This window comes from Haliotis rufescens, unplaced genomic scaffold, assembly GCF_023055435.1.
Source record: "Haliotis rufescens isolate VD_foot unplaced genomic scaffold, xgHalRufe1.0.p SCAF_3, whole genome shotgun sequence".
NCBI lineage: Eukaryota > Metazoa > Mollusca > Gastropoda > Lepetellida > Haliotidae > Haliotis > Haliotis rufescens.
The window spans coordinates 42,736,743-42,808,831 of record NW_025964001.1 but is presented as its reverse complement, the minus strand read 5'-3'; the positions used below and the strand labels follow the sequence as shown (position 1 = coordinate 42,808,831).

Below are 72,089 nucleotides of genomic sequence, written 5' to 3'. Positions count from 1 at the left end.
TATATAACCACACCGTGACCAATAGTTACAAATTTACCTGTTGGAATCGCGTTGTCATCCACAGGTAAGAAAGACTCTGCATTGAGTTGTACAACATGATCGTCAACCTTCCCTGAGCCCTGACAAATGAAAACATACAACATGACTGACACGTGTCCTCGGGAATTTCACGAACGTAAAGAACGTGAGAGTGAGCTTGATTTTACGCCGCTTTTAGCAATATTCCAGCAATGTCGTGGCGGGGGACATCAGAAATGGGCTTAACACATTGTACCCATGTCGGGAATCGAACCCGGGTCTTCGGCGTGACGAGCGAACGCTTTAACCACTAGGCTACCCGACCGCCCTAAGAACGTAAGAACACTCAGTGTAGCAAACATAAATACTTCAAATCTTCAACTGTTGATGTCTCCTAAAGCCTTATCCGTCAACTTGCTTTTGTCACGAAGAGCCATGAATAAGCAAAGTACCGTTGGAGGAACGACTTGCAGGTCCACATCTGTGTGACATACCATCTCCAAACTCATTAGCAATACGACAACGTTGACGTAAAAGGCACAACAGTGGAGAATAATATACGCAGGGATCAGCCAGGTGTTAGCGAATTAAGCCACACAATATAACTATAAGACCACAGTAACCCTAGGAATAATGTCATGCGTCACTGAGGACACGTCACAATGTGGTGGCACTGTTCGGTGCTCCAAGGACAAGGTTCACATTCGTGGTTACTCTTCGAATCCAGAAGCTACGAGACCCCCATAATCCCATCGGTGTCTGAAGTTTTTTCTTAGTACTTCGATATCAATATTCCAATCAACATATATGTACCGACATATTATTATTACAATGCTAACTGACATGTCCTGAATAGTTGAAACAACCATAGCAACTCACATGTCCTCCCAGATTGAAGTAAGCGTGGTTGGTGAAGTTGACAGGTGTTGCGTTGGTCGATGTTGCCGTGTAGTCGATGATCAGCTTATTCTCATCTGTCAGTTCGTATGTGACTGTCAGAGTTACCTCCCCTGGGTAGGTCTCCTCACCGTCAGGGCTGACATATTTAAGGCTCAGTCTGTTGCCATCAACCTTAGCCTCCCAGAATCTCTAGAAGTTTTGCAACATGATGAATTAAACATATTGGCAGAACATATGACTCTGCAAGTAACTACATTCTTCACATTGGGTTACTCAGACTATGATAATGAGGAAAATTTATAGTGACACATGTTACATTCGTTTACAACCTGACATATTCTGCTATCTGTATTTAGGACACACGACTAGTGTTTCCTGTCAGCAAAGAGACATCTTCCCGAGGCAAGAGAGTTAACTGACTTTTAAAGTCCAGTTTCCACCCTTGCCGAACTAGGCTCGAATTCCTGGGCTCGATCGTAGCACCACCAGTGGTCCTATGGACCAATCCGATTCCATCACTTGCATTTGTTTCAAACAAAATGGCAACGCCCGGTCAAGACGATCTAATCGATGATCAAGGTCTATATTGTGATAAAACGGGTCTTACATCGCGAAGTGCATCAAATCAAGCGAGGAAAGATGACCTCGGGAAGATGGCCAAGAGACAAACAGTAGATTGAGACGTATTTCTTTCACCACATTTCCAATTGAGAGATCGCTTAGCGAGGGAATGCTGTTCAGTACATCGTTGTGTAGCCTACACAGTCGTAGGCCTACAACTGACCTTGTCAAATCCTCTCTTTCCCCCATGTAGACTGTTGGGTCCGTTGTTGACAGCCAGAGAATAGGAGGTGCCTTCGAGACTGAACTGTCCACCTGCGATCCTGTTAGCGACTCGCCCAATCAGAGCACCCATATATCTGCCCCCAGCATAACCTTGTGTCATGTAAGAAATGAGGAACATGAGATGATCTAAGAATATGATGGGGATCTATTAATGTGAAAGTTTTTTTAATTATCGATATACTTATATTGTAAAAGAGAATATATACATACAATGTAATTGTTATGTATGTAGTCATCGACAATCAAGTAAAATATCCCCTACCCTCTGCCTACCTTCCATATCATCAAAGCCGAGGTTGACGTCCTCCATCTTGCCCTTTCTGTCCGGGACGATGATGTCAGTGATGATGCCGCCATAATCTAGGACTCTCACGATGACGTTGTTCTTGTTCTGGAACGTGTATCTAAAAAGACGTTTTTCTTTGCTAGTTACAGACGCCCATGAACGTTGAATACTGACATGTTCCTGTATGTCTGATACACTTCACCAGTACATCCAAGACAGGCCGGACAGTTAGGTGGCACCGGGGGAAGTGCCACTGGGCGCCATGCAGACCTAGTAGGTTTCGGATTGTTATACTCTGTGATCAAGGCAACAATTAAATAACCAAACCTAGGCGAGACACACCAGTGGTTGATAGCATGAGGTGAGGTGAGGTGAAATTGTGTTTAACGTCGCGTCCAAGATTATTGCACTTATATAGCGACGTGCATGCACGTGTATGTGTGTGTGTGCCTGCTTGTACTAGTCCGGACTGATGCCGATTTATAGTGCAAGCTCACTGAGATACCATGCCGCAGTTTAACATGAATACCCCACTCAGACACAGTATACTGACTCCGAGCCGACCAGTCCTTGTTTTAGCCCCTTAATGTCGAGCGCCAGACAGGGTAACAACGAGTACCATCTTTTAACGTCTTTTGGTATGACGCGGCCGGGGATCGAACCCCGGACCTTCCGCTCTCCCACTAGACCACGGAGGCGGTATATTACTAAAGAGTCATATACAATGTACCCATATAATCATTTTTTTCAAATAATGTTTTGTAAAATAAAGGGTGATCGGAGTTTGGACCATACACTGTGGTGAGCTTAAACTTTATACCGTCAACCGTAATGTAAAAAATATTGTAATTAGCATTATCGTCAATACAAGTCTTGTGTATCTTATATTCAAGATTGCTACACGTCGGGCATTTGACTTGTACGGTGCAATGACACTATCAAGACCCCATTCATTTTTCATAAGAATTTCATTATCTTTGGAAATATGAACATCTTGCAAACAAATGATAGAGAATTTCTTTTTTCTATATACATTCATGACTTCTTTTCGTTTGGTCTTTGCGGCTAGGCCTTTACAATTAGCGGAAACTATATGTATTTCATCATTTACTCCCATGTATTATCAATCCATCTTTCTCTTGAAATAAAGTTATGTACCAACTGGAATGATTTTTTTGTTTTGCATAACGATAGAAGAGGATGAAAAGAATAAAAACAAAGAAATATCTCTTGTTGCCATGAACTGTGGGTTTTGAGATGGAGAAGGCAACTACCTTCCCATGGATAGGCAGGATAGTCACAATAAATTACAGCCACATGAGTAATTTTATGTTCTGTACTCTCAGAGAATAAGCTCAGATGTTTGCAGTGTGGGGATGACCACTGTCATGCTGTAAAACGACGCCTGGAGCTTGCACAGCCGGGACAAAATGAGGCCGTAAAATCTCATAACGATGACGCACACTTGTTGCGTTGCCCTGAATTTTTAAACAATATCTGCTCTTCGCCCAAAAGAGTGAGTGCTGACAAAGTTAGAAACATGATCAGGGTGAACCGGGATTCGAACCCACAATCATAGATTTCTGACGTGCCCAAAGGACGCAACACTGCACAGCGAATCGCGGCGCCTTAGACGACTGGGCCACCCGTGCCCCCCTCGCCCAAAAGAGATGTCTTTCCACACCATGACACTTCCTCCGCCGAATCTGTCGACTTCTTGTACGCAACATCCGGTATAACGCTCATTCCCTCGCCCATACCCACGGATCTGCCCATGTCTCCTTTGAAGCAGAAAAACGGATTCGTCACTAAACCAAACGCTAGACCGACGTTGGGTAAGTTGAAGTTGATCACGTTGACGTGAAAGAGCACAAACGTCGGAGAGCACAAACGTCGGACCGTCTTTCTCGGATTCCGGCAGCTTGTAATCATTTACGGACTGTCTGTGCAATTACGGGTCGTTTAAGCGAGTGTACTGTGTCGAAGATGTAGGACCCGGAAGTCCCGACCCTGGGCTGCTGGGTTGATGCAGGGTCTTCCTCATCTTATGCGACTTATGTCACCGATATCGTACGCAAAGGCGGGAAATTGGGCAACGTTGAAATGCCTTACTAAATTCTCGTAATATTATTATTATCAGTATTATTAGTGCCATTTGTAGAACTGAGGCATTGTCTCCGTGCAATTAGTGCCATGTGTGGAACTGAGACGTTGTCTCTGCGTAATTAGTGCCATTTGTAGAACTAAGGCATTGTCTCCGTGTATTTAGTGCCATTTGTAGAACCGAGGCATTGTCTCCGTGTAATAAGTGCCATTTGTCGAATCGAGGCATTGTCTCTGTGTAATTAGCGCCATTTGTGGAACTGATGCATTGTCTCTGTGTAATTAGTGCCATTTGTAGAAGTAAGGCATTGTTTCCGTGTATTTAGTGCCATTTGTAGAACCGAGGCATTGTCTCTGTGTAATTAGCGCCATTTGTGGAACTGATGCATTGTCTCTGCGTAATTAGTGCCATTTGTAGAACTAAGGCATTGTCTCCGTGAATTTAGTGCCATTTGTAGAACCGAGGCATTGTCTCTGTGTAATTCGTGCCATTTGTAGAACCGAGGCATTGTCTCCGTGTAAATCGTGCCATTTGTAGAACCGGGGCATTGTCTCCGTGTAATAAGTGCCATTTGTTGAATCGAGGCATTGTCTCTGTGTAATTAGCGCAATTTGTGGAACTGATGCATTGTCTCTGTGTAATTAGTGCCATTTGTAGAAGTAAGGCATTGTTTCCGTGTAATTAGTGCCATTTGAAAAACTGAGGCATTATCTGTATGTAGCTAGTGCCATTTGTAGAACTGAAGCACTGTCTCCGTGTAATTAGTGCCATGTGTGGACCTGAGGCATTATCTCTGTGTAATTAGTCCGATTTTAAGAACCGAGGCATTGTCTCTGTGTAATTAGGAGGATCATACCTGTAGATTGACACACATAATGACATACAAGTTGACAAGAAGTGTTTGAATGACTTATACTTTCTTGAACTTCTCTTGGGTTCATACAGATTCTGTCATTAAAATGACACGAAGACTGACATTCAAGCAGCTGTGCTGTGACAAAAGCAGAGGCAACATGTTCTTTCCTTCCTACAGTTTAATACATTGGTACTGTGAACACTAAACTGCTGTCACATGTCTTGGATCTTTACACATTAGTGCCATCCTAGATAATCTCTCAATAAAACTTAGATTTCTCTTGCAAAATATAACAATTGCACTTGGTGCCAAGAATACTTCAGAAACTTAACAATGAGTGGTATATACCTGTGAATATCTATTTACAGTCATGGAACGCCTCATCTCATAAAACCGATCATCAACGCCAGACAGGGTTACAACTTCCCTGAAGCCTCCTAGCCCGGGTCTAGGACAAATTCCAAAATTTCTCCATTATTATAACATTACATCTTTTTATCTTTACCCAGGCTAGTAAAGACTTTCAGTTCAGTCCTAAACCTGACAAGAACAAGGTAGTCGACACATTCAGCTCAGTGTATTTCAGTTTTTTTCATTACCATTCACGCTGATTAACTTGTATTGATTTATTAATTCATTATGAAGAGGGTAATTGTGCCTGTCAGACTGGGGTTGTAAGCTATGCTGTATAGAGTTGCCTCCCTTAGCTGGTCCTTAGCATGCTTTTCTGGTCATGGGCGAATGACCTGAGCGACTTGCTATCTGTAGAGCCCCCCCACAAGTTACAATATAAGACTGAGTGCGACATTCAGCAACGTGACAGCCATATCACTCACAAAATTACTGAATATGGACCTGTCAAGCAAGTAGCTGGAAACATGAGCAATAATCTTTACAATCAGGAATACAATAAGTCAACACCCAGTGATCGAGTCAAACCACCCAATATGAGAGACATACTGTTCAAAGTGTTGTCAAAATCAATTCTCAATGATGCCATTCAATCAAACTCAGAATATACCAAAATAACCTCAGACATACAAAGACTGTGGAGCAAGATATTGGCTTTAACAAAATGTAATCCTTCAACTGTGCTAAATGCAAGCTTGTTCTAAGTGTTCCTATATAACCATAAAATATTTGACAGCACCTTGGAACAGGAATTGTAGCATCTTCTCAAGGCAAGGGAGTTAACTGACTGTAAAAGTGGAAACGGGACATTTCTAGTCCGTTAACTCCCTTGCCTCAGGAAGATGGACTTGCAGCCACAGCACAGTACAGGAATCCAGGTCATGGCCAAGCTCGGGTTGCAAGGAAGATAGAATTGGTTGGGTGAATAGTATACATAAATAGTTAATGTGAGTTCTATAACAATACATCTCTTGAGGCTAAAAGAAATTATAGTCTTGGTTCTCAGGCACCGCCCGCATCATCATAAAGTCTGCAGCACGTTTAACTTTTATTTCTATATATATATAAAAAAGAAATCCTAATACTTAATAACAATGTGATCCAATACAACATAGTTACTTCCCGTTACATGCGTACTGCTTTACTGCACATCTCATGTTTATGTTGTCATGGCGGCAATAGGAGTTTGTGTGCTTGTTTATGTAGGGAGGCCCTTTCCCAGGTTGATGGTACACATACTGTTTATTTGGTTACATACTAGATTGAAAAAGCAAAAAAACAAAAAAAACACCGCCAGCACTATATTTTCAAAAGTCATCTCCTGAGAACCAACTCTGTTATTTTTTAAGCCTTACTCTTTTTTTATCACTTTTTTGGTGATGGATTCTTGAACTGATGCTTAAAAACAATCTTTTGATAAATTGCATTTGTATGTACCGGTATTTGCTCAGAATACCAAATGATGTCCCCCTTTCACTTGAGGGAAAGCATTGATCACTGTGGTTCATTGTAAACCTTCCCAACATCAATTTTGGACCATCAACCAAAGTCAGATTTGACAATGAGACTGTGATGACTGTGTTGGCCTGATGATCTCTTGAAGAGGCTGTGTACATTATAGTGTCTCTCAAATCATCAACATTCTTCAACTACATGCAAATCAACTCACAACAACCTTCTCAAAATATGGAATCTCATACATGATTAAACTATGTATAACAAATAACCATAGTAACATATAAAAACCTCCCAGGTAGAAGTAGCTGCCAAGAACATTGGGACAATAAATATCTACTGTCTAAACAGTCTTACATCATCCAACCTCATTAAATTCAGATCTTAGTTTCTCGGTACCACTAAACACAGATTTCAGAACATCCCATAATGGGTCATGTCAGAACATCCTTTAGCGAACTTTGACCGACCAATGAAATGACTAACATGACGTCGGCATTAGCCAATCAGAAAGCAGCATTCTCCAGATATACGACACAAGTTTCAAACTGGCGACTTGGCTTTGACAAATATCTTGACAAGTCTTGATTCAAAATTTGAAAACAGAACAAAATAGATGGCGTAGATTGTATGAGAGCACTTTGCACGGGGAATGCTTATCTCATTGAAGCGAGAGATAGAGGATGATTTTGACAGAATCAGTCACAAAGTCCATAACTGGCATTCAGAATACCCTGTGTTAAATTTTTTCGAGATTGTTTGATTAGAAAACACATTCCAACTTTCACTTTCCTGATCTAGTAAGCGATTCTCTGATTGGTCGGATGAAAGGTTGTTCTGACCTGACCCGTAATGGGATGTCCTCTGATCACTGTTAAGTGGCAGCGGGAACTGAGATCTGATTTGAATGAGATTGTACATCATAAAGTCACTACTTCTTCATATGAAATCCCGAGACCTGCTCCTACACTAAGATACTGTCCAGGCTGGAGGAACTCAGTAGCCCTTGAAAGTTCCCAGTGTTGTCAGTGTGCATTTTGAAAAAGATCGAATTCATTGACTGTTCCAGCTGTAAAGCAATTAGCTGCTGATGCCGAACTTGTAAGATGTCGTCTGTCTGTATGTTTCCCCTTGACGTAGAATACAGTTTGGGAAACTTGGCTGAAACAGAAACCTTATGCCTGCAGAAGGTGATGCATTGCCAGCACTGGTCATGTGTATTGCAACATTGATATCACTAGTTGGTTAACCTTATTCAGAACGGTCATCCCACAGAAAGACATCTTCATAACATTGGTTTCATCCGATGAATCTAAGGCCATACATGTATTATTTATCATTTCACGGGCCCGCCACCTCTACTAAAAAGCTTCCGGTCTAAGAAATAAATTAAACAAAACAATATTTAGTTTTATTATGTCTCCAGCTAGTAAAATGGGCCCTCTTATACAATACAAAAAAATTATATAAATTCCATGTCTACATCATTATCAGAAATTCAACAGGCCACTTGAAGTTTTAACTCCAAAGCAGAATGACTTTCATACAGACGCTGATGCTGGGATGCTGTCAGGATAGTGCTGACCCACCTGATTGATGCTGTAAGGGTAGTGCTGACCTACCTGGTTGATGCTGTCAGGGTAGTGCTGACCCACCTGATTGATGCTGTCAGGGTAGTGCTGACCCACATGATTGATGCTGTAAGGGTAGTGCTGACCTACCTGGTTGATGCTGTCAGGGTAGTGCTGACCCACCTGATTGATGCTGTCAGGGTAGTGCTGACCCACATGATTGATGCTGTAAGGGTAGTGCTGACCTACCTGGTTGATGCTGTCAGGGTAGTGCTGACCCACATGATTGATGCTGTCAGGGTAGTGCTGACCCACATGATTGATGCTGTAAGGGTAGTGCTGACCTACCTGGTTGATGCTGTCAGGGTAGTGCTGACCCACCTGATTGATGCTGTCAGGGTAGTGCTGACCCACCTGATTGATGCTGTCAGGTGCTGACCCACCTGATTGATGCTGTCAGGGTTGTGCTGACCCACCTGATTGATGCTGTCAGGGTAGTGCTGACCCACCTGATTGATGCTGTCAGGGTAGTGCTGAGCCTCCAGACAGAATCCTCCGTACTGGGAGTAGTTGGCCCCTCCCTTCCCCGCGAGGTCCTGCAGATAGAAGCTGGTGTAGAACTGCACCCCTGGCTCTGTGGTGTAGCACTCCATCCACCGTCCACTCGGGGGGTGCTCCACTCTGTTGGCACAAAACACTTTATCACACTTCACCTTCATCACATGCAGTTCAGACATCCAAAATGTATGCTTGTGTTGAACTTATCTTGAAATGTGCCATCATGCTTATCATGTTTTTGATTTGAAAATATTCATTACTCCTAATAATTTGCCTTCTCACCTTGCTGCAAGACGCCTTTCTCCAGACAGGGACAGGTTGAAGTTGTGGTCGAATCCTTTTCCACCGGGCACCTGTCCAAGTCGGTCCCCAAGTCGTACAGGGGTCCTCAGGTCCCATTCTGTTCCCTCCACGCCCCGGATCTCACCTAGAATAGATAAATAATGTGTTCAGACAGTGAATTTGATTGTGTATAAGATAAGTTAGATCATGATACATGCACGTTGTAGAAGCATATAAGTTGTGGTGCTGATTTGGATCTGGAACCCTGGAAATCATCATAGAATAGCCCTAAGTTCTTTGTACCCAAAAGTCTATAAAAAATCATTTATAGGGAGCAGCAGCGTAGAGATGGGTTACAGCAGCTGACACAAGTGTAGTATTGAAATGCAGATCACATAAGGGTTTTGTACCTGTAGGAATAGAGTTTTCATCCAGGGGCAGAAAATGTTCCGCATTGATCTGTACAAGATGATCGTCAACCTTCCCTGATGCCTGCCAAGAGATTTTGTAATTTCATTTATAAAACATCATTATATCAAACTATCAGCCATAGGGAGCTGAATGATGTTTTCTATATGTGCAGTCTTCAGTAGAAGCACAACAATGCACCATCATATTCACAATTGTTTGTTTGCTTGTTGTCTATTGCTGCACTCAGCAATATTTCAGCTATATGACAGTGATCTATTATTTTCATGTACTGCAATGCAGTACAACATATATATATGGCAATAAATTTGACACACATGAATTGATATAAAAGATGACACATTGCTGTAATGTTACTGAAGTTAATATTAAGCTCAATATATAAATTGCAATTCCATGGCATTTTATTGGCTAGCCAAGCGATTCTTTTTTTGAATTTTTTAGGCCAAGCCCAAAAGCAGACTACTGTTCGCTGACTGGCTGAGAATAAAATGGGCGGTGCTTATGTTGCGTTAAATATTACTCTGAATGATGTCACTGATTTCATACAGTTGTCTACATTTTTTGTGTGTTATTGATTAAATATATTAAAGTCTTATTCTATTGACATATATATTTATAAGAATATACTTCAACATGTCAGTATATGTAACTCCATAAAGGCAAAAACATATTGAAGTCAATCCTTAATAACACTTTGCAATAACTCTTCCTGGAATACCAAGAATAGTAAGTACAAAGCTTATTTCATTCTATTTTACATGATGGTCTATTGAACCCAGCACAGTATGATTTCAAAACTTGACTTCCTAACTGACCAGTGACACTTGACCCTTTTGACATCTACAACGTTGAGTTTAAATGTTATATTTAAACACATAAATACCAGACCATGCATGATTAATTGTTCCCAAAGCAACTCACATGTCCTCCCAGATTGAAGTAGGCGTGGTTGGTGAAGTTGACAGGTGTTGCCTTGGTCGATGTTGCCGTGTAGTCGATGATCAGCTCATTCTCATCAGTCAGTTCGTATGTGACTGTCAGAGTTACCTCCCCTGGGTAGTTCTCCTCACCGTCAGGGCTGACATATTTGAGGCTCAGTCTGTTGCCATCAACCTTAGCCTCCCATAGTCGCTAGAGAGGTGAAACATAGTGCCCCTGTTAGTATAAACCTCAGTAGGTGTTGGGGATCCATATCAGTAGCGAGATTCTTTACAGGCATTTAGAAGTTGGCATATGACAAGGAAGATAATGGATCATGTGGATGACAACTTCTTCATTGTATATACAAATTACAATGAAGAAGTTGTGTTCCCTGTCAGGTGATATGATAATGACATGGAGTTTAAATATGATTATTGAACTTGTGTGTTATATGTGTGCTTGTACTAATCTGGGCTAATGTGTTTTATTGTGCTAACCCACTGAGATACCATGCCACAGTTTAACATGAATACCCTACTCAGACACAGTATACTGACTCCGAGCCACCCAGTCCTTGTTTTAGCCCCTTAATGTTAAGCTCCAGAATGTATGACACGGCCAGGGATCAAGCCACCGACCTTCCGCTCTCTGGGCAGAAGCTCTATTCACGGAAATTACCAGTCAAAGAACATAAATGTTTCAAAGCAGACTTTTTTTATGAAACTGACACAGATATGATCAATATTTCAACAAAATAGGCCCACCAAACTCAAAAATATGTATTCTGTTCAAGACCATGAAGGACCTGTATAGTTTGGAGACTCTTCCCTTATTCTCACTGGCCCTTCACACCATACGTAATAGGGCCCTAAGTCATACCAAGCAATCAACCTGTACGTCCAGTCTACCAGGGTGGGGCCATAACCAACACAATTCCAGACACTCCAACATCTGACTTACATGAAAAGTTAGTTTACAAATACAAACAATGGAGGGTTGCTAAAACACTTACAAACAATTTTTTAAAGACATATTTGTTTGGGTTCTACAGTGTTATTTCAGAGTTGAGAACCTGTTCTACTGAGGAACACCTGTAAGCTTCATATTATGACTGTTGAAAGTCTTGTTTAAGAGTTTTGACAGCCGTGGCACCAAACATGCAGAATGGGGCCTCATGTCTCAAAGCAACTTTGCACTTCAAATAATCTCTTGTGCCTCAAGTACGATCACAAGAGTTTGTTTGTTTGTTGTTTAACACCGTATTAAGCAATATTCCAGCTATATGACGGCGGACTGTAGATAATCGAATCTGGACCAGACAGTCCAGTGATTGATATCACAAACATCGATCTAGGCAACTGGGATCAGATGACATGCATCAACCACCCGATCGCAAGAGCTTTTTTTTTTTTTTTTTTTCTTTAATGCTGCACTCGGCAATATTCCACCTATATGACCACTTGGTCTGTAAATAATCGAGTCTAGACCAGACAATCCAGTGATTGACATCATAAGCATCAATTCACACCATTGGGATACAATAACATGCATCTACCAAGTCAGCGAGTCTGACCACCCGATTTCCTTACTTGCTTCTTTCAAGCATAGTCGCCTTTTACAGCAAGCCCGGGTTGCTGAAGACCTATACTATCCTGGATCTTCACAGATCCGACGCAAGAGTGTGTGAATATGGTTTAACACTGCCTTGCACAGTATTCCAGTGATATCTCAGTGTCAGCTTAATGTGGGAGGAAAGCCTGAAGTGCTGCAGGTCTCAGACGTTTACCTTTTTAATGGGACCCAAGGACACATGTATGGTGCTGACAAACCAAGAAATAATAATTATCGCAGGAACCAAACCTTCGCAGGAACCAAATCCAATCTATGGAAGGTCAAATAGACATGCGTAAAGAACACAACCACTCAGATCCTTGCATTCAGTTTAAGAAAATGGTAATTCTACTCATCAAAGGAGGACACATGCTTCAGTTATTCATACTGATATCATATTGAGATGTACATATGTTCACTGTCCAAAATAGCTGCCTTTTCTGTCAGGCTGCATCAAATTTTCCTCCACCTACCTGACTGTTGGGCAGATAATTCTCAGACTACTTATTCAGTTTTCTTATTACTCCTGGTAGATTCTCAAGTAATTGTTTGCATGATTTCAACTGAATCAAGACTTGATTTGTCTCTTAGTTTTTGCAATTTTGTAATATTTATAATGTCTGAGTGCGGGCAGGTCATTTTGAAGATGGGCAGGCAACACTTTGGGGCACCTACCCTACTGTCTTGTTGGGTTTAAAAAGTATTTCAACACTGCGTAAGTTCCAGTGGAAAATGCAGATTTAGCTAAAGTTTTGCCCAACAGTGTACTTGCTTATTCTCAGTGTACTCTCACCTTGTCAAATCCTCTCTTTCCTCCATGCAGACTGTTAGGTCCGTTGTTGACAAACAGAGAGTAGGAGGCGCCATCTAGAGTGAACTGTCCACCGGCGATCCTGTTGGCGTATCGACCAATCAGAGCACCCATGTATGGACCCCCAGCATAGCCTAACCGGAAATATGTAGGTCAATATTAGCTTAATCAGTTCTTTCTTCCAAACACACCTGAATTTAAGTCCAAACAACAAAATGTAGAAAATATTTTAGCTTGATTTTTTTAGACAAAATATGTCAGTAGTTTTTAATTGATTCAGTTTATATTTCTGCCATTGATTTATAATGATCATATGTTGGAAGTATACATCAATTAATTCTAAAACATAACACATACTTTGAGTGTCATGATGGAAGTATGCTAAACAGTTTTCAATGAAGTAAAATACTTTACAATTGTGACCCACCAGGACAAAAGGGACCTTATTGATGCTAGGATACAATTGTGCTGTGACGTCATAAAGACGTCTGATGTCAACTTACTTCAGTAAAAATTGCAATGTGTGCAAACTGTACAAACACATCTTTTTTCTCTCATTAGTTCATAATGTAATAGAAAAATCATTTAAAAAAACTTTCGGCATACATGTCTATTTTCCATTGAACAGACATTATATCTAAAAACTGCAATTATTTGTGCACTAACAGTTCTAAGTCAGTAAATGAGTCCAAATGTTTGATGCCATGCATCTCTGTAATAAATATAAATTGAAGCTTGTGAATTCTATTTTTGTGTTCCGAAGATGCTGTAGTTTTGAAATATAATGAGAAGTCAAAATCTGATTTGTCACCCAAAGGTCCCTTATCTCATAGTTGGTCACATTTATTGTTGCAGGCCCTACCTTCCATGTTATCAAAGCCGAGACTGACATCCTCCATCTTGCCCTTCCTGTCCGGGACGATGATGTCAGTGATGATGCCGCCATAATCTAGGACTCTCACGAGGACGTTGTTCTTGTTCTGGAACGTGTATCTGAAATTAGGAAACAGATCACTTTGTGGATTGATGTTTACATTGATATATTATTTTAAACTGTCTAGATAAACAGAAATATAATCTGAGTGTCTTTTGATATTACTTATCAACACAAGTATTTAGAGGCTTGCTGAAGAGGACATTTTCTACTTTTCTCGACCAGTGTTAATATATATGATATCAAACCATAGGAGGGTGAAGTTATTTTTTATCCAATATCATGCTCAGTTATTTCCTACAAACACAATGTATCAATTTGATCACCACAATGAAATCTGAGACCATTTTGAAATTATGAAGGTGCAAAAAACATAAAATTTTATATGAATATACCATCTTCGATATAATAAGAAATAATTAGAAATAGGGGGCTCTTATTAGAATGTTATTTTGGTGAAAAAAACAGAGTTGAAAGATAAATTTCGTGGTTTATGCTGACAGCCTGAAATGTTTATGTACGACAGATATATTTTTCCAGAATTAAATGCCCATAATTAAGGGTGCATATAACACATGAGTGCGTATTATACGCGAATAAATAAGTCTTGTGTACATTGATCAATCGGAAGGGGTGCTAATTGGGATTGTTCACTAGCCAATATCTTAGCAAATGTCGCCGTTGGGGCTTATTAGAGTGGGGCACTTATTACGTCTAATACGGTAATCAGCTGCTTAAAAATGAATCATGTGCAGATCTGCTCCAAATGTAGACCATTATAATTTTTAACTTTTCACTGACTGATATTTAAAAGAAAAGAAAGTATTTCACGAACAGGCTAAGAAAAACCTGTCATATTACCAACGAAGGGCAAAGTTGCGTATTTAATATACACACTGCCATCAATGTTGGTATTTAGGCCTACAGGTAGTATATCTTTGCAAGGCACACTGTAAAATGATGATAACTATACTGGCCTATGTCTTGTATCTATTGTAGCAACTGATAGACTTCAAACGGTTTTGCTTTATGTTTCTCACAGCTAAAAAGTTTTTGTGGAAAAAGAGTCACAAGACTACAGTAAGATTAAATAAACTATAACCTTGAAGCCAAACAATATTTATAAAACATGTAAGTAGTTTTAGGAAATTGAGATAACTTTACAGCTTTGGGGGTTGAACAAGCTGCAAATTGGTTTTATGGTAATATTAACCTGTTTCCTCACACAACCCAAACACAATCTGATTCCGGAATAATCGTATCAGTTGTTGATAGACAAACAAATGAGAAAACAGACAGATATATGATAAAGCTATATTATTGGGGGATCCAATGAAAATCTAGATCTAGTCTTCCTATCGCCGTCTGACAGTGAGTATGTATACCCTCTTATAGACCCCAGTTCTAAGCCACAGGCCACAGCGATAATTCTAGGGTGGGACATTGTGCTTTTAGCCCCTAAATATGAAAAAACGGCCCACATTTTCAAATACAAGGGGGTATTTTAACATTGTGCTGTATGGGCGTACCTCTGGAATATTTGAAATTTTCACATAAATGGCCCATGTCAGAACCTTCCTAGAGTGAACCCTGGGCCACTGAAGCAGGTTCAGTGATATTACTGAAACACTGGACCCATATGAATAAATTGTCAGTCCAGAATTTTCTACACTACACTAGGTAGGCCTACTAGATTCTATTTACCGCTATTTACCCCCATCCCCTTCTCAAATGTTTCAGCCCATGCTCCTGAAATTAAGAGAGGTACACTGTGGGTCCCCACATAGGACATATTTCTTTGAACTGTATAGATAACCATATTTCAGGGACTATGTGTCTCGCTCGTCCAGACAGTGAAATGACACGTCTGGTTCGTGCTGTGGTTCAACTGGTTGTTTCAAATAGATCTAGGTCTGTTTGGTTCCAAACTGTAGATTTACGTATGGATGTCAGATGTCATTAACGACACGTGAAATCAAAGTATGCGTGCAATACTACTGTCACCTTGTAACGGCTTCTCCTACCGCGGATTTACCAAACGAATCTTGACTGATCGACATCGTTGACTTTCACGGACACTGCAAAACACAAAAGCCTTGCGTCGGTCGCGACACGTCAAATTAGAGTTATCTCCCTTGAATCTTACGCCCCGCCCCTCTGCCTACGCTCGGTGAGCCACGCGACACAGCACCCAAATTCCATCCATATTTATTATGCTTCACGTCATAGGGAATGGCCTGTCGGAAGAAAATAAAGCCTAAAAAATGATAAAGATGACTTTGGCTGTGGATACAAATTATTGATAATTGACTTGATTCAAATAAAACTGTTTTCTATAAAAAATCTAGGGGGGCAACTTTATATGTAAAAACATACCAGATATGCTGGAATTGAGATTATGTAATTTCTGCTGTTTCTATTGCAGTACATTTTCATTATCACCCACGGATTGCGTTGGTCCGTAAGGGATCTACTTTCCTTGACTCATTATTATGTTATTAGTATCTAAGGTCATACTATGAATTGTAGCAGTGTCACTCGGGTGACACGGCCATTACGAATTATCTTACCGACATGTTTAAATATGACATTGTAAAAGATTTGTAAAAGAATTAGCGACTTAACACAAATTCAAAACAGCTGTTCAACTGAGCTGTGGTTAACTATGTAAGGGGACTATCATTGACTCGGAAGAAACGTGCGGCTTTTTGCTTCGAAGCCGTGATTTATTCTCCCGCTGTGCAGAGTTGCGTCCCTTGAGCACGCCAGAAACCTATGATTGTGGGTTCGAATCCCGGTTTGCCCCGATTATGTTTCTAGGTTCGTCAGCACCATATCCGTGCTCGTGGGTAAACGTCTGAGACCTGCATCACTTCGGGCTTTCCTCCCACATTAAGCTGACACGCCGTGATATAACTGTAATACTGTTAAAAGCGGCTTTAAAAACTACTCACTCACTATTCTCCCGCTGAGAAATGTGTTTCCCTCCAAGGCGGGATACATAGTATTTTATCAAGATCACCTGTGAAAACCGATGACACAAGGTGTAGACTTGTGTTTATACCAATGTCACAGGGACCTTCGCAGAGATACAACGTATAGGCCCATGTGAGTATGGTTTAACGCCACGTTTAGCAGTATTCCAGCAATATCTACGCGCGGGACACCAAAAATGAGCTTCACATATTGTAACCATGTGGGGAATTGAACCCAGAACTTCGGCGCAGATATACATGTAGACCTTTATACCAACGTGACAGGGTGCCCCGCAATCATACATGTAGGCCTTTATACAACCGTAACAGGGTGCCTCGCAGATATACATGTAGGCCTTTATACAACCGTAACAGGGTGCCCCGCAGATATACATGTAGGCCTTTATAGCAACGTGACAGGGCGCCCGCAGACATACATGGAGGCCTTTATACAACCGTAACAGGGTGCCCCGCAGACATACATGTAGGCCTTTATACAACCGTATCAGGGTGCCTCGCAGACATACATGTAGGCCTTTAAACAACCGTAACAGGGTGCCTCGCAGATATACATGTAGGCCTTTATACAACCGTAACAGGGTGCCCCGCAGATAAACATGTAGGTCTTTATAGCAACGCGACAGGGTGCCCCGCAGACATACATGTCGGCCTTTAAACAACCGTAACAGGGTGCCTCGCAGATATACATGTAGGCCTTTATACAACCGTAACAGGGTGCCCCGCAGACAAACATGTAGGTCTTTATAGCAACGCGACAGGGTGCCCCGCAGACATACATGTCGGCCTTTATACAACCGTAACAGGGTGCCTCGCAGACATACATGTAGGCCTTTAAACAACCGTAACAGGGTGCCCCGCAGATAAACATGTAGGTCTTTATAGCAACGTGACAGGGCGCCCGCAGACATACATGGAGGCCTTTATACAACCGTGGCAAGTGCCCCGCAGGAAAACTTGTACGCTTTTATGCAACCGTTTCTCTCAACAATGCTTAAAAACAATATTCATAGGCAGCAGTAATAAAAATATATTTATTAGCAGGACATATAAACGTGTTTGTCCTACAATCGTGCTGCTCAGTTGGTTGGTATCAATTAGTCATGAGTGTATTCAATCCTGTGCTTGAGAAAGTCGTTAATGTTGAACACAATGTGGGTATGACACGGATATGTGATTGAGGTGACAGTATTCAAGCACCTGAGTAATGTTGATGATGACAGTCAGTCGCAAACTGGGCATATGTTTCATTTATTTACTTTTTCAATCTTGTCATTTGATATATGAATATTTACACAGCGCACATATATTCTTCTCTGGCGATCTTAATATACTCCTTATAACCACCCGGTACGGTAGTGTCATTCTCCCAATACCATACCACCAGGATCTGTGACCATACCACCAGGATCTGTGACCATACCACCAGGATCGTAATAACATCAGGGTCCGTGAATCTGATAATAACACCAGGATCTGCGACTATCATAATAACGTCAGGATCTGCGACTCTCCTAATAACATCAGGGTCCGTGAATCTGATAATAACACCAGGATCTGCGACTATCATAATAACGTCAGGATCTGCGACTCTCCTAATAACACCAGGGTCTGCGACTATCATAATAACATTAGGGTCTGTGACTATCATAATAACAAGTTCTGCGACTCTGATAATAACATCAGGATCTGTGTCTATCATAATAACATCAGGGTCTGTGACTCTCATAATAGCACCAGGATCTGCGACTCTGATAATAACATCATGATCTCTGTCTATCATATTAACATCAGGGTCTGTGACTATCATAATAACAAGTTCTGCGACTCTGATAATAACATGATCTGTGTCTGTCATAATAACATCAGGATCTGCGACTCTCATAATAACTACAGGGTCTGTGACTCTGATAATAACAGCAGGTTCTGCGACTCTGATAATAACATCAACATCTGTGACTATCATAATAACAGCAGGATCTGCGACTCTCATAAAAGCACCAGGATCTGCGACTCTCACAATAATATAAGGATCTGTGATTCCAGTAATTCCCCGTGAGTTGTGATTCTCTTAAAGACCTGGGATCTGGGATTTTACTTATCATCTCAAGGTCTTTCATTGTCCCATACCAGCAAAGTCTGTACTCCCTCTAAGACCCGTGAAAGATCCGGGTAAGAATAGGTCTTCAGCAACCCATGCTTGCCGTAAAAAGGCGACTAAGCTTGTCGTAAGAGGCGACTTAAGGGATCGGGTGGTTAGGCTCGCTGACTTGGTTGAAGCATGTCAGCGATCCCAATTGAGTGGATCGATGCTCATGATATCAATCACTGGATTGTCTGGTCCAGACTCTATTATTTACAGACCGCAGTCGTATAGCTGGGATATTGCTGACTGCGGCGTAAAACAACCAACCAACCAACCATCCAACTCCCTCTAATCCCCCCCAAAATCATGGATTCTCCTCCCCTAAAGTGTCCGTGGACGCCAGACTGGGATAAGGCCACTGCGGATCACTTGTCAGGTACACCTTCTTTGTCAGAGTAAACTGTGGGGCGGGCACCTGTTTATATGTTTCCCATTTGTGACCCATTCGTATCCTTGATATATCCTTGTTGACCATCGCCAGGCAACTCAAGAGGTCCTGCTGATCACCGTGGTTGTCTAACGTTCTGACCAAAGCACTGACGAAATAACTGCCATATTTTGTATTTCTGGCACTGTTGTATCCCTGAACGGTGCTGTGCCCAATGAAAATGTCGGCTTCGTCAGCAGTTGAAATATCCGACTTGTCATCCTGAACCAATTCACTCATGAAATTGCCTCCTCTTGATGCTTGGATGAAGAACATTTTGGGTTTGCCTGCTAACGTTGGACACTTTGATGCGTGGAACATTGACGTAAGATCTTGCACTTTTACTAGTTTACCATCGCTTCCAGCGACACCGTATTCGGTACCATTTGTGAGAATAAAACAAACAAACGCGTCGTACTCGCTGTGATCTTGTTCGGCATAGCTCTTTAGTTTGTTCATCATATCGACTGACGTTAAATCTGTTTGCAAATTTATGGTGAACTGGAGTTTAGTGAACAATTCACTCAAATGTTCTTCGTCAATGTCCACTCCCCCTCTTCTTGTCGGGAAGCCTTTCTTGAAGCGTTTATTGTTGATGATGACACAGATGCCTCTAGGAACAGCTGTCATCTTGTATTCTGAAACAAAAAAACCCAGAAATGTTGCAACAAGGCTTCAAACATTGATCCTTCGGAAACTCTGTGTAAAATAATTGCCTGTTTAATGTAAGAAACCCAGACAGCCTGTTGAATGTTATCGGACGCAAGCATTTGCACAGTTGGACATAAAACAGAGTCACTGATTAATGGTGATTTCAGCATCAGTCCAGAGCTGTCACATGTGTAAACTAAACTGCCGGGTCAAAAAAGTGTACACTTAAAATTTGGATTTGACCAAAAAAATATAACCGTGATCAAAACGTTACTGGGCTGAAAGGCCTAAAACACAACTCTCATACCCGCATCAAATACATCACCGTCGAATAACCATTCCTTGTTTGTTTCATTTTTAGCCACCATCAAATATGGGTGTATACATTCTTTTTCCCGGCAGCTTATAAATAATAAACATTCCAAAACTGTAATGTTCATGTATTGATGTATTATACGCAACTGAACGACAATTTACCTTCCTCAAACTTATCTGTTTGGAACGACAGATCACCCATTATATTTTCAATTTCTTCGATCTCAAAAGAATCTGTCAAGCAGCTCTCATATTCACTGACACTTTCCTGTGCAGTGAAGACTCTCTCTGGTGTTTCTGGAACACCAGTGTCCTGAACGTCGCGAGTGGGACAAGAACAGTTCAGAGTGTCACACTCCAGTTGCTTAAATTCCTTGTGTAGATCAGGATACTTTTTAGCCATGGCAGCAATGATGTCTTTGTCGGACACCTCTTTCCTAAGCTCTGTCCATTTGGTATTGTTGGACATTCCAGAACTCTTGAGATCGCCAAACAGAGGAATTTCTATAATCTTTTGTTGTAGCAAAGGAGTTGCCACCCTTTTGAGCTGTCAATGTGAAAACAAAAATTCTTTAGGGGCTATAGGTGTAGTCATATTTTGATAAATGTAATACTTTTAATAATCACGAAAAACAAATTCCACTATATACTATATTTTATGTATCAGCCGTTCAATAATATTACAGAATCTGTTCAAAATGTTCATCATAATTATTTGAGCTGATGGTCACTTAGTTCACGAGGGTCCAGTAGTATGTGCTAGATGTTGAGAATAGTGCAGCGAATGGGGATTCTAAAAGTAAAAGATAAGGAAGTATGGCGATATCTTCATTGCAGATGGCATAAACGATTTTCTTGTTGGAAACCTGAATATTGAAACAGTCAATTCCTTTTATACGAAACTCCTTCCTCACCTGCACATATCTCCTGGCTCTACAGGCCACGCACTGCTCCTCCTCATGCTCCTCCTCCAGTCTGTCCAGTTCCGAGATCAGCGCCTCCGCCACGTGACGATGATCCTTCCTCAGGGCAGGCAGCAGGAGGCGGTGGAAGTCCTCAAAAGACAGACGCCCCACGATGTAGCTGAAGAATTCCTCGTTCTGACCTCTCCTCGAGTCTTTACCTCTGATACTGTCCTTGTCTGACACGGACATCACATCCGATGCTAGAAGGTCATCAATGATGCTGGATTTGAAGAGTTCAAGGTCACTTGTGAGCAAAGTGTAGCAGTTCCTCAGAGCCTCTCTGTGTATATGACTAACCTTTGACCTCTTTTCTGTTAAATGCAAAAAAAACAACCCAAAACCAAAGTAATAAGTTATTTATTAGTAATGCGGTATTTAAATCATTTGTCACATTGTCTCAGTTTAATGACTACTAGTATTGACACATAAGAAAGGCTGCACACGAAAAAGTAGAAAAAATCAACTTCTGAAATCCTTCATGTTAACCTCTGCACCATGTCTCCACATCTTTTAAAGACTCTTTTTTAGATACCAGGACCTTGACAAAAAACACATGTCTATGAGTTAGTGGAGGTTAAGATATCAGCTGAATTATCATCTATTCATTACCAGTATTTGATGTAAAAAAACAAACCGAAGGAGTCTTTTGTGTGGAATCTCGAGTTGATCTGTTTTTCCATCCGGGTTATCGTACTACGCATCGTCTGGGAATTCTGCTCGCCTGTCACTTGATGTAGCTTCTGCATGTACGTTCTGAACCGCGTCTCCACCTCCGCCAGTGTCTGTGACATCGTCTCCAGCAGGAACTGTTCGACCTCAGCCACTCGCTCCTCGTCATCGGTCGTCTCCACCAGACTCCGGACAAACTCCTTTGCATAAGGCAAGCGTCTCTTCTCCGTGGTCATCTTGATACCTATCTATTAATAGATGTGAGGATAGACATCAATATATCTAGTCACAGGCTAACATAGAACACGTGCAGGGCAGGACGTGCTTACCCTTTTCGCGAACATCTAGTTTCAACATTCATATAATTTTAACCGGTATTTTGCCTATCACGCACGATGGCATTGAGACTGGTTGTTCTTGCGTTGGCGTTTCATATTTCTGTTATACTTGCTGCCAACAGTGCTTTATCTAACCAGTAGATTAGGAGAAGCAACCAAACCTGACACCGCGGATGCTCTATAACCATTAAATTGATTTATAATTGATGAAATCAGGTTTAAGAACTAGTCAGTTATAAACAAGTGGAAAATGCCCAACAATCTCATTACTACAAGAGACAAATGCCCGAGGATGATTTATATATAAGTCGATAACATAACGTGAGTTAACGGTTATATAACAGGTCAAATACCAACATTTGCTTGAATCATATCGATCGTAATGTAAAGATTATAACGCCCGATAGGTTTAAGGCTGGCATATTATGTCGGCGACATGAAGTGTAGAAATACTCAGTGTTATTATGCCAGCTGTCTTGACCTTAGCCCAACTGACAAGCCGAGATTAACACACCCGTGTGTAAACTAGGCGAATTCGATAGGCATAGTATATATATAGATGTGAGGTAAGGGTTTATAGAAATGGACACGGATATAGGGCTGAGAACAATACATAAGGGATGGGATTGTGTTTTACTACATATATGCATACGGACATATTTATTTTCTCATACCAGATCATACCAGATCAACCTTTCAGTTCGAATTTCCCTTTGTCATCACAGCTAAGTAGAACACCAACTACCCTGTCCGGCCCAGTTTCTGCAAGTGGAGAATGAATGCATACATTCGTCTACAGAGTGTATTAATATGAATTAAGTGAGACATGCGTGCATGCGTTATGCTGTTGTTCTGTTTCATGGTACACAACGTCCTCACTGCAAGTGCTGGGCGTGTACTTCCGAGTTAGGAACATGGCGATCAGCGATTAATACTCACACTGTCAGTTTCACGGCTCTGTGTTGAGTACACCAGGACCCAAGGACACGATGACACGAGGACAGCTCAGCTGGAAGAACAGACACACGTGTAACTTTCACCATGGGTCGTGGGCTATTAAGATGCATGCAGACTTTCCATGCAGCGCTAGGCCTACCCCATAACCTGTGCGCTCAGTGAGCGCAGATTATATAGGTCAGAGGGCAAGGGTGTATATCTATTTAAAGAACGGTTTATGTGTGGACCAGTCTCGCTTCGGCTGCTGTGGTATGCGGTTTTCGCTGTGTCAAAGTTCCGCTTCAACGCTTTGCAAAGTCATGTTTATTAATAGTGTACTTGCATTGCGATGCCTGTCGGAATACTGATCCATAGTGCCTCTGGTATTGGTATCCTAGCAACACAGTCTCATTGGGTGAGTTTATCTACCACGGTAACACAGACCATAACCGTGCTCCAAGGCTGTACTGAATACTAAGTCCATGGGTGTATATAACTATACCTGACCACACGGCCCCCGTTTTCCACCCATCAGTTTATTTTTCACACGTGAGACCATTTTTGAGTTGGATTCCATTCTGTGTATAAACTGTTTGTATCAGTGCTCATATGTTTGTAAATGATTTGTCCAATAGCCATATGTCAAAAATTGTTATTGTGGTATGTAATTATAGAACATAATATTGACAAGGCAATGGAATGTGGTATTCAGAAACAAGGACGCCGGTCTCTTATAGGGACGACTTGTTCTTCTTATTTATGTGATCTAGAAATTATGATTTAAACTAACCATTTTTGCATTAGAGACTTGAGCAAGTCTACACAGGTCACATATACACACCGCAGTGTATGTCTTCACGCGCGCATAAACCCTCAAACAAAAAGATCCTGCGGACCATTGTCAATATTCGACTGCAGTCATCAAAGTTATTCATAGTTATGATTCAATTATGAAATTTTCAGTTGATCTTATCAATATTGATTTAATGATTTATGACCAGGGCTAGCCAAGTCATCTAAGGCACTGCACTACGCGGCGCGAGTTGCGTCCCTTGTGCGTACCAGAAACCTATGACCGTGGGTACGAATCTTAGATTCGTTGTGATTATATTTCTAGGTTTGACAGCACCATGCTCGTGGGTTTCACCAGAGGGTAAACGTCTGAGACCTGCTTCAATTCGACTTCACCAGTACCAGGTGTGATGTCCTGCGTTGAAATTCTGGGGATGAGATTTTCGCAGACAATACATCTGAGTTTGGTCTTTTCTCTCTGAAGCTTTGACAGGTCCTTTGTTTGATAGTTTGGATTTGCTAGCTTGTTCTTACCAAGGTGTCATATAAAACACAACACTTGCCCAGGTACCCAGTCTGTTTTAGTGATCCTCTCTGGTATTCTAACCTTTTTCGCAGCTGACTCATCCGTGATAGAACTGGAATACTCTTCAAGGAGGAGTAAAACTCAATTATTCATTTAATTGATTTAATACTAAGATACAGCTATCAAGGAGAATTTAAAAATAACGCAAAACCTCCTTCTAAACCCTTCTACTATGTCTCCTGTATAAACGTATTATTCACATTTTTCAATGAACGTCTGGCAACGTCACCAATTGATGCATTTCTATGGGTTTTTTGGAGGTCAGAATACCAGATGATTTATAATTTCATTTCACCAGGATCGAATACAAACGAACCAAACGCCCGTCGCATACCGTATCTTCTGCATATCTCAGGGTCGAAGAGCGTCTGTGGGTCAGGCATGATGTTACACTACAAGAATCTTGTGTGATGTACCCTGTGTGTGAGCCCATGCACCCCGAGCCTTCAGGCTCACACACACAGTACATCACACCAGAGTCTGTCGTACCGACATTCATTCATACGGTTCCGAAATATATGTATAACTCTAAGTGACGACGCAAACAAACCGAGTTAATTCCCTTTACCCATTGCATTCGGAAAAACATCGGTTCATTTCAGAAACTATACTTATGCGAGATAAGCAAGTTGCCTAAAATTTGTTCTACATGAAATTTGTACCTGTAAGCGGGCTACATGGAAAATAACTGCAGGCTCCTTAACCAATCAGAAACTACTAGTTTAATGTAAGGTAATATAACATAAGTTGTCCACCGATCTCGAGGGGTATGTGGTGTGATGTACCCTGTATGTCGGGCGATGGGAACATAGGCTCACACACAGGGTACATCACACCATGTGGCCCGAGGGATCAGATGACAACGAATTTATCTTACCGACATTCATCAACAGGTACGAAATACGTGTCCTTCGGTAAAAAAAAACAACCCAAAGGGAAGACGAAGCAAAACGAACCGAGTAACTTCTCTTTACCAAATACATTCGGATTCACACAGCTTCATTTCAATTCAAAACTACATATTATTCGAGATATAAAAGTTACCTGAGATGTGTTCCGATTGATCTCACAGTGGGCTACATGAGCGGGCTACAAAGAAAATAATTGTCCGCTTCTTAACCATTTAGAAGACATATTTTAATGTAAGGTGAGATAAATAGCTATGTCTCCTGGGCGAAGATTATATGTTAGTGTATGAGTTGAACAGCTATTCTGCAGAACATCTTTTTGTACAAGTTGTAAGGGGCCTCTCCAGCACTTGCGATTGCACAACTTGGATGTTTGGAATCGCATGTAAATATGAAAACGATGCCTCAGTAACAAATCGCCACTCCGTCCATAACACTCGGTTAACACAAGATAGTATTTATTGTCTCGATCGTAGCGCCACCAGTGTCCAATCAGATTCCACCTCTCATGTCACTTGCATTTTCCTCAAACAAAATGGCGGCGCCCAGTCCAGACGATCCGATCGATAATCAGGATCTTTATTGCAATAAAATGGGTCTTACCCCGCTAAGTACATGAAATCACTTGAGTACCTTGATAACAAGCATACAAATAATGGAAAACATCTGTCGCCGCCCAGTTGACAATACACATGCTCTGCAAATCCTGCAAATTGATCAAAATCTGCAGGGCAGTCGCCATATTGTTTATGAATAGGATGTCTAGTTCGTTCCGCGATTTTGAATGGACTATGCATAGACTCGTTAGTCCAGCCAAAATGTCGCTCCATATTTCCCGCCTTGTTCAGTTAACTCCCTCGTCTCGGGAAAATGGGCAATCACTCACTCTTCACGATCCTCAAAGAACCACAAAAAAGGACATTCATATAAGGAATATTCAATACAATAGAAAACTTCTTAAAGTAAATGCGTAGGAAATATGCTTCACCAAGCAGCACCGGAAGGAATGTTATTTTGGGAGTCTGAGGTCGTGAAGGCAGTCTTTTCTAATTGAAATCAATACAAAATATCACTATTTTGACATATAAGACCCTATTCCTGGAATCGCCAACAGCTGTAATATCCCAATTCATCCAATGTTCACACACACACACACACACACACACTTCACATAGAAACCCTGAGAACATGAGAAACACTCCACATAGCACATGGCGATGTAACCAAACCACGCTTGGTGAAAATATATGATATATTAAACCTTTGAATAACACAATGGCACCATAAATTGATATTTTGAAGGGTTCAAGTGTGAAGAAGATCAAGTACATGTTTTAAATTAGTTTACTGACAGTGATATTGAACATTTGTTTATAACAAATACCTCTCGAAAATAGGTGATTGTACAACTGTAAAAGTAATTTTCACACTGACATTCATATTGAAGCGTATGAACCAGATGGTGTGACACTACACGAGGTTTGTCCTTAAAGGCATCATTCAGAAAACCGTCCAGTAGAAATAACCCTAGCGTCTTTGAGAAAACAGCCAGAAAACAAAACAAAAGTGCAGTAGAACATGGATATAACGAACTACAAGGGACCAGAGAAATCAGTTCGTTATATCCGTTGTTCGTTATATACGTTTTCGCTCGGAAACGTCCGCCATCTTGGATAAAACAAAATACAAGACATGTAATTGCAGCATTGACTTGTTTTAGCAGTGATCACTTCATAGCATTCAATTGATAACATTTTATAACATTCATTTAATAACATTAAATTCACAACATTTTTCGAACATTGTTATCAAATTTCTCTAACTATTGCCCGCCATGATAGCATATGCAAGTGAACTGACACATGGACACAATCTCGTAAAATTTATATTTGTATCCTTTAAACACAACTACTGCAAAGAAGGTATAGGGCTGAGCTGTGCCACGGACCCAAAACGGGCACATTGCAAGGATACAAGTTTATTTGCAACCTATATTTGAATGATATGACGTTGCCTTCTCATTCTACGGCAAATGTAGCCAAGGATAGAGACACTGAGGATCGCTGGTCAAGTGAACCTTCATTGTGAGAGTGAAAATCGGAGCAGGCACCTGGTTATGATGGAGCCCATTTGGAGCCATTTTAAACAGTGACACTTCTCTGTTTATCATTGACAGACAGCTCAAAAGGTCGCGTTGGTTACCATACATGTCCAGGATACGAGTCAGACTCTTGATGAAGTAACTGACGTCTCTGTTGTTCCTGGCACCAGTATAACTCTGCACAGTGCTATATCCCATGAGAAAGTCTGCGTGATCAGCAACAGTCTGGCTTTCTGTTACTTTATTATTCATTACAAGTTCCCCTCTGGATGCTTGAATGAAGACGAGTTTGGGTTTACCCCATAAAGTTGTACACTTTGATGCTTCAACGGGAGATGTAAGATCGTCCATGCTTACAGCGACGCCATGTGTTCCTCGTACACCATTTACTGTGCCATTTGTTAAATAAAAAAATGCATCATACTTGCTGTGGTCTTCTTTGGCACTTCTCGTTAATGTTATCTTCATCTCCTTTGAAGCAAGATTTAATCTTACATCCACAGTAAACTGGAGTTTAGTGAACAGTTCTCTTAATTTCTCAACATCGACTTCTGTGCCTGATCGTGAAGGGTATCCTTTTTTAAACTGTTGTTTATGCCAAGACAAATTCCTCTTGTCACTGCTGTCATCTTGTATTCTGAAACCTTCATTATGCCGTCAAACAAGTTGTTGAGCTGACACTTCCGATTACTATTAATTCTACCATGAATTTGGAAATTACTCAATTCTGACTGGTCGCTAAGAGGTTGTCAAATCACGTTTAACCCCTTCTGATTGAAACAGCCCATTTAGCGAAAGCTAATAATGATTGAATAGTACTTTTTAAAGTCGGTATGCATATTTAAATAATTATATTACAATTATAGGTTAGAAAATGCGGTTACTCCAAAGGAGTTATTCAAAGGATGTGTGGCAATGCATTTCGTGCAGAAAACACGACAGAAACTTTCAAAGAGAATGTATTTTAAGTTTTGGGATAACAGATAGCTTGGATTTTGGGGCGTTTCTGTATACGACTGTGACGTCATATCTTTGCGTCACAATGAACGATATGACGTCATAATGGTGACACATGATGTAGAACGAAAGCTTTGCAAAGCTTGTTTAGTTTTCTTTAAGGGTGCCCACCTTATTTTACCTTTAAGTTACCAAGTTACCGTGCTTATAAGCTTTTAATATCTGTCATATGTTCGAGTGGAGTATTACGGTGTCAGCAAATGCTTGAACATATACAACGCCAATTTTGTTTTAAGGCTGTTGTTGGTGATTCCGTAATTGAGATCGACTACCCACTCAAAGCACTGGACTCAACCCTTGCGACTCCACTCTTTATATTTGCTAACACCAATTCAAAACATGTAGCTCAATGTGTATTTGTGCACTCACAACATAGTGTATTTATGCCTCCCACTATTATCACTAACTATAACGTCATATGCTTTCTGACGTAAAAAAACCCCAAAACTTTGGCTGTCACCTTGGACTACGTTTTACTTCTCCCTCTATTGTCACTGTTGTCACATCATATATATTAGGTTCAGGACAAATGTGATATAGTTCCTGATAAAAATTACGTGAACTGCTGGACCCCCTCATTGCTGACATATACGTAAAATGTGGGGCTAGGACATTTCAGCAAGACATAGGCATCGCCATCGGCAGCAAATATATTCCCCTTCGTGTTTTTTCTTTCTTTATGCATATGAATCGGGAGTTCTCCTCGAGTTGGCAAAATCAAGTGCGTTGAGGAATGGGGGGTGTTGCTGGGATATTTTCGAAAAACATATTGTCCCCTAGAATGCGTGAAAAACATATTTAGGCTCATAGTTTCTATATAAAAGATCTGGTTTATCAGGTGTGGCTGAAAAAATAGTTTGTGTCCATACAAACTCCCCTATAAAACTGTATGACAAGAGGTATGACTGCAACTTTCCAATAGTCAACTTTCCTTTTGTCGAGCAATATCCCAGCTGCTCCAGCCTTTCGTGTCTACATTTCACATCTTTTGAGGTACAATCGAGCATGCTCTTTCTGCGAAGATTTCAAAGAGGGCCATACGACTTACGAATAAATCTGTTTGATTAGGGCTACAGCATTCAATGTCTCAGTAAAGCTATCAAAACCTTTTATAGTGGACATGTAGAGGACAATTCCAAATTTGACGCATCAGTGACCAAAATGATGTCCGATGCAATTTCCTATTTTGACTTGTACCATATGGTTCTGTGTTTTTCGGTGAACAATTGACTTGCCCTTGCACGTATTTGTGACGAGATAACCCATGAGGCAGGATATGCTCCCCTTTTACGCGAACACCTGGTTTCATCCACATTTAACGATGATAAACTCATGCTCTGGTTAAGTAGATATTTTTGTTTGTCGCTTTTATTGTCACGTGAAGGCAGAACCTTTATAATCATCGCCATACAAATTAACCAATACATCTCTAAAAACTTTATTTTAGTTACATGTATACATGCATAATTTAAAGTAGGTCAGAGGTAGGGGTCTGTTCCTTATTTGTGTCATTCGCTTTGTCTCTCTGTCACGTGCTATTGGTGACATCCGGGGTGTTTCCTTGTCACTTTACGCTGCTGTCTACAATATACCACCTGCATCACGGCGACGTATAGATCATTGAATGGGCCTGACAGTTTGGCGGTTGATATTAGGAACGATGACAAGTCACTAAGCCTGACCACCTGATCCAATTCTGTAGTTTTCTCTTAGCAATAGTGTGGTTCGACCTATTCTATCCTTCATGCCAAAGGGATTTTCTTCGGTGTAAAAAAACAACACACACACACGCACGCAGACACGCACACACATTATTTGGCCAAGAAATATTTTTGATCTTTTTACGTGGTATATGGAACATGAAATATTATATTCTAAATACAAACATTCTCAATTGTATATATAGCAGGGCGTGGGGTGATGCTTAACTTATCGGCTTGCTCACTACAGGGTTAAATCTTTTCGTCATTTGAAAAAAGAGTCCGATCTTTGTACAATGACGGCTACATTAATTTTGCAATAAAATAAAACTATTTGTCTAAAGAAGGGATTTATGTTATTCCACGCCTTGTATTTAAAACTGTGAAACAGTGATGTCGTGTTTTGTGTAGTGTTTAGTGGTGTGTTTTTTTAGTGGTGTGGTGTTTAGTGGTGTGGTGACGGTGTGGCGTGTTACATATAACTATGTCTCCTGGACGAAGATTATATGTCGGTGAGGCGTGTTACATAAAACTGTATCTCCTTGGCGAAGATCATATGTCGGTGAGGCGTGTTACATAAAACTGTATCTCCTTGGCGAAGATCATATGTCGGTGAGGCGTGTTACATATAACAATATATATCCTGGGTAAATATCATATGAGGTGAGGCGTGTTACATAAAACTGTATCTCCTTGACGAAGATCATATGTCGGTGAGGCGTGTTACATAAAACTGTATCTCCTTGGCGAAGATCATATGTCGGTGAGGCGTGTTACATATAACAATATATATCCTGGGTAAATATCATATGAGGTGAGGCGTGTTACATAAAACTGTATCTCCTTGACGAAGATCATATGTCGGTGAGGCGTGTTACATAAAACTGTATCTCCTTGGCGAAGATCATATGTCAGTGAGGCGTGTTACATATAACAATATATATCCTGGGTAAATGTCATATGAGGTGAGGCGTGTTACATAAAACTGCATTTCCTTGGCGAAGATCATATGTAGGTGAGAGGTGTTACATTAAACTGTATCTCCTTGGCGAAGATCATATGTCGGTGAGGCGTGTTACATAAAACTGCATTTCCTTGGCGAAGATCATATGTAGGTGAGAGGTGTTACATAAAACTGTATCTCCTTGGCGAAGATCATATGTCGGTGAGGCGTGTTACATAAAACTGTATCTCCTTGGCAAAGATCATATGTCAGTGAGGCGTGTTACATATCAATATATATCCTGGGTAAATATCCTATGAGGTGAGGCGTGTTACATAAAACTGCATTTCCTTGGCGAAGATCATACGTCGGTGAGGCGTGTTACATAAAACTGTATCTCCTTGGCGAAGATCATATGTCGGTGAGGCGTGTTACATAAAACTGTATCTCCTTGGCGAAGATCATATGTCGGTGAGGCGTGTTACATATCAATATATTTCCTGGGTAAATATCATATGAGGTGAGGCGTGTTACATAAAACTGTATCTCCTTGGCGAAGATCATATGTCGGTGAGGCGTGTTACATATCAATATATATCCTGGGTAAATATCATATGAGGTGAGGCGTGTTACATAAAACTGTATCTCCTTGGCGAAGATCATATGTAGGTGAGAGGTGTTACATAAAACTGTATCTCCTTGGCGAAGATCATATGTCGGTGAGGCGTGTTACATAAAACTGTATCTCCTTGGCAAAGATCATATGTCAGTGAGGCGTGTTACATATCAATATATATCCTGGGTAAATATCATATGAGGTGAGGCGTGTTACATAAAACTGTATCTCCTTGGCGAAGATCATATGTAGGTGAGAGGTGTTACATAAAACTGTATCTCCTTGGCGAAGATCATATGTAGGTGAGGCGTGTTACATATCAATATATATCCTGGGTAAATATCATATCAGGTGAGGCGTGTTACATAAAACTGCATTTCCTCGGCGAAGATCATACGTCGGTGAGGCGTGTTACATAAAACTGTATCTCCTTGGCGAAGATCATATGTCGGTGAGGCGTGTTACATAAAACTGTATCTCCTTGGCAAAGATCATATGTCAGTGAGGCGTGTTACATATCAATATATATCCTGGGTAAATATCATATGAGGTGAGGCGTGTTACATAAAACTGCATTTCCTTGGCGAAGATCATATGTAGGTGAGAGGTGTTACATAAAACTGAATCTCCTCGGCGAAGATCATATGTAGGTGAGGCGTGTTACATATCAATATATATCCTGGGTAAATATCATATGAGGTGAGGCGTGTTACATAAAACTGCATTTCCTCGGCGAAGATCATACGTCGGTGAGGCGTGTTACATAAAACTGTATCTCCTTGGCGAAGATCATATGTAGGTGAGGCGTGTTACATAAAACTGTATCTCCTTGGCGAAGATCATATGTCAGTGAGGCGTGTTACATATCAATATATATCCTGGGTAAATATCATATGAGGTGAGGCGTGTTACATAAAACTGTATTTTCTTGGCGAAGATCATATGTAGTTGGGATGTGTTACATAAAACTGTATCCCCTTAGCGAAGATCATATGTAGGTGAGGCGTGTTACATATCAATATATATCCTGGGTAAATATCATATGTCAGTGAGGCGTGTTACATATCAATATATATCCTGGGTAAATGTCATATGAGGTGAGGCGTGTTACATAAAACTGCATTTCCTTGGCGAAGATCTTATGTAGGTGAGAGGTGTTACATAAAACTGTATCCCCTTAGTGAAGATCATATGTAGGTGAGGCGTGTTACATATCAATATATATCCTGGGTAAATATCATATGTCAGTGAGGCGTGTTACATATCAATATATATCCTGGGTAAATGTCATATGAGGTGAGGCGTGTTACATAAAACTGCATTTCCTTGGCGAAGATCTTATGTAGGTGAGAGGTGTTACATAAAACTGTATCTCCTTGGCGAAGATCATATGTAGGTGAGGCGTGTTACATAAAACTGTATCTCCTTGGCAAAGATCATATGTCAGTGAGGCGTGTTACATATCAATATATATCCTGGGTAAATATCATATGAGGTGAGGCGTGTTACATAAAACTGCATTTCCTTGGCGAAGATCATATGTAGGTGAGAGGTGTTACATAAAACTGAATCTCCTTGGCAAAGATCATATGTAGGTGAGGCGTGTTACATATCAATATATATCCTGGGTAAATATCCTATGAGGTGAGGCGTGTTACATAAAACTGCATTTCCTTGGCGAAGATCATACGTCGGTGAGGCGTGTTACATAAAACTGTATCTCCTTGGCGAAGATCATATGTCGGTGAGGCGTGTTACATAAAACTGTATGTCCTTGGCAAAGATCATATGTCAGTGAGGCGTGTTACATATCAATATATATCCTGGGTAAATATCATATGAGGTGAGGCGTGTTACATAAAACTGTATTTCCTTGGCGAAGATCATATGTAGGTGGGATGTGTTACATAAAACTGCATTTCCTTGGCGAAGATCATATGTAGGTGGGATGTGTTACATAAAACTGTATCCCCTTGGCGAAGCTAGCATGTAGATGAGGCTTACGCGTGTTACATAAAACTGTATCCCCTTAGCGAAGACAGCATGTAGATGAGGCTTACGCGTGTTACATAAAACTGTATCCCCTTAGCGAAGATAGCATGTAGATGAGGCTTACGCGTGTTACATAAAACTGTATCCCCTTAGCGAAGATAGCATGTATATGAGGCTTACGCGTGTTACATAAAACTGTATCCCCTTAGCGAAGATAGCATGTAGATGAGGCTTACGCGTGTTACATAAAACTGTATCCCCTTAGCGAAGATAGCATGTGGATGAGGCTTACGCGTGTTACATATCTCCTTGGAGAAGACAGAAGGTGGTGAGGCGGGTTACATATCTCCCGGACGAAGATCATATGGTGGTGAGACGTTCGTTTTTCATTTCGATTTTAAAACCCGGAGGTTCATCAGCCTTGATAAATGTAATTATTTTTTATTATGTTATTATTGATACACGCGATGGCCTTTCAACTGAATGTCTGAAGCTACCTTTCTGAAGTTACAACTAACTGTTCCTAGACCGGGCACTAGAAAAGTAGAACGAATGACTCTGTCAACACAAGTTGTTATTCTAAACTTATGCTGTCATTGAAATTCTTAAACGTTACTTCGGTCTATTAATTTGCGAACGACATGTTTGTTTGTTTTGTTTCTTAACTTGAGAAACATTGAAACCGTAACTAGTTCTGTTAGTTCAAAGAACGTTATTAATAGATGGATATTCCGCTAAATCGATTCGTAAGACCTTGTTGTTTTTTCCTCTTAACATTGCATCTGTGTATTGAATAAAAACGTTACCTTCGTTTCGATGTTGGGTTCTGTAAAATAATTGTTTACTTGGCACTAAAATGAAAATAAAGTTAATTTTAAATAAATAAACTAGAAAATGGAAGCTGTGATATCGATATCTCGGATTCAAACAAGTTTGCTATTACGAGCATGTATTGTATTTACATTGTCAGTACCCATGGCCTAGTAAATATTGAACGTCCAGGCCACAGAATAATTAGCCTCGATCGTCCGCCGAATCTGGGCGCAAAAGGCAAAATAGTGGTGAATATATGAATGGATCACTGGAAATCAGTGATGACACCTGGTGTTTGCGAAAAGGATTAGTGTTGCCTTGTAAAATAGACAGAATTAAATAGCACATGCTAGTGTTCATCAATTCACTACCAATACAACTGATTGCAACAGCCTTTGACAGCATAGATCCAACCAATGTGTTTTATGACATCTTTGTACATAAATTTCTGGAGTACGTCGTTAAAATGGACATTACACTGCGTTGAACAGTTTCTTCAACGACAAAGCTTTATGTTATACTTCCTAACTTTCAGACTTTGATACAGAATACGGTTTCTCGTGACAAAACATTATTGCAAAGTATACGATATGTGAATATACAGGATTAATAAATTCGAAAAATCAACTCAAATCATACATGTATGTTGAAAAACATAAAACTAAGGCTACACTATCAACCTTCAAATTTCTTACAAACAAGTAGAATTTGGTTGGAATGTTACACAAAGCCTAAGACTTAACACATATTTCCAAAGCAAAAACACAACTTATAGCGCCCTATTTAGCCGCAGCAATAACCTATACAAACGAGTTATTACCATTTACATACATTGTAGGTCTGCCATTTATGCTAGACAGCAAGGAATAACAAACATTAGTTTAAAACATGAAAACTGGAAAGACACAGCAAATCTATCTCCCAGTTCTTACATAGGAACTGGAACCTGTTTTTTTTATCGCGACCAAAGAGCTGATAAATCACATAACTACTCCAAGATCAAATATAATTTGTCATGTTCACTACTTCAAAATTCTTTATTCCTATGATTCTCATATCTCTCATTTCACCGTCACATATTTCCTGGCTCTACAGGCCACGCACTGCTCCTCCTCATGCTCCTCCTCCAGTCTGTCCAACTCTGAGATCAGCACCTCCGCCACGCAGCAGGAGGCGGTGGAAGTCCTCAAAAGACAGACGCCCCACGATGTAGCTGAAGAATTCCTGAGCCTGATCACTATATAAGTGCAACAATCTTGGACGCGACGTTAAACCCCATTTCACCTCACCAATGAGTCTGACCGTCCGATCCCGTTAGTCGCATCTGGATTCGAGTACACTGATGACTTAAGATTCCAAATATTATTACTACTACTAAAACTTAATAAAAGCGACAAACCCTTTCCATAATCATAAGAAATGTCTGCTAAAAAAAGAGTCGATTGTGCGATTCCAGTTTTGACATGAACATGTATTTATGAAACACTGCCAGTTAGTGATGATACAATGTGTGTATGCGAAAATTCAGCGTATCTATCTCCAACGGTGGCACTCGCCACAAACATGCAAAGGCAAAGTCAGTCACTTGTTCATCTGAAAAATACACGGGAACAAATAGTGTCTAAATAGGGATATCTCCATTGCCCAGATACATTATTCCAAGAAGCTGTTTAAACAAATACATTTATAGGCTCACGGTTTTAATTAAAAGAATATCTAGTTTTGAATATGTAGGTGAAAAGTTATCAGGTCTCCATAAAAATCGTAGCCTAACCCCTCCATCCAACCCCAACCGAATATCAAATGCTCGGTCAGTTTCTATGAACCAGACAGTTGTTTGTGCTCAAGTTATCAAGAAGGAATCTTTGTCGTATTCGAGCAGCGGGATCAAAATATACATAGGTAGAAAGAGGACACATGAAATATCACTGGTGAATTTTCATCTCTATTTAACACTGTGAGAATATGGAGTTATAGTGTCGCCAAATTTTTTTATCGTGTATGGCAGGTATTCATATATTAGGCGCGCAGGTCCACATTTTTGACAAAGCCCTTCCCATAATCACAAGAAATCTCTGCTAAAAGCGGGTACGTTGTTGTAAATGTCCAGCCACATATGTTATATCGTATATTTATTGAAAACTCCCAACATCGCTGTTTATTAAATGAAATAAGAGATGCCAGATTTTGAGCATGCATTTATGAATTAAAATCAAGAAGTGATGATACCGGGGTTTCGTATAAAAGGTGAACAACTCTAAACTTGCTTAACTGAAAAGATAACAACCACTCGTAGCTCAATTACACACGTATAAAATAAAAAGTCGTAATTTTCCGTGTCAATAAAATATCAACTGCAAATACTTGCTCAGTGTGCTTCAAAATAGAACTAGAGAACTAACGAAACATAGTTAAAACAATCTAAAACTTACCTCTGCAGTTAAAGGTACACTCTTATATAATCGTGAGTCTTGGTCTTGCCAACAGTGTTGAGATGAATAGGCTGTCATCGGGGTGGCACGTATTCATGTCTCTGGCGACAGACGCTTTTGAATGAACAGTTCTTAACTCTTTGTAATGTATCCAATAGCAAATTCAAATCATATGATCTCAAAGAAACATTCACTGACCCGTCTGAGCTATGCTACAATGATGTGGTGTCTGGGCTTTAGATGAAAAAAGTTTGATTTTCTATTGGAACTGTTATCTGTCCATGACAAATGACGTCACTCTTCCAGAGATCGGCATGCTTTAAAACAAAAACGTATTTTGTTAACTGAGTTGCTCTTTCAAAAACAAACATAACCTTTCTCCCCTGTCTATCAATGAATGCAAAATGTATAAAATCATAACAGTAGTGGGGGCACGGGTGGCCCAGTTGTCTAAGGCGCCGCCATTCGCTGTGCAGAGTTGCGTCCCTTGGGCACGCCAGAAACCTATGATTGTGGGTTCGAATCCCGGTTCGCCCCAATTATGTTTCTAGGTTTGTCAGCACCATACCCGTGCTCGTGGGTTTCACCGAAGTGGTAAACGTCTGAGACCTGCATCACTTCGGGCTTTCCTCCCACATTAAGCTGACACGCCGCGATATAACTGGAATACTGTTAAAAGCGGCGTTAAACCCAACTCACTCACTCACTCATAACAGTAGTAGCAATGACGTTGTAGTCACAATATCACCTATCCAGGTCGTGAGAATTGTTTCTCGGGTTGTATTGGTAGTTTTTCTAAAGGGTGCGATTTCGCACTACCACCAGAATAAACAAAGTCGTATCCAAAGGTCGTCATGATAATCTTTTCGTTGCCTCGTGTGGATTATAATCAACATTGTGTATGAAGCTTTAAAGACTATATGACACAAATATGCACAGAATATACTGATACATTTCTTTCACAGAAACAAAGTGGTCAGTCCTACCCAACATGCTGCGTTGTTCATGGTCAAAATACATATTTGGTGCAATATTCCATGTTTGTATTCATGAGCTTTATGCATTATCAAGATGCATATTGAGTGATATATTCAAAGGTTGAACATTATTCATTATTGAAATAGACATAGGGTGTTACATTTCAAGTACCTACAGGTGAATTGTTATTTCGAGTATATTTCGAGCGTTATTCGTATCAAAAATGCATATAGGATATATCATTCCATTTTCGTTTCGATGTATTACCATTAAACATTCCTGTTCCGCTTCACACAAAAACACGGTAAAAGATGGTACTTGTTGTCCCCCTGCCTGGCGCGCGACATTAAGGGACTAAAACAAGGACAAGTCGGTTCGGAGTCAGTATACTGTGTCTGATGGGGGTATTCATCTAAAACTGCGGCTGGCATCTCATTTGGTGTAGTACTATAAAATCGGCATTAATCCGGACTAGTGCAAGCAGCCACACACACACACACACGCACGCACGCACGCACGCACGCACGCGCGTGACCCAGCGTATTTCCTTATTACCCAGAACAAGAGAGCCTTTTTGGACTTGGCTCTAGCATCCTAATGGAAACATTAGTGAAGCCGAAGGTGCAAAGGTTGCTTTGTGGAAGGCAGTAACGTCTGTGGTATCACATTAACCCACTCTTGCTATGTAAACGTTTGATTTTATAATAAAACCTGTAACATCACCATGATAGGGTTTCAGATCTTCTTGAAAACTAACTGATTGTCATCCCAAATATCCTCTTTTTCCAAATTTGGTAACATATATAGAAAATGCCCCATCAAAAGTTATTAAATCATGAACATGTCCTTTCAACGTTTTTAATCTCTTGCAAATATACTGTTGGCAATAGGTTTCGTCACCGTTGTGTCATTAGATGATTATTGCATCAAAATTAAATATGTCATGACATGGATATATTGCTAAAGTAAACGTGTATGAACTGCTCATAATTCTGCCACAGTTGGGAACACTGAACACCAATAATACTTGACCTTTCAGTTTTATTATCTGCGAGCCATAGAAGCAAGATCCTATAAAAATGGTTTATCTAACTGTAAATAACTTTTCACAGGTTACGATAAGCTCCTATCATACTGGAGGTAAAGATCTAATTTAACATTTTTTAAGTTATTCCAAACAAGAAAATGATAATATAAATTTCGACACATACACATTTTACATATTCTCACTCGTGAGGTTTCATCTAAATAATGCTACAATACATCCGGGCAAATGAAATCAACTCGGGTTTTGAAAATACTTCTAGTCCTAATGATGCAGCTTGCTAATTTCCTGGGAAAGTTACATGTGCGTCTATTAAGATTGTATAAAGGATGATGGTTAAGCTTTGAGACAAGGATTTGGTGGTACATTTGCGGTATAGTTTGGACAAATCTTCAGGTCTCAGATTCAAGTCAAAAGTTGATAGCACTGATGCCTGGTTTGGGTGGAACTCTTCCTCAGTTAACATACTGCCCTCAGTGCCATTGTTTTCGATTTTCTTGCCAAGTGTGTTTGAGGAATGATAAACATCAATACGGACAATGGAATGTAGGAAGTTTTCTTCCTTGAGTTCTGATCCCAAGCAGGTGAACATTACACAGAAGAACGTCACTCTATGGTATTTGTCTGTGAAGGCAGGGTGGTATCAGCAGGACATCCATGAAGGATCACTTGTTAAGTATACCTTCTTTGTCAGTGTCGATTTGAAAACTGGTACCTGTTTCTGACGTGCTTCCCCACCTGTTATCCGTGACATGTCATTGGCGGTCATCGATAAGCAGCTTAACAGGTCATGTTCGTCACTTTGAGTACCTAAGAATCTAGTCAGGTGGGAGACGAAAGAGCTGCCAGTCTTAACATTTACGTAGCTGTCATAGCCCTGATAAGTGCTGTGCCCAATGAGAATATCGGCATTATCAGCAATTGATGTAACCGTGTCATCTTCAGATTCACGCACTAATTTAGTTTGATTTTCCATTGTCAGTCCACCCATTACACCAGATCCTCTTGGGGAATCGACTAAGAAGATTTTGGGCTTTCCGGCCATGGATGGGCATCTTGATGCCTTGAAGGGTGCTGCTAGATCGTTTATGTTCACGACTTGGCCATCAGAGGCTGCGATACCCTCTTTACTCCCTTGACTTAAAATAAAACAAACGAATGCGTCATGCCTACTGTGATCTTTCTCAGCGCATATTTGAAGAGTCTTCTTCATGTCAGATTTGTTGAGATTTTCCTTTACTCTTATTGTGAAATGGAGTTTGGCGAAGAGCTCTGTCAACTTAAATACATCACCAACTGATCCATGCCGGTATTCCCCGCCTCTTAATATCATATTGTTAATGATAAGACAAATTCCCCTCGGAATACAGGCCATCTGGTATTCTGAAACTAAAATCGTTAAGGTTCATTAAGGTTGTATACGCAGAAATTGAAACAATTGATACTATAGTCCAGTCCTTAAGTATTTACCCAAATGAGATCAGTTAATAAACGAATATACACTATGACGATAGTGTTAAAACAAATGATAATTAAATCAATAAAGTTAAAATATTATGATGCACATGTTGAGATATATCGTCGTGTCTTATACAAACAGTGGTCCATCAAATCCACAATATAAATATTCTTATGATCACGTTTCTTTCAAACAGTAATTTTGAAATGTTGCCATGAATTTGAAAATTACCCAATTCTGAGTGTCAGTCAGAGGTATGAAATGACCGTAACCACCTCTCATTGAAATACTCCATTTGACGGCCGTATCACCGCGGAAGTTACTAATTAGTATTTATAATCACAGAAAAGTACTTAATTCTCAATTATGTCAGTAGACATTTTAAAAGAATAATAATAACATGTGCTGTTATAAGTTCCAAAATATAAAGTTACAGTAACAACAATATTTAAAGTATGCGTGACAATACATTGTGTGTAGAGAAAACGATAGAAATCAACAAAACTACGACAGTGTATTTCAAGTCTTATGTGCCACATCGAGCTTGTACTTTGGCAGACTGTGACATCATCCTTTCTGCGTCATAATGAGCGGCTTGACGTCATAACAGTGACGTACGATAAGGAACTAAAACTTGCAAGGCTTACCTAATTTACTTTATGGGTTCCCACTTATCGCTGGCTTCCGATGTTATATTACTACATACTTTCACCGCTTGTTATATATGTAAGAACAGTGGAATGGTGTCAATAACAATGCTTGAGCGTATACGGCTTCAACCTTTGTTAAATGGATCGTGCCGGTGGTTCCTTAATTCGGTGAACAGTGAACTCAACACTTGCCACTTCACTTAACAGCTTGGCGAACACGGAAGAGGTCGCGTTTAATTCTGTCATGGTAGAATTGAGATACATTTGTACATCTGCTTTGTGAGTTTGGTTTTAAATTCAATTTAGCGCGGTGAAATATATAGGTACATAGCTCTACATTAAAAATCCCAGGTTGTTGAATGCTCACCAAGGTAGTCATACAGACATGTGTAGTCATTGAAATGTGATCTTCGCCATGTGATGACATGTATGTTATGACGAAATATTTGTTTGTTGGTTATAGTCACAAAGGGAACAGGTTTTGAAATGAAGCAAATGGATACACATACACAGATTGGAACCTAAACTAAAATCAGTTCCGTTAATAACGTACCTTTCACCTTGAAAGACATGTTTCCCGATACATCTTCATCAAGGTCGGACATGTCAAGCAGTGTCACATCGCTTTCACAGTCAGTGAAGCTTTCTTGTGGAGAGATTGGATCCGGAACATCCTGAGAGGGACAAGAACACCTCAGAGAATCGCACTTCTGTCTCTTGAAATCCTTGTAAAAATCTGGATATTTGTTCTTCATAGCAGTAATGATGTCTTCGTCCCTTACTTCTTTCCTAAGCTCTGCCCATTTTGTGTTGTTGGACATGCCGGGACTTTTCAGATCAGTAAACAAAGGTACTTCAATGACTCCATTTTGTAGCAACGGCGTTGCTATTCTTTTGAGCTGTTAATATGAAGTTGAATCTTAAAAGTATTGTCGTTCATATTAATTTTATCAACCTTATTTTGAGATTCGTATTTACCTTATCGACAATTTAATTTAACAGTCGATGTAATTTTCTTACGTATGTGTGTACAAAATAAGTTAAATGTCGTACTCAAATGTGTCCTGCGCTTGAGAGAGCATTAATGTTCTTCATACATCAAAGAGTAGTTATTATTCAAGTATTTTATTGTCGAATAGATCCAAACTCCTTGCGATTAATTCCAGTGTTTTCTGGATTTCAGCTCTCACTAAAATCAACTTTCTCTCATGTTGCTACACTTCGACAGACTAAGCCTGAAGTAGATGTTTGCATGGGGTGTTTGCATGGGATGTATGAATCATATGCATTGTTCTCTCTTACCGTCACATATTTCCTGGCTCTACAGGCCACACATTGTTCGTCCTCATGCCCCTCCCCCGGTCTGTCCAACTCCGAGATCAGCGCCTCCGCCAGGTGAGGATGATCCTTCCTCAGGGCAGGAAGCAGGTGGCGGCGGAAGTCCTCAAAAGACAGACGCCCCTTGATGAAGCTGAGAAACTCCTCGTTCTGACCTCTCCTCGTGACCTTTCCTCTGATACTGTCCATATCTGACTCGGACATCACTTCAGATGCTATAAGGTCATCAATAATGCTGGAGGTGGAGAGTTCAAGGTCACTTGTGAGCAAAGGGTGGCATTTCCTGAGTGCCTTTCGGTGCATGTGATTAATAGTTGGTCTTTTATCTGAATAAGGAATAAAGAAGTAACTTATGTAAGTAGACAACGAAGTTGACACTGTAATCTGAGATGAATTGAAGGAACAAATAATCATATCAAGGTCAGTCTTTAAAAGAGGACTGCATATGTGATGACCTTCAAAGTTTTAAAAGAAAATACTCTTCAGATGAAATATGTACAGAATATATTAAACCTTGAATGGATTACTTTATATATTTTTTTACATTCGACTATAATTGGATGTATATCTTTCATATTGCAAGAAATGTTGTAGAGAGAGATACATGTAGAGAGAGAGAGAGAGAGAGAGAGAGTGAGAGAGAGAGAGAGAGAGAGAGAGAGAGAGAGAGAGAGAGAGAGTATGGTTTTACGGCATGTAGCATGGATTTAAATATATATATATTTTAAGAGTTGACTTTCACTTTGTGTGAGTTCATTGGGGTATGAACCTTCATAGAGTGAGGGCAAAACTGTATGAACGTCGGAGCACACAAAGTGAAAGTCAATTTTGATAATTTTCTGTATCCCTTTTAGGACCTCAAAGGATCTAGATCTAATCGCAAAATTTAGTACTTGTGGCTTCATGTTTACACTGACAGCCAAACAACAATCAGCTGTATCGCGGAATAAAATAGTTCCTCAAAACGAGAGGTGACATAAAGTTATATTTCCTCATGCTCTACAGGAACAACTTTTGAAGGAACAACAAATACATTCAAATATTATCCTCAATAGATGAGAAGGATCCGTTAAGAACTACCCCAGTAACTCAGTCACAATGACAGCGCGTCGTAATAAATTTACATCAAGTACAAGACGTCAATATGACCGACACAATAAACGTGACAGGAGAGATTTCGGAAGCTGTTAAAGATCCTGTGGCGGTTACCTGTTTTAGTTATCATTGATCAACTGGTCGATCATTGAAAGGGGATTAAAGGTGCGTCAATTAGACACTAAGGTAAATTCATATATTGCTGTAGACTGTCACTGTCAGCCTAGACACGGATCGAGTCGAAACTTCGATATTTTTACATTTCTTCGTTTTGTTCACTCTAGGTTCGGTCGTAGCGAGGATGTTCGTAAACGACCAGGCAGTCAAACTCTCTGAAGTTGCACAATGTATACTGAAACGCTGAGTTTAAGATTAAAGGGTAAAAATGATCAGAAGGAACGATTCTGTATGTATTCGTGCAAGGGAATTCCAAGGGGTTTCCCCAGGAATGTGGAAGTAGTCTGTCAGTGTTAACGTCATTTCAAGAACACGGTCTCGTGCAAAAAGTATGAACGTCAAATTGTGTCGTTCATACACTTATGAACGTCAATTTCGCGGTCATGTGACCGACCTCTTGTCCAATGGAAAAGCCGTATATCGTGTAAACTTCAAATTAAAAAAAATATATATATATGCAAAAATCCACATGCATATTATGGAAGTAATCCATTTAGTTAGTACTATTACATCCTACTGATGTGGCCGATGCATATCACGTTCCCAATTATCACATCATAAAAGTGCGCTGTAACTTGCGGTAGGATTTACAATATGTTAATATAAAGAGTTCATTTCTTAGCCTTAATAAAATTACCGACCCGTTGTGCCTTTATTGTTGAGTGTTGTTTTAATCTGATTTTCCATCCGGGCAATCATATCACGCATGGACTGAAAGTTCTTCTCGCCTTTCATCTGTTGTATTTTCCGTCTGTGCGCCCTGAATCTCTTCTCCAACTCCACAAGTGTCTGAAACATCGTATCCCGGAGCACCTGCTCAAGCTCCTTCTCTTCATTGTTCTCCGAGATGTTTCGGACAAACGCCAGGACATACTCAGCCCGTTTCTCCTCTGCAGTTGCCTCATACCTGTCACCACACACACACACACTCATTGGATTTTATTGGAATTAGACTATTTTGTAAATATGATAATTACATTTTATAACTTTATTTTTGTTATCCAAATTTAGTTTAATATACCACAGGAATAGTATCATCACAGCACATTTCTTTTATAGTTTGTCACTTTCAACGAGGCATCAACCAACAACTGTTGTTTCACTTTCAGTTTCACCCAACGATTTGGGTAACGAGGGAAAACATTGACTGTTGAACAATGGTAAGAGCCAAGATACATTAGGGGCATCTTAACTTTTATTATTGATTGTGAGAAGCACACATTGAAGGTTCACGTCTGTATTTAGATATGACAGGTGCGAATAACCAGTGAAAGAGAAACAGGGGCTCACCAAGCTTGTTTTAGGGAGTGATATCGGCAGTGAGATATTCATTCTTGTTGGTCACATCTCGGACATGGACTACACACGAAGACAGCTACTCAAAGACTTTGTATTAGAGAATGGAGAAATGTAACGTATTATCTGACAATAATAACTGCAAACATTTCTCTCTCTTCCTCGACCCCCTTTACGAGTGGAGGGTTGCATCTCAGTATATACAGTAATAATATCAAGGGCGAGAGATGAACAAATAGTCCTTTATACATCATCACAGTATTGAAATATCGTTAATACCTCGGTCGGTGTTCATCCGCCAGTGCAACTGGTCTGTCATCTTTTTCACGTTCGACCTTCGTTGTTTCTTGATGGAGTGAATCCCTTTTGTGGATTTTCGAGACATCTGGTGTCTGTTCCACATGCTTATCGGCCTTTTGTGGAACCTGAATATGTGACTGCCGTGCCTCTATGTTCCTTGACTCACTGAAATGTATTCTGAAATGACTAAGTCATTGTCTTTACAGCTGACAGAGGCAAAAACGTATTGTCCTTAAATATATCACTAGAATACATAAGTTAACATACGAAATAAGTAGCTGATAATTTAAGCAGTTCGGTACAACGTTTACAACTTTTTATATTATTGATATTATCATAGAAGATGCGTTCAGAAACTTACATATGGAAGCGATTAATACTTAAATGCTACCTGTGTGTCATATGCACAACATATACAGACATGTAACAGAATGAGGTAAACTTGAAACAATACAAAATGTATCATCGACAACAACAACTTGCAAGTATCAACACATACATGTAGGTCGCTTTAATATGAATATTCCATGAAAATATTTCAGACAACAACCACTAAACATGAGATTACATGTGTTTCTATACTTTGTCGATGATTCCATTTGGCGTAATGGGAATTATATATATGGATCACTGAAAATCATGTCCTTCCCTACCGGTAGCACCCGCCATCCATACAGTTTGCATAAAAAGGGTTTACTTATATTTATTGCTGGTCACATTTCGGACATGGACTACACACGAAGACAGCTACTCAAAGACTTTGTATAAGAGAATGGAGAAATTTAACGTACTATCTGACAATAATAACTGCAAACATTTCTCTCTCTTCCTCGACCCCCTTTACGAGTGGAGGGTTGCATCTCAATATATACAGTAATAATAGCAAGGGCAAGAGATGAAAAAATAGTCCTTTATACATCATCACAGTATTGAAATATCGTTAATACCTCGGTCGGTGTTCATCCGCCAGTGCAACTGGTCTGTCATCTTTTTTACGTTCGACCTTCGTTGTTTCTTGAAGGAGTGAATCCCTTTTGTGGATTTTCGAGACATCTGGTGTCTGTTCCACATGCTTATCGGCCTTTTGTGGAACCTGAATATGTGACTGCCGTGCCTCTATGTTCCTTGACTCACTGAAATGTATTCTGAAATGACTAAGTCATTGTCTTTACAGCTGACAGAGGTAAAAGCGTATTGTCCTTAAATATATCACTAGAATACATAAGTAAACATACGAAATAAGTAGCTGATCATTTAAGCACTTCGGTACAACGTTTACAACTTTTTATATCATTGATATTATCATAGAAGATGCGTTCAGAAACTTACATATGGAAGCGATTAATACTTAATGTAAATGCTACCTGTGTGTCATATGCACAACATATACAGACATGTAACAGAATGAGGTAAACTTGAAACAATACAAAATGTATCATCGACAACAACAACTTGCAAGTATCAACACATACATGTTGGTCGCTTTGATATGAATATTCCATGAAAATATGTCAGACCACAACCACCAAACATGAGATTACATGTGTTTCTATACTTTGTCGATGGCGGAGGACACTTCTCTTGACTGCTCATTTCCCACAAGGTGAACTTTTCACCACTCAACCATGTATAAGCAGCTTCATTTGTCATAAAGACAGGGTTGGGTGACTCTGACATTTCTTACTGGAACACGCAGGATGCTCTGATGAACCTTCCACACACATGCTTTGTTTTGCAATTGAATCTTTCCTCCGAGGTACGTAAGAATGGTTTCTTCAGTTGACTTGATAAATTGAACAGTATTTTCTAACTATATAATCACTTCATGTCAATGAACATATTATGGGTGTGTTATTAGTGGATGAACCTTTACACAACTTAAGTTAGGTAAGGCAGTTTGACTACTACTATTTTGGAGTCGTTGCAGTGACTTAAAACCATTTGTACCAACCTCTTATGCTCCTTCCTCAGTCCATCCTCTCGCACACGTTCCGCCGTCTCCTGATGCATCCAGGCTGTCTCTATGTCGTGGGTCATCTGTCTCTCCGATGGTTTGTACATCTTCTCTCTGCTTGCTGTTATTTGGGCCTGGCTGTTGGAATGCTCACTTGCAATGTCTCCTCTCTCTCCATATCTGAAATATATACACTAATTTGGAAGCAAAGGAGAGGTGTAAAAACAACTGGCATTTTTACACTTTTTATCAATAGTGACATCAATCCATTTACTGTCGATCGAGCACCTTGTATGAGATCTAGAACAAATAGGTATTTTGTAACATACAAATATTTGTAAACTAATATTATCTTTAGTACGATAAATATTGCTGTTGTTCGTGAAGCATTGTCATCATCTACTGTCATGTAAATTACTATTAAATATAAAATGCTAATTCAATAAAACTAACCAGTCTTGATTATCGGTCGAGACTGATTCCTTTTGGCGTAATGGGAATTATATAAATGGATCACTTAAAATCATGTCCTTTCCTACCGGTAGCACCAGCCATTCATACAATTTGTATAAAAAGGGTTTACTTATATTTATTGCCTGACGCCGCACAACAGTACTCCAGCCATGCGACGGCAGTCAGTACACAAAACAGACAAATAAGTGATCGATGATCGAGTTTATGCCTCGGCCAAAACATTTCTTTTTTAGTTGACTTCGCATAGATTAATGAACTGAAAAAAATAACTGAACTCATGATGAAACTCGGGAACTCCTCCAGCAGAAATATCAACCCAGTTCAAGTAAATATAGAATGTCAATGCAAAGGAATAACCAATCGACGAAACTGATTCCATTTGGTGTAAAAGTCAAAATAGTTTTTATGAATGGACCACTGAAAATCAGTGATGACACCAGGTGTTCGCGAAAAGCATGTCCTTCCCTACTGACAGCATCCGCCATTCAATGTATTAGTCGTTTTTTGCCATGTTTTAAGTAGTTGGTGGTTAAATGTTGGTTGTAATGGGGAATACTGGTATCTGACATTCTTACTTGACAAGATTCTCTTCAGAAATGTATTTTTTTAATTTCGTGTCTTCTTCCTCGATGCCATCCAGTGACCTGGGCAGGATGCGGCTTTTGAGCTCCTCGGTCTAAATATGGTAACAGAATCACACTAAAATCACATCTAGTCTCTGAAATGAACATATCTTACAGAAAAAAACACACTTGTTAAATTATCTAAATAGAAATATAATAAAAAGGAACCCAGAGACTCTCTTCATTTATCTATGCTTGCCAAACATAATAAAACTTGCAGGGGCTGTATTGGACATATTTGTATCAGGGTGGACACATAATCCCATTTCACTGACTGCTAGTACGAAAACACTTTAATACCACTTAATAGTCTTCTGTTTTGGGACAGGACATTACACGAGAAAAGATAGCAGTAGTAGAGAGCCGGTCATCTTCCCGAGGCAGGAGACTTTAAAAATCCAGTTTCCACCCTTGCCGAACTAGGCTGGAATTCCTGGGCTCGATCGTAGCGCCACCAGTGGCTATTACGAGTTATGTCCTTTCTATGCCTCTCCTTTTGACCAATCGGATATAACCTCTCGTATCACTTGCATTTGCTTCAAACAAAACGGTGGCGCCCAGTCAAGACAATCTGATCGATAATCAAGATCTATATTGTGATAAAACTAGTCTTACATCGCGAAGTGCATCAAATCACGTGAGCACCTTGATTAAAAACATGAAAAGATTTAGAAAACATCTGTTGACAACGATTTAGCGGTGAACATGCTTTGCAAATCCTGCAGTCGACCGAAATCTGCATGACACTTTACGAACCGGATTTCGATTTCGGTGCGCGATTTTGATTGGACTCGTTAGTCCAGCCAAAATGTAACTCCATAATACCAGCCTAGTTCGGCAAGGGTGGAAACTGAACTTTTTTAGTCAGTTAACTCACTTGCCACGGGAAGATGAGAGCCGGTCGATGGAGCGAACCAACAGCAGATGACCTGTGGGGCAACAGAAGAAAAATTCTCCGTGGTCGTGGACGAATAATTATGGCGACGTTTCAGTTGAACCATGATTCAGGTACACGAGATGTTAGTGGAGGAAGAACGACAGTAGATGACTTATCAGGGTACGTTGGACGACATATCAATGGACGCGAGAACACCGGATGACTTCGCAGTGGAAATGCCACGGCAGTATATGACGTGTCCTTGGACGCGCTCAATCGACAATAGCAAACATGTCAGTGGACGCAAAACGAAACTAGAAGACTTTTGAATACAGACAGTCAGTTGATAGTGAAACAGAATCTTGACAATAGTCAATTCGTAATTGCCTGATTGGTGAATCTTAAATTCGCAATGGGCATAGTCATGATATGCATTATATTAATTAAGTAATAAGTCTTAGTGACGCGAAACCGTCACACTTCGTGACAGCCATAGATATGTCATAGACAACCTTCGAAATTATATCCATCACTGGCCAAAGGAGTGAGCAATCCTTCAAAAGGTACATAACCATACACATCTTCTGTTGCTCAACTGCGGAGTTTTGCAACAAACTACAGTTACATACAACTGTTGCTCTTTCTCCGACATGTTCGTCCCACAGCGACAACAGTTTACGCCAGTTCTCCTCGCCCCACGCCGTGGATTCACATATTGTTTCCAAGAGTTATTCCAGGTCATAGCTTACAGTTGTTTCAGTTTGCTAACGCTAATGGTGGAAACATAAGTTTCAACTTTGACGACAAAACACACCTCAAATCACAATAACCAGCGACACAATTTTGGCTGTGTTATATGTGATAGATCGGCCCAATAATGCGGCTGTGGAATACTTAGTGTTACGTGATTTAACTGAGCCAAATATGTATAACAGAAATGTTGATCCTTATTGCTGTATGGGATTTCTGACAACCACACACTGTAGGAGTATGAAGTATGGGTTATGTGACGCCAAGCTACCCTTTTTAGAGGTGTCCTGTCACGTTTAATACGACTTTTGTCTCTCTAAGGTACAGGCGATCAGATGGAACAACATGTCAGTTACCCCTTTCGAGGATTTCCAGCTGGCGGTGCCGCGTATAACATATGTCATTTTAAAGCTATCTCAATTGTTAGTCTTAATTCGGCATGTTAGAAAAGTAAAAGTTTGCTCTACCCCGATGTGTAGTGTAATTAAATATAATTTTACACATGGATTATTATAACGTGAAGCTGTCGTCTTCGCTTATGGTTCAGGGCAAAACTGTAATTTATTACACAACTGACTGGGTAGAGAAAACCTGGGTAGAAATGACTGGCAACCATGTTGTACCCTTTTGGACATCAGGGTCTGAAGCTGAATAAAACGGTTTGTACCTTTGCGATTGTCTTGCTTCCTGTTTGTTCACCCTGGCTCTTGGCGAAGTACTGATAGTACGATGACACATAGGTGATGATGGCTTTCTCATCTGGATTTTGCACATGGACATCTCATAGAAAATAAAGAAACATTTTATAAATCTTCCAACTCCGAAAACCCTTAACAATAACACCAAGACAGAATAGAGGTCCAGCAATAACCCCGTTGCCCTTCGCGTACAGGGAGTCAGCGAGGGAGTTTGTGAGTGAGAGAGATGTAGATGGTTTACACTGCACCATGAAGTTTGTACAGTTGTGCAGCAAGAACACTGACACTTAAGTTCTGTTATGAAACAATCTTTTTTGCTACATGATATTCCACATTCATCCAAGTTATACGAGGGCTGGTCAAACACTTCAAAGCCTAACTAACAAAACCAACAATTGTGAAAGTGTTTTTAATTTTATTTTTCAATATAATCTCCCTGCTTTTCAATACATCTCTCAATAGTGAAGCATATATTTCAAGTCAGGGAGAAGCTTTCTGAAGCCACCACGAAAAACCCATTCACACCATTTTTGAGGTCATCGTCATTATTTCAGTTTTGTAAACAGGTGGAAATCACTTTGTGCCAAGTTTGGCGAATATGGAGGGCGAGGAAGCTCTTCGAAACCACATTGACGCACAGACGCTTTTGCAAGTTGAGAGGTGTGAGAAGAGACATTGTCGTGAAGGAGTAGAACTCCAACAGTCAGCATCACTCTTCGCTTTTCTTTGATAGAATCTCTCAGAACCCCTAAGGCGATGTCAGTTCTTTTGTCCCTTAAGATCAGAATTTAGAAACGTTGGCACCTAACGAGCAGATATCCTATTCATCTGTAAATGTTCACGAATATTATAGTTTCAGTGGATCCATGGCTTAGACCTGTGTCTTCCTCAAGTTCAATACGCCTATCTGACAGTAGAAGTTTTGCTATCTTATTGATTGATTCTTTATGGATGAGATTTCAGGGACGTCCACACATAGGGTCATCATCAAGGCTTGTTCTCCCAGCCTTAAACATACCTGCCCTATCGTTTTTCAAATTGAATGGAATAGTGAGTGAGTGAGTAAGTATGGGTTTACGCCATTTTTAGCAATATTTAAAGTTGAATAGCTAGGGCTCTTATCCCCATACACTTGTGACATGCGGTCATGAATTTCATGAACTATGAACTATGCACTCAATGTACTACATTGACAAGGTCACTTTGTTATGTGGTCCACAGTTGAAAAATAGTCATGCTCAGACCTTTGACCAGCCCTCGTACATATCCGTGTTGCTCCCTGTACAGACAGTGATACCATCTCTGTAATGTACATACATCAGCAGTGTCCTCACTGTACCATACTCACATTACCGCTGTCACTGCCCCTATACACAGCGAGGTGAAACCAGCCAGTATCAGCATCACCTACCCTCAGCGTCCAACATCCTTTGGATCCCTAGCTCGGTGTCGGCGATGTTGAAGGCGTGGTTCAAGTTACCAACGTTGTCCCAAACTGTCAGCTTATTGAAGTGAAACAGGTCAGGCCTGAGATAAATAACATCAAAATCCATGAAAATCAGAGAGCGGAAGGTTGGAGATTCGATACTGAAAGACGTTCATAGAACCCTCCAGTTACCCTATCCGGCATTCAGCATTAAGGTGATAAAGCCGGAACTGGACAGCTCAGAGACCGCATACTGTGTTGAACTGTGGCATATCTCAGTCCGGGCTAGTCCGGACTTGCACAACCAATATTGGCACTTCTCTATATCCGAGTGCAATATCTTGAACTCGACCTTAAACCACATACTTCTGACTCACCCAGGTCTAAGTTATAACATATCCAAATCCATCCAAAATATTAAACCTTTCTAATCCAAGAAAATTGTCCCGCACTATTTTCAATAATTACACAAGAGTATGAACATTACATCATACTTGGAACAAAAGATTAAAAGACGACTGAATAAATTAGAATTTACCCAAGCCATTTCGCCAGCTGTTGGTGAAGTTTGTGATTTTGACTCCAGGGTAGCTGAAAAAACTCTTTACATTATACATATTTTAAAAGCACCATATGTATGTATAGGTTGAATTTAGAGTCTTCCCTTTTGGGAAAATGCTATACATAACTTAATGAATGAAACATTTGTTCAGTGTTAAGCAACATTTTAATTCCCGGAGAGACACCACAGGAAAAGCAAATGCCAGTATCAAGGACTATCTTTTGCAATGTGTCACGATGTTAAACGTGCCACTAAAGTCGTAACGGTCCTTCACTTCATTTTCACATGAACTAGTTACTAATAAATGTCTTGTACTGCCACCTCCCTACTTCCCCAGACCCGGGACTCCCCTGATAAACTCACCCCTCAGTCTTCCTCTGACACCACAGCAACAGGGCATCCTTTGCTGATCTCCTCTCACTATTCTCCTCCCCCTCATCCTGAAGCAGATGTGATCATAACCTTAAACATGCTGTCAGGCGTAAAATTTCGTAAAAAAATGAAATAAAACTTCAATCAAACATTTATTCAATAAATTATAATAAAAAGCAAGAAAAATATGTTGATATGTCATTAAAGCATATCACATAACATATGTGTTTCCTGTTCAGATAACATCTTGTTCTTTATTGTAATTAATGTTAGTAATTAATTAGGAATGATAAGCTGGACACAATCTCCTGAAGTTTAAGTTGACGTAAAGGAGACAGAAATGATCACTCCATTGCAGGTTACAAAGTTTGTGAACACCAATTTTCCGCAACCACCATTAGATGGGTGTGATGTGACAATGTTCATAGTGGGCACTCACCACTTGCATTGTGATCTCCTGGACATTGAAGACAAGGATGATGGTCCAGATTAGACCCAGAATCAGATGAGGGTTCCCATTAATGATATCTTCAGCACTAATATTCGTAAGGCGAGCCTGTAACATAATGAGAATGATATGAGAACTTACAATAGTGGCAACATACCTTGGATGTCAGAGAGTCTGCGCAAGTGAAATATGTCTTACACTGAGATGGGCAATGGATAACCTATGTCACCGTGACCTGAGAAGAGAGAAAGGCAAAGTGGCAAAACCAATGGTTGACAGTGTGAGCATTGATTTCATGTTAGGATGGTTTTGTTACATGCTCTTTCAGGGTTGAAATATAGTCATTGGCCATAAGGTCACGTAGGCAAGCAGTGCACTAGGTGGGAGTAGGGATGTATCGGACGTAAGTCAATAAGCCATTCTTTTAAATGGTACAGTCAGCCATATTCAACCAATTTAATGGTAGCCTTTAAGAAATGAGCATAGTCGTAAAGTAGTAACTATAAACGACAAATACACTTTCACAACCATAAAAAACACACTCATAGAAGCAGAGACCAAATCAGTCAGATCACACATTACCATTCAAACCTTATTTAAGCTTGCTCATGAGACGATTATGTCAGTAATCACAGAAATACAAATGACAGGTGATTCAGAAACACATGCTCAAGATATCGGAATCGTAAAGTCAACTGTATCTGGCACATATATCTTATGGATATGGAAAGGGTTTAATTTCACAGTTATATGTATGTAAGTCTGCACAACATTAAAAACTATTCACCTTTCTCTCATATTGAAGGAACGTAAGGCATTTGTTCAGGTTCTCTACTTTCTTCACCCTTATTTGTCCGGTGTTGGGTGTACCGAGACTCTGGCCTGAGAGGATCTCCAGCAGTTTCATCAATATCTTGCCATTAGCCAGGTCTTTGAACAAGTCCTTTATCTTTAGTCTCGCCTGCAACAACAAATCACTAACTATTGTTCTGACGGAACATCCCTGTTGGGTAGACACCACTCAACTTGCTCAACCACATACATTACATCACATGTTTTATGGTGAGTCCAAAGAGAAAGTATATGATGGAAGACATAACAGCAAAAGATGATCATATCATTTACAAAGATCTGGAATACTATATTTTACAGATTGTCAAAAATGTCTCAGAAGAAACACATATCCAGGCCTGTTGAAATAACACATGATCATCTACGTGGGCCAGTGTCTGATCACACACCATCATGCTTTGTTAAACAAAATGCGTAATTTTCTATATGCACCTTACAATTTCAAATTTAGTGAGGTTATTCCAATTTATACAGATGAAAAAGATAAATCAGACACAAAAAGGTACAGAAGAATCACACTGACCTTGAAAAATCTTTTGAAACACATCAATTAATGCGAATAGAAAACATATAGATCAAAACTATTCTGATTTCCATGACATGCTCCTATTTGGATTTAAGGAACATGGGGAAACATTGAGCGTTTTCTCATTACTTGAAAGTATTAATAGTCAGTTGACACGTCAAAAGTCAATGCAAGAGAGTAGTCAGTTTTAATTAAATGCCGAAACAGATTCCATTTGGCGTAAATTTTCACTCACTGCAGGCCTGTCTTCTTTCATGCGAAAATATAACACTGACAAATAATTGTCTTTGGAATTCTTATTTTTAAATACCCTGAACATAGAGCAGCCCTCAAACTATGCTTAAATTATCGCCATGAAACAAATTCTCGAAGGCTGTTCATTTGTTACATCAATGCATTTGACTGTTATATTTAAGTATTGACTGCTTTCTGGTTTTGCGTTTATGGAGTTGTAGAAGATGGCAGTTCTGTATATAGTGATCATGCTTTATTAATTTAGCTTTTAATTTACTAATGTATGTTGTCAATAATGTTATTTTGTATATTTCAGATATTGCAGTAATTAACAATTACTTATTGTATTTCTCAGTTCAGGCTGCAAACTTAGTTAGTAAGCCAAGTATCAGCATAAAGCCCTACTTAGTGGGTCAGTCAACTTCTTGGTGGTCAATCAGAGTGTAAGCCCAGGCGTCCTTTGGATTGGCTAGTTTTAAATCTCTGTGTCCCACTTTCAAAACCCTTTGTTTTCACCCTGCACTTTGCATTTACACTTCACTGTGTACTGGACTGAGGGAAAGGATAATACTTATATAAAGGTTAGTAGCTAAAGTTATAATTGTATTTTATGCCAGTATTATTATGCAAATCATTTTAGCTTAATACATGACTATATATATCCTTAATTATATTTAAACATGTCACATTTACTACTACAGTAAACTGCGGTTATAACGAACTCAAAGGGACCACTAATTTTAGTTCGTTATAACCTTGGGTCGTTATAAGCATATATACAGCATAACTACAGCAAATAGTCGGGCCAAAAAAGTAAGTTCGTTATATCCGTCAGTTCGTTATAAGCGTGTTCGTTATAAACGTAGTTTACTGTATTAGTGTGTGCATGTTGAGTGTATGTAAACTAGATATATTTCATTTCACTATATGTGTGTCTGTGTTAATCTAGGACATTTGTGTATTCAGTAACTTGTATTGTGCATTAATAATTTGATAATAGTTTACATGTAATCTTTATATCTGTAAATAAACATGTCTTCGTGATGTATTATATATCATGAACAGGTTATCAAGAGGGATTTATCTTATTTACGAGGGATTGTGACCACCCAAATACATCCCATATATTGCTTCTTTTGTTATAAAATAATATAATATTATATTTATTGTACCATATTTATATTAAATTTGTAAATCCATTATACTTACAAATCTAAGCTTAAATTGTGGAATGTTATACCTGTTATAACATGTATAGCTTATAAGTGTAGTAGATTAGTTTTTAATCTGCTTCGGTTTTGATGTACAGGATATAATTGTATATTTATAGTTGTATTCATTATTCCAGAGTGTCGGTTTATCATCACAGAAAATAAATAATCAGACCTCACACCCTAGCCTGTGTCATTATGTTTTGCGATACATATGCACGTATTAATGGCTACAACAGAGTTAAAAACAAGTGTTCTTACTGACAAAAAACCCCGTGAGTTTTGAGCAAGGGAAAATATTTCCCGCCAATGGGTCAAATCTTTTCGCCCAAGGGCGAAATATTGTAATATGTTCAATAAGTTGAATGAGTTAAAATGAGTTGAATCACGTGTCATGATGCTTGTCAACAGACCTATATGTATTTGCAAAAGAAAAACATGACTTTTGAGCAAAGGAAAATATTCTCGCCCATGGGCGACATTGTTTAAATTTTGAATTTTCGAAACATTTTGTTCCATTTTTTCTTCCTTTTTATGTACCCATGAGAACAGCATGTTCAATTTTGTAAATACCTTTGACCGAGACTGGCCACAGCATGGATAGTTTCTGGACAAATGGGTTTCCAGAATTAAAATGGTACGTGCACTGTAAATCCACGTAGCAAATTTCCGCAAAGTGTGCACATCGATTTTACGTCTATGACTCCATAAACGCAAAACCTATTGAAGTGGATTCTTATAAATAAATACATTACAAAATTAACTTCACAGACTCTTATTTAATCTTTTTAACACACACATATGATAGAGAACGTTACAAAATCAGCGACTATATAAGAGCATCCAGTCTATGATAAAACCAGTCAGGAAACACTACCCCGTTTGTGGGCTTGGCATATTTTTTTCGGTTCATGGAAACGTAAACGCAAAAAATATTTACTTTGGTAGCCAGTTAAACGCCACGGAATTACTTACAATTTGCTTATTGTTGTATAAACGTTTAAACTGTGTTTGTTTGTTGTTTAACGCCGCACTCAGCAATATTCCAGCTATATGACGGTGGTCTGTAAATAATCGAGTCTGGACCAGGCAATCCAGTGATTTATATCATGAGCATCGATTCAGCAATTGGTGTCGATGAAATGCATCAACCAAGTCAAGGAGCCTGACCACCCGAACCCGTTAGTCGCCTCTTACGACAAGCATAGTCGCCTTTTAGGGCAAGCATGGGTTGCTGAAGACCTATTCTACCCCGGATCTTCACTGGTCTTAAAACTGTGTACGTCCATGAAATAAATGTATACGTAACATGAAAGTAATTTCAGAACACGAACAATTCAGAGGAATATGTACTCACAACAGTCCCCTTTCTTGACGGGCTTGCGTCGAAATATGTGACATCTTGAAAATGAGGTTGGGCCATTAGTAATCAAAGTGTAATCTATAGGCCAAGTTCAAGTCGAAGTTAGGGGTGGAGGGATAGTCATTTTTTGTCACAATTTCTACATCTGTCACCCCACAATGGGAGATATCAAGTTGATTTCCAAGAAACTACTTGTGTCCATAGAGGGTTATTAGATCACTTCCTTTAATCAATTAATGTTATTGTAACCAGTATGTTGAACCAGTCAAGTATCTAAGTAATTAATCTTGAACCACCTTGAACCTTTTTCGACCCCTACTGTGACCCCTACCGCCTCTGTGGTCTAGTAGTATAGCGTCTACCAGGAGAGCGGAAGGTCAGGGGTTCGATCCTATGCCGCTTCAAACCAAAGACGTTAAAAGATTGTACTTGATGTTGCCCGCTCGGCATTAAGGGGCTAAGACAAATACTGGTCGGCTCGGAGTCAGTATACTGTGTCTGAGTGAGGTATTTCTGTTAAACTGCGGCATGGTTTCTCAGAGTGATAGCAATATAAATCGACATTAGTCCAGACTAGTACAAGCACACACACACGCACGCACGCACGCACGCACGCACGCACGCACGCACGCACACACAAACATGCATGCAGGTCGCTATATAAGTGCAATAATCCTGGACGCGACGTGAAACTCATTTACGCATTTGTAACTTCAGGCCAAAGCACTCATCTCCAAATTTAAATACTAAAGAGGTATCTAATCTACTGTAATGACTTGGTCATATTTGATATGTGATCACCCGAATGCATGAGAAAGTGTTAGTGTTCTTATGTAATGAGAGACTGGATTGCCTTACCTTCTTCAGGTGACCATTTGCCCAACACGTGAAAGTCTTCTTCTGCATATGCACTGTCTCATCCCGAAGACTCTGAATTACGTTCTCCTGATGCACTGATTCATCGGAAAACATGGTCCTCAGCTACACGGCTTCATCAAGGAGAGGGCAAGTCTGAAATACCAAGGACAACATTAATACTTGACGTAACGTTGATGATCATTCGTATCGTAGTTGATACAAAGCCTGTTTCAGCTCCAACCTGATCAGGGAAGACCTTCCTGAAACATCTACTTGTGATGAGGTCGCTCAAAGGAGCACTGATCGATGAAAAGACTAAGCCTGTGACTGAAAGCATGGGCAATGAATGTTCCACGCCATTCGGCACGATTACACACGTGCATCTAGACTACCATTTGCCAGACTTTCATTTTTGTGAAAGCCTCGGTGGCTAAGTGGGTTAGATCGCTGACTTTGTGTGCGTGTGATTAGGTGCCTCACTCTGGTAATGTGGTTCGAATCCCGCATGGGCTCAACCCCTAAAAGTACTAGAATCTGTACTTTACGAAGAAAGTGTATTTGTTTTAAACCCGAAGTTGTTTACAGACCAATTAGGGTAAAAATTGGAACTTAGGACCAGCTGATGCTGAGTCCACTAGCCATGTGAGGTATATTTCTATATAGTGAGTGAGTGAGTATGGTTTTTCATCGTTTTTAGCAATATTCCAGCAATATTCTACCCCGTGAAGATCCAGGGTAGAATAGGTCTTCAGCAACCCATGCTTGTCGTAAAAGGCGATTACGCTTGTCGTAAGAGGCGACTAAAGGGATCGGGTGGTCAGGCTCGCTGACTTGGTTGATGCATGTCATCGATCCGAATGGCGTGGATCGATGTTCATGATGTCATTCACTGGGTTGTCTGGTCCAGACTCGATTATTTACAGACAGCCGTCATAGAGCTGGAATATTGCTGGGTGCGGCGTTAAACTACAAACAAGACAAAAACAACAATATCACAACTTCACACATATTGAACCCATCCCTGGAATCGAACCCAGGTCTTCGGCGTGAAGAGCGAACGTTTTAACCACTAGGCTACCCGACCGCCCATTTCCATGTAGCTTTGCGCAGCTTGTATACCATGTGTTTGTCATATCCACGATAATAGGCAGGAGGAATGGCAATATTATTAAAAAATGGCCGAATACCTATCAATAACTCAAGGATCTGTTGACACAGCATGCTGACCCCGACCTTGGTGAAGCAGTTGATTAATTGCAAACTGTCCTCTAAGTGGACCGACAACCACAGAAGCATTACCACTGATGTATTGAGACTGGCGTGATAAAAACATGGCAGTAATAACATGGCGTTAATTACAGATATTGTTTCATGATGCAGATATCCTTGTCTTTCCCATACAATATTAGCATGGTTCCGCTGTTTACCAATGTCGCTGTTTTCATCAGAGTAAAATACTTTCTGAACAACTAATTTGATAAGAATGTTGGCATAACTGAAATATTGAATACAAAGGCGACTATCATATACAATGTCTTGAAACATATTGGACAACATGGACAATCTGCACTGGTCTGTCGGCCTTGGAATAGGCTAAGTGAGCTTCAATCAGAATGATAACAGAATGATGCCAGGGTAACAGTCCAAGTCTGCCACTCATTAACTGGCGGGGGCTCGGGTGGCCCAGTCGTCTAAGACGCCGCGATTCGCTGTGCAGAGTTGCGTCCCTTGGGAACGCCAGAAACCTATGATTGTGGGTTCGAATCCCGGTTCGCCCCGATTATGTTTCTAGGTTTGTCAGCACCATACCCGTGCTCGTGGGTTTCACCGAAGTGGTAAACGTCTGAGACCTACATCACTTCGGGCTTTCCTCCCACATTAGGCTGACACGCCGCGATATAACTGGAATATTGTTAAAAGCAGCGTTAAACCCAACTCACTCACTCACTCACTCTCTCATTAACTGGCACAGACAGGGGTCAAACAACCGCCGATACCCTGGAAGTTAGAGAGGCGACGACAAACCTCAACCCACACATAGGAATATATAAAGATTGTACAGGACAAATCTAAGAATGTTCTTAACACCGATTCTACCAACAACTCCGCACATCATAATTGATTCTGCTCGCACTTTAAAAAGGCGTATGGATTTTATTCACCAACACAAATTCTATTAACCAAAGTATGTCTTTGTATGACTTGTGAACCAGCATATGAATAGAATATCCAAGCGTCAAGAATGAGATCCAGTCATGTCATGTGCGGTGAAATTAAATGGGGATTAGCGTCGCGTTCAAGAATATTGCATATGGTGACGTGCCTGCACGTACGCTTTAGTGTTTGAACTAGTTCGGACTAACGCCGGTTTGACAGTGCTAGCCCACTGAGATACCATGCCGTAGTTTAACACGGAAACCTTGTATTATCCCAGAGAGATAACAACAAGTACCTTCTTTCAACGTCTTTCGGAGTGACATAACCGGGGATCGAACCACAGACTTTCCGCTCTTCGGGCAGACACTCTATCCACTAGACCACAGAGGCGATAAATTCCTGTTAAGCCACAAAACATACACCTCACCTGAACAATTTGCCCGACTTGGTATTTTAATTAGAGACGGTAGTCCACGCCTTTGGTGCAATATAAACTACCTTTACTACGAGATATCCTATTCAAGTTTTGTAATGGCCGTCCGTCTCATTCGCACGGGCCTTTCAGTCGACAAAAGCGACACGTAGCGGCAAACGCAAAACTCCTTGCAGGGCTGGGACATATCTTCACTGGACATGTATGTTTACATAAAGGAAAGCTAAAAACAGTCCAACCTACCCTGTTATCTTCTTTAAGTGGCATTTAGAAGTTGGTGAGTGAGTGAGTGAGTGTGGTTTTACGCAATGATTTTTTATCAATATTCCAGCAATATCACGGCAGGGGACACCAGAACTGGGCTTCACAAATTGTACCCATGTCGGGAATCGAACCTGGGTCTTCGGTGTGACTAGCGAACGCTTTAACCACTAGGCTACCCGGCCGCCCCTTTTTGGCATGATAAACAAGGGAGATTGTTCCACGGATATACAACTTCTTTATTACAATTAATGCGACATTTCGGTTTAGATACTTACACCGTTTTCAAGCAAGTGATGTGACCCAGTTTAACGAACTTCTCTAATAGATATTAATAAACATCAAATAAATATTAACATTTACACATTATGTGTGAACATCAAATAGGTGGCATGAATGCATTTGTGACACGATACAAAGAAGATGTGTGGTTTCAAAAAACAATTAATTTTGATACTTACACAAGTTTTGTTCGTCGCTTTTGAGTAGAAATGAGAGTAGACACTTTGGGCATACCATGTATCAGACACCCACTGTAGAAAACGTAGGTCTTTTACACGTAGACCAGGTTCACCTGGTATGGTGACGGTAGCAATCTAAGCGGTTGACTTTATTCCTATTCAGACCGGCATTCTTGTATCGCTTCCCGCCCCATTAAATGGAGGACGACCTGAATATATCGGCGTGTATATAGAACACCGTTTGTTGATCTGCGAGTGAATAAACTTGGAAAGGGTGTGGGTTGAATCTTATATGTAATAACACCATAGTACTCGCGTCTTTTGAATGAACATCTAATGTTCAAGCCATGTTTTCTATATTCTTCATAATGACTCATGACTTTGGTATCCGAACGAGCGATAAAGATAATAGTTTAATTCAACAGACATTTGCTGCAAAATGATGGAACAATACTCAATGGTAAGGTAGTCTATATTAATTAGTGTGAATATTAATAAAACAGACATGTCTTCCTTGTTATAATTTTCTTTCACATTGTTCCACTGTACCTGTAAACTGTTATTAGTTTCAGCAAAATCGGTATCTGTGACTTGAGTGAGTGAGTGGGTGAGTGAGTATGGTTTTACGCCGCTTTTAGCAATATTCCAGCAAAATCAAGGCGGGGCACACCAGAAATGGGCTTCACACAATGTACCCAATCTGTGACTTTATGTTTGAGCCATCATGTGATTGCCTGGTTTGTTTACAGGCCGCTGTCGCATGGCATGAATATATGTACTGATGAGCCCTATCAGGCAGCAAACACATCCTTTTATGTGTTTGTTACTTGTTTGTTTGTTGTTTAACGCCGCACTCAGCAATATTCCAGCTACATGACGGCAGTCTGTAAATAATCTGGACCAGACAATCCACTGATTAACATCATGCAATTGGGATACGATGACATCCATCAACCAAGTCAGCAAGCCTGACCACCCGATCCCGTTAGTCGCCTCTTACGACAAGCATAGTCACCTTTTACGGCAAGCATAAGCTATTCTATCCCGGATCATCACGAGTCACTTTTATGTGAGCAGGGTAGGGTATGCTTAGTATCCTTTTCGCGAACACCTGGTGTCATCACTGAATTTCAGTGGTCCTATTGTGTAATTTTCAACGATGATTTGCCCAGTGGAGTTTGTTTCGAGGGTGACATTGGCATTTTGGATTAATTTACATGAAAGGTGTTAACAACTTAGGCTGTATCCAATAACAGCAGACTTAAAAGATTATGTTACATTCAAATTAATTGTTTGAAAGATAAATCTTTAAAATTTGTTTTCTTAATAAACTGTATTCCCCGAAAAAAGGGAATGTATTTACCAACGACATACCTAAAGTCGTTGACTAGTATTCTTTATAAAACATGATCAATATGTACCTAACACAGCATGAAAAGTCAGATTTCCGTTTGAAACCGGACCTGAAACCTTCTGAGAACATTCCCCTGAACTGTCAACATTTGTGGTTTCAATCTGTTTAATTAAGTGTGAAACACATTAATAATAATATCTGAAAATTACCAAGAAAATGTTGCTGAAGGTATCCGGACGGTTTCCGGAAAACGGAAACTTGACACTTCATGCTGTGATAGAGTTAGTAATGTTTGTTCTATCCAAACTTACATCATCCACGAACGCGACATGAGCTTATAATTCATATCCATAGAGATTTTTCACAGGTTCAAATCTTTGGCCTATACTGAAGTAATGAGGTTTGTTCCTATCTGACATGTTTATCATGTAGGAATTGAATGTCACCATTGTTACGCCTTTTAGATTTATGGATGTCAACTTCCTTATTAAAAGGAGCACAACGTTTCGGAGTATATGCTTACTCCTTCATCTGATGAAGAAGTAAGCACATACTCCGAGACGTTGTGTTCCTTATAATAAAGAAGCTGACATCCATAAATTCCCTTCCTCATGTGTATCATTTCTGAATGCCTTTCAAAGACTTGTAGATACGCTAGTTCAACTGCTGTTTGTGTTTATACTTGCCTTTGCGTGTGTTTGTGACAGGATACGCTCACCTTTTCGAGAACACTTGGTAGCATTACTTTTTTATAGTGATTTATAAACACATGCTTATGATATGGTCATAATCGTACAATCGACACTGAATTATGCAGAGATTTCTATTGTATATGGTAAGGGTTTTGTCGCTTCATCATTATTATACTGTACAAGGAATTTCGAACGTCCCCGTTTATGTCATATGAAAATATAATCAAATAAATGATTGAATGTAGTGTCTATGGCTAGTTTGAATAAGTGAACGGTGGACGTTATATGAGCATGATATCTAGATAATCATGTTACTTAGTTAAAAAATATTTATCTTGCACACAATTATAAAGGTAAGTTTAATTTATTTCCGTACTTAGGACAGCACAGGCCTTTAGTACATTGTAAATACAATGTTGTTGAGTAACAGACTTATGTTAAATACATTTTATGCTGGAAATTTGTGCATGATGCAAATACATGGACGTGTTTCTTAACATTATGCATTACAACTTTTTAACAAAGACTGAAATGTAAAACTATTGGGAGATACAATTTTATTTAGATGGTATATACTTAATTTTAAGCTGAGCATAGAATGGACGTATATCATCATTAACCTTAATAAAGGTAAGTCACTATTTTAAAGTTAAACAATGTACATATTGCTGTATTCCATATCAGTTAATCGTCCGAATTCATTTAAAAGCTCATTTAAAAACATGTAAAAGTTGATACAGCATGTGACATATAATGTTTTTTATTAACTGTAGACAGACAATCCAGATCAAAACAGGGCCCACTTGCACAAAGCGATCTTAGCGCTAAGAATATTGTGAGCCTATGTTAAAGTATGGGAGTTACGATCATCTTAGCGCTAAGATCGCTTTGTGCAAGTGGGCCCAGATCCAGAGAAAAATTGTAACAACGAATGACATAGCAAAGCAGTGCAGCTAATGCAATGGTGACACCACTGTATCATTTCTAGTGTCAATATGAAACACCAGTCCTTTGTTTCAGAATTCTATAACCTTCGTTATGTGACGTGTGTTTCAAGACAAAGCAAGACCTCCTATGAACGTTTAATAAAAATGAGGAATAAATATATAAATGTTCATTATCTTTCGTGTTTGTGGAGAAGGATCTCATCATTGACAAATGTGAAAGCAGTTTAGGTTTTTAAAAAAAATGTCATTCTTTGAACCAAATGGGTCATAAATGTTATACTCTATTTCAATCTCCACTGGACCTTTGTCAACTCCTGTGATTCTTAAACAGAGCCCCAATTACAAAATGTGCTGCTTCTTCAGAATGAAAACAAATATTTGATCGTTTCAGATATGTCGATGTCGTTTTCATAAACTAGCGTGTTTTGAAAGCAACAAACAAACCTATTGTTTGTCTGTTTCGTGTAATTTCGGTCCCCAACAACTTTTCAAATTGATGAGGGGAAACGGTTTTCCCAGTTGGTTCAGGCTGCGCAGTTTGGCTGTGCAGAGTTGCTTTCCTTCGGCGTGCTAAAAACACTTCGGGGTTCCTCTCAAATCGACACTCCCGTGATGAAACTAACATTATGGCGTGATATAATACTCACTCACTCATAATATCACTTTTTACGAAACACAATTGCAACTGAGCCAGCTAGTTAAATCGAGAACATATTTTACATGTTTGCCATGTCTACGCCTAATAAACCAACCAACCAACGACGAACCTTTCACTCAATGAATGAGCTAATTGTTTACGTACATGTAGGTATGTATTTTCGCATTTGTAATTATGTTTGTGACCGAGTTCGAACCCTGGGCGCATTCATATCTAACTTAAAGATGATGCTTTGTTAAAAAATATTTTTTTTACAAATATACTTTAACAAATGGACCTGGTTAGAACTGATTTCAGCAACCCATGCTTGTCGTAAGAGGCGAATATGCTTGTCCTTAAGAGGGACTAACGGGATCGGGTGGTCAGGCTCGCTAACTTGCTTGATGCATGTCATCGTATCCCAATTACGTAGATCGATGCACATGATGTCACTGATTTGTCAAGTTCAGAGTCGATTATTTAAAGACCGACGTCATACAAGTGGAATATTGCTAAGTGCGGCGTTAAACAACAAACAAACAATCATATTCTGTGACAACGCGACATTTGGGCGAAATGTCGAGTTGTTGCATTATCGCGTTTTGTTAAAATACTAAAACTCAACAGTAATGAACAGTGACGTAACTGTTTAATGCTGTAGACTATTCGGAACAATGTGGCAAACATTTTTAAGCACGAATAACTGTCAAAAGAGTCTTGTGCAAAATGCCTTTGACATATTTAAAATAATATTGAAAGAGAGAAATTGCTTTGGTCTCAACAAGGTTGTGTATTGATATATAGAAACTTATATTTGAAAATAAACATTTTGACGATTTCGCTCCATTTGTTCCAATGTTGACATTGTTTGCGAAGAGTCCCATAGAAACGTGCCGTTATTTACTCAAAAAGTCTTTTACGGCTTTTACCCTTGAATCCGATGGTCGACTCAAGATCTATGACACCCAAAGTAAGTTAATCACGAATTGCTGTATATTTTCAAATAAAAAAAGCCAATTAAAAATCGCATTCTGTATAACAAACGACTCGAAAGACCTTCGATTTTGTTTCTCTCTATCAAACATGAGTTTACATATCTCTCAGAAGTTTTCAGTAATGGGAGGAAATTGTCAATAAATGATTCATTAATGTGTTGTAATCAATGAATCACTTCCTGGTTGTTGACACGACTGTTACTTCCCCCAAATCTATGACATTTCCTGTCGATTTATATTTATCCCATCCCACACAGTGCTATATAAATATAAATATAAGCGACAAAACCCGTTCCACAGTCATAAGAAATCTGTGCCAAAAGCAGAGTTGATTGTACGGTTCCTACTATATCATGAGCATGTGTTTATGAATCACCATCAAAAAGTGATAATAATAAAGTGCTGTCGGAAATGCTAGAAAAATGCTTTTTGCCTGTGAAAAAAGGATATAATTTTTCACAGACTGTTAACGTTGTTATTGAAATATCGAGAAACTACCGATCGAGCTAACTGTGGTTTGAAGTATTTCAGTCACAAGGAGTCCTATCGACAAGTTTACAGGAGACAAATTAAAACGAAAACAGGAAGTTCACATTTATTTTAAGTCCAATGGCACCGTCATAAACACATGCAAGGACAAGTCAATTATTCACGTGAAAAAGCATCGGAACATTCTGTACAAGTTAAACTAGGGAATTGCATCGGACAAAAATGTTCGAAGCGGCGTTAATCGAAACCTAGTCGCTAGGTTTTGATTTTCTTGTCAACAGCAGGATTTTGAAAAAATAGGATTGTAATCATCTCGGTGAAAATGATGTCATGAGCAGTTTAAATATTTACTGCCCATATTCTAAGAAGCATTCGACTTTTACATTTAGTGTATTCATTTTTTGTATACACAATTCCGTTTTTCTTTAAACCCCAAAATAACATGAATTAAACTTAACATCGCATCGGCAAAATTGCAGCAATATTGCGTGGTTGAAACAAGCCCGCTGATGTCCTTACTGGAAAGAAAGAACAATACTTCATGCATTGATTTGCTGAAGACATCCCTTAGAATTATTATTAGATGATACCCACGGATATATTAAGTTGTCATATGCATTGTATCTATTACATTTATATTAGATTAATACGTTTTTAACGCACAGCAAATACCCAAAATCTAGCAAAGATCATACCTCAACGAAAGTGACATTACAAGGTCAATGTTTAAGTCGGTAACTATAACATTATGTTTGTACTATCTTCGCCATCACGTCCTAAGGAAATCAGTATAGATCACAGAGTTGATAATCTTCGTTATTTCGTCTTGACGAAACACTTTTGCGCACATTTAGCCTCACCTGTACATGTTAAAAGGCATCATGTTTGCCAAGCATTGTCCTCAATGTATCGTATTCGTATTTGGGATACGATGACATGCATCAACAAAGTCAGCGAGCCTGACCACCCGATCCCGTTAGTCGCCTCTTACGACAAGCATAGTCGCCTCTTACGGCAAGCATGGGTTGCTGAAGACCTATTCTACCCCAGTTATCTAAATGAAATGAGGATATAAGCAACAGTGATGACGTGAATCACAATTGCGTGACATACACACATGCACATATACAGTTTTATATGGTAAAGTATATGAACTAGGAGAACCACCGTCCGGAGAAGACCCACAGATCTGCTTGTTGTTGTCATTGAACGCATACATTTCTTCCCACCCTAAGATGTTTTGATAATTACAGTGCTGCATATAGTGAGTGAGTGAGTTTGATTTTACGCCGCTTTTAGCAATATTTCAGCATTATCACGGTGGGGGTCACCAGGATTGGGCTTCACACATTGTACCAATGTCGGGAATCGAAACCGGGTCTTTGGCGTGACGAGCGAACGCTTTAACTACTAGGCTACCCGACTGCCCCAGTGCTGCATATATGGCGTATTATCAGCAAGTACATATTGTGCACATGATTTAACATTGGCGATGTGAACGTGGAAATGAGGATCCTCATTGTTTTTGACACAATGCATGCTCAATTCGAATGAAATAGTAAATGAAGTCCCACCGGTCGGTGACCGTTTTCCTTTTGCAACACATCAGAAATCGGGTTTTCTGTTCCACACAATGCATGCTCAAGTCGAATCTAGTAATAAATGGTGTACCACCGGCAGGTGACCGTTTTCCTTTTGTAACACATCAGAAATCGGGTTTTCTGTTCCACACAATGCATGCTCAAGTCGAATCTAGTACTTAATGGAGTACCACCGGCCGGTGACCGTTTTCCTTTTGTAACACATCAGAAATCAGGTTTTCTGTTCCACACAATGCATGCTCAAGTCGAATCTAGTACTTAATGGAGTACCACCGGCCGGTGACCGTTTTCTTTTTGCAACACATCAGAAATCAGGTTTTCTGTTCCACACAATGCATGCTCAAGTCGAATCTAGTACTTAATGGAGTACCACCGGCCGGTGACCGTTTTCCTTTTGTAACACATCAGAAATCGGGTTTTCTGTTCCACACAATGCATGCTCAAGTCGAATCTAGTACTTAATGGAGTACCACCGGCCGGTGACCGTTTTCCTTTTGTAACACATCAGAAATCAGGTTTTCTGTTCCACACAATGCATGCTCGATTACCACAGACAGGTGTTCGTTTTCCTTTTATAACATATAACCTCTGCTAACAAGAACAGGGCACTGCAGCATAGACCGATTCCTATAATGTAAAAGATGCTTTGAATCTTGATCAGAGACACAGGCTGAGGGAAATTCTCCACTGGATATTTGATCTTAGGAATAGTTTTCACCCATTCTTGAAAGATGTATTGCAACATTCCACTGTCCCTTAGGGAATACATGCTGTAGATGAGAAAATATTGACAATAATAATTATAATAATAATATCAACAACAACAATAACAATAACAATAATAATGAGAAGATCAGCAACCCTGCAGAGTCCTTCGCTTGGATGAAATCGAATGGCCTGAAAAGTGAAACAGAAGGCTTTCTGTTTGCTGCGCCGGACCAGTGACTTCCCACTCGAAACCGTCAGTGTGTGATTTTGCATCAAAATGTAAATATGAAAATGTAGATTATGCAATGAATTTAATAAGACTGTCCAACATATTGTCAGTGGATGCCCAGATTTGGCACAAACGTCATGATTGATCATGATCATCTTATAACCGTCTTCGCAATGCTTGTGGTTTTGACATAGAGGTCATCCATAGTACGAGACGGAATATGTAGAGGGCGTCATAGAAAAGGTGATGCAAAAGTCTTTGAAATAGGCCCATTTACAGCCTTAGACGTATCCAGGCCAACAAACCTGATCTTGACCTTTTGATAAATCCAATGAAATCATTTATATTCTTGAAGGTTCTGTCCCTTTTGACACTAATGTGACTAACAAGATTTAGGAAAAACATGGTAAATATGCGGACCTCGCTTTCGAAATGTAACGCTTGCATCCCAAGTACCAAGTTGTCCGACTCCCCATTGTTCTCGGTGCCTTAGGTTTGGTACATCCCATCTGTTGACTGACATTGGGAGAGTACCCGGATTTGCTACCAGGAATACAGCCCTTCTGACAATCTGGGTAATGCAGAATGCTGCAGTGTTTGGGAGTCTTCACATTCTCCGATAGATTTCTCGCTCGTTTGGTTTGACAAGGCAGCGCTTCCTGGGAGAAATCCCATTCGCTGTCTGGGCTGCGTGAAGAGGGTCAAGGGCCCTGAGCTGATGATGAGCCGAACCGGCCTGACTGTGCCAGGATCACCCAAACCCGCATTTTTTATTTTAATCTGTACATAATAATACTAATTCCACTTGTTTGAAAAGAAATGCTTTCACTGTGCTTTGCATTGTTCCAAAGATTCAGCAAATCTCAAATAGTTAGGCAGGGCGTTCCACCCAAGAGATTACTTCCATGATGAACAAAGAATGAACATTGCTTTCTCCGGTATTATCACTTCACAATCTAAAACAAATTATATCAACATTCTATTTGATATACTGGGTAACATGAGTCGTCTTAGTATAAGTATCTAAATGTAGGGCAATTTCCGATCATAGGATCCTTTAGCAATATGAAAATGGAACTTCATAGTCAAAATGTTGACGTGCTATGGTCACCCGAAGGAAAGAGTGTTCTGGTTTAATTATGCCAATGGGTTTATGGGTATTCATGTCAATGCGGTTTTACCGCCATAAAAACCAATATTGGTTGGTAAGTATCTATTTCTTTGTGATTTTAAATGGTGTATTATGTCGTTTTGCTATTAATACAGTGTAAATGTATTTCCAGCAATGAAACTATGGGGCAGATGAAACTAAAGTCTCATCAGAGAGTGTTAAGTGAACAGTTATTACCACAACGTAATTATGACCTAAGTATTTAGGGCTGCAAATGAATTCACTGCTATCCCCTTCAAACTGGCTTTTGAAGCATTTATATTTTTCAAATTGTTGGATGTTTTCCACAAAACTGGCATGTTCCCTTGATGAATGATTTATACACAACTGACAACATATTGGAAACTATGAGGACACGGAGTTCATTAGTAATAGTGTAAATTGATTAAATGATTGAATGAAACTCAATAAAAATTATTATTGCATATGTATATTGGAAACAATAGTATTTTATGCTGTATTTCAAATTTCGAGCGACCGCATAAAATGTATCTTTGCTTTACCTTGTGTTGAATATGCATGGTATAGATATATTATACTATACTATACTTATACTATACTATTAGATGAACCTTGCATTCAAAGAAAATATTGTCCACAGTAAAATCATATATAAGGGTTCAGTCAGTAAAAATCAATAAGTTGGGCATACCATTTTTCGAGTTCATGTTTGAAAGGCGACGACCTCGGAATATGGAAAGCGAGGAAAGCTGTTCCATGTTTGGAGTCGATGACCTCTAACTGATTATTTGTGTTTCCCAAGAATGAAAAAATGGTGCCTAAGAGTAGGGCATATTTCCCCTGCTGGACTCTGTGGAACTGCTTGGTCATGTTGAAGTTGAGTACATCCGGGTCTGTGGTGGATATCTCATCAACCCGCCGCCTAACAGCCAGGATGTCCGGCCGGTTGGTATTCTGAAGTTTAGAGAGCGTCATGTTCTCATCAATTTCCTTCAACTATTAATCAGTTTATTTCAGTGCACAGGCCAAAGGCCATAATACATTTAAGTGATTATATACAAAGTAGTGGTACAATACCAATAGATACGTTA

General features: G+C 39.8%; 4 protein-coding genes across 8 annotated transcripts in view; all 4 read right to left on the bottom strand.

Annotated features, from left to right (window-relative positions):
- LOC124123470 (galactose mutarotase-like) overlaps nt 1-16,105 on the bottom strand; it is an 18,640-nt gene extending 2,535 nt beyond the window's left edge. The window contains exons 1-8 of one of the 4 annotated variants that reach the window (XM_046486671.2): nt 16,001-16,105; nt 13,925-14,055; nt 13,045-13,196; nt 10,641-10,850; nt 9,698-9,779; nt 9,288-9,432; nt 8,957-9,128; nt 5,174-8,037 (exon numbers count right to left, since the gene is read on the bottom strand). In XM_046486671.2, coding sequence (XP_046342627.2) covers nt 7,957-8,037; nt 8,957-9,128; nt 9,288-9,432; nt 9,698-9,779; nt 10,641-10,850; nt 13,045-13,196; nt 13,925-14,055; nt 16,001-16,056 — 1,029 coding nt within the window. In that variant the 5' untranslated portion in view covers nt 16,057-16,105 and the 3' untranslated portion in view covers nt 5,174-7,956. Of the gene's footprint in view, nt 1-37; nt 120-897; nt 1,108-1,702; nt 1,855-2,037; nt 2,169-5,173; nt 8,038-8,956; nt 9,129-9,287; nt 9,433-9,697; nt 9,780-10,640; nt 10,851-13,044; nt 13,197-13,924; nt 14,056-16,000 lie in introns of those variants that run through there. The other 3 variants (XM_048402966.1, XM_048402965.1, XM_048402964.1) reach the window with 3 other exon arrangements.
- A 1,904-nt stretch (nt 16,106-18,009) lies between these two features.
- Nucleotides 18,010-23,643, bottom strand: LOC124123423 (caspase-8-like). 2 transcript variants are annotated; one of them, XM_046486652.2, is made up of 5 exons: nt 23,185-23,643; nt 22,128-22,410; nt 21,443-21,804; nt 20,691-21,075; nt 18,010-20,200 (listed from the first exon to the last, which is right to left on the bottom strand). In XM_046486652.2, the coding sequence occupies exons 2-5, from the start codon at nt 22,396-22,398 to the stop codon at nt 19,440-19,442; spliced, it is 1,779 nt and encodes a 592-aa protein (XP_046342608.2). In that variant the 5' UTR covers nt 22,399-22,410; nt 23,185-23,643; the 3' UTR covers nt 18,010-19,439. The 2 variants fall into 2 exon arrangements, with proteins under 2 accessions (XP_046342608.2, XP_046342607.2); XM_046486651.2 differs by having other exon boundaries at nt 23,440-23,643.
- A 15,705-nt stretch (nt 23,644-39,348) lies between these two features.
- On the bottom strand, nt 39,349-52,603 carry LOC124124900 (alpha-actinin-4-like). Its single transcript, XM_048403430.1, has 10 exons — nt 52,462-52,603; nt 51,020-51,132; nt 48,678-48,778; nt 47,626-47,808; nt 46,622-46,807; nt 45,654-45,839; nt 44,720-44,985; nt 42,771-43,132; nt 42,022-42,367; nt 39,349-40,748 (listed from the first exon to the last, which is right to left on the bottom strand). The coding sequence occupies exons 1-10, from the start codon at nt 52,601-52,603 to the stop codon at nt 40,003-40,005; spliced, it is 2,631 nt and encodes an 876-aa protein (XP_048259387.1). The 3' UTR covers nt 39,349-40,002.
- A 400-nt stretch (nt 52,604-53,003) lies between these two features.
- Nucleotides 53,004-62,342, bottom strand: LOC124125275 (spectrin beta chain, erythrocytic-like). The gene is made up of 6 exons (XM_048403429.1): nt 62,215-62,342; nt 58,903-59,055; nt 54,646-54,819; nt 53,850-53,966; nt 53,402-53,478; nt 53,004-53,067 (listed from the first exon to the last, which is right to left on the bottom strand). Exons 2-6 carry the CDS (start codon nt 59,014-59,016, stop codon nt 53,004-53,006), a joined length of 546 nt encoding a protein of 181 aa, XP_048259386.1. The 5' UTR covers nt 59,017-59,055; nt 62,215-62,342.
- Between the last annotated feature and the right edge of the window lie 9,747 nt (nt 62,343-72,089).

Coding starts and splice junctions, on each gene's coding strand:
- LOC124123423 (XM_046486652.2), bottom strand. CDS start 22,398: ATGACCACGGAGAAGAGACGCTTGCCTTATGCAAAGGAGTTTGTCCGG. Junction 21,805..22,127: donor CCACACAAAAGACTCCTTCG/GTTTGTTTTTTT, acceptor TGCATTTAACAG/AAAAGAGGTCAAAGGTTAGT. Junction 21,076..21,442: donor GAGCCAGGAGATATGTGCAG/GTGAGGAAGGAG, acceptor TCACATTGACAG/CTCAAAAGGGTGGCAACTCC.
- LOC124124900 (XM_048403430.1), bottom strand. CDS start 52,603: ATGGATTTTGATGTTATTTATCTCAGGCCTGACCTGTTTCACTTCAAT. Junction 51,133..52,461: donor AAGGATGTTGGACGCTGAGG/GTAGGTGATGCT, acceptor ATTTTCTATGAG/ATGTCCATGTGCAAAATCCA. Junction 46,808..47,625: donor CTGAGGAAGGAGCATAAGAG/GTTGGTACAAAT, acceptor AATACATTTCAG/TGAGTCAAGGAACATAGAGG.
- LOC124125275 (XM_048403429.1), bottom strand. CDS start 59,016: ATGTTTTCCGATGAATCAGTGCATCAGGAGAACGTAATTCAGAGTCTT. Junction 54,820..58,902: donor CAAATGGTCACCTGAAGAAG/GTAAGGCAATCC, acceptor TTGTTGTTGCAG/GCGAGACTAAAGATAAAGGA. Junction 53,967..54,645: donor TCCTTCAATATGAGAGAAAG/GTGAATAGTTTT, acceptor ATTATGTTACAG/GCTCGCCTTACGAATATTAG.